The following is a 64804-nucleotide window of genomic DNA, read 5'->3' on the forward strand; positions in this document are numbered from 1 at the left end:
TAGTGGGGCAACTGGATTTCTGGTGACTTGACAGTGGGACAACCGAAACGGTTGCTTGACTGTAAAACAACCGGATTAGTGGTGCCTTTATAGTGGGACAATTCTAATAACTGGGAGATTGAGGTAGCTGGATAACAGGACAATTTGATTAATGGTGCTTGGACAGTGAAACAACCAAATATGCGGTTTTGTTTTGTTTTGTTTAATTTGTTTAACGTCCTATCAACAGCTAAGGTCATTTAAGGACGTGCCCCTGTGTGTGTTGTGCATTCGTACATGTGTGTTTGTGTGTGTGTGTAGGAGGCAGGATAGTATGGTGCATTTGCCTCCTTGTGATATCGCGGAACTGTTGCCAACTTTATACTGCTATCTCGCTGAAATACCATTCCGAAGGCAACCATCAAAGCATCCCGCTCGGTCACATTATGCTGACAACGGGCTATGAAATTAAATGTACATGAAGTTAGAAGTAGGGAGAAATTAAAAAATCCCAAATATTTCACTAGGTCTAGCAGAGTTATTTTGTCTACATTATCTGTCCCCAAGTAGAGGGCACAAACCGTTATACGGTATCAGTATAACAGGGCAATCAGATAAATGGTGACGTGATGGTTTGACATCCGGGTAAGTGACGACTTGATTAACCAGACACAACTGTTCATTACAATATACAAATACGATACGGAAACAAGTCTATCATTAATCCATATCCAATTTAAAATAATCTTCGCAAATAGGATGAAATTTTATATATCAAAGTGGTCCTTGATTCATTAGAATAATTTTAAATAAAATTAAAGCTGATAACTGATCAAAATACAAATGAAATACGAATATGAATACTTGCATGTAGATTAAAAGAGGAGATAAGCGTCAAGTCTAACGTTCTCTTGCTCAAAAAAAAATAATTTGGGGTCGATTGTTATTTGATATCGAAGTGCACGTGCAACACGTGGCATTTCCATTGTTCTAGTCAGCAGCAAAATGCTAGTTCCGGTGGTCACAGGTTGTCATTGGACGTAAATATTGACACTAGGTTACATCTGTAATGATAAACAGTGGCAGTGGGAGTGGATTACACAACGCGGTCATCAAATCAATTAGTGCATTGTCTCCACACAGGAATGTGAGGGGCCTTGCTGGGGCAGCAATCGTCACCGCTTCTGCTGATTTATTCTATTGTTATGTGGTTACATGTGATATCCCACAGTACATGTAAATACTATTGCTTTTGTTTGATTAAAGGGAGCTAAATTTTGTAAATATGACTGAACAAACTTTGCACTAATTATGCTAAAAAAATTTTTTTACTTGTCTCCCTTCAGAAAAGAAAGCGTAATGATGCGTACAGCCCTATGTGTATATATATAACATAAATCACTGTGGTGGGATGTATCGTCATGTAATGTATGAGAACGTCGAAATATTCTTTAGAAGAATAGTTCCGGTATTAGACACTATACCGTACGATGAGTAGTGAAACAAGGAGAAAAACTGCTACCACATTGCGCAGTAGATCCTATTTCTGTCATTTTGTCTTGAGAAATTTGGTGCTAAAGGGATCAGGCGATATTTTGACAAGGGTGTTGAAATGATAGTAAATTAGTTACAACAAAAAAGGCCTACATGAAATATCTTGCAGGTTTTCTTAACTAAGAAACCATTTTTTATAATCACCATTAATTTCATTTTCATGTCAGAATATTCGGCGCACCAATGTCTTAAGGATGGATTCCGTTTTGTTAGGTCTACCTTAAAGTCCTTTGCTGGGCCGCCGTAGGCGCCCGAGATCTACACTTTCATCACAAAGGTTACCAAACTATGTGCGCTCGCTTATAGGCAGTGCCTATTTCATTTAAACTTTATCTTGCAAGTTTAACCCAGGTTATACTAGTGGATATGATTGTAACCAACGATATATATGTAACTTTGGTTAAGCAACTTCCGGTTTATCTGATAGATACAATAATAAGTAATTTAAGCCACGAGTGAAACTCTGGTTACACAAATGGGCGTGATTGCAACCACTAATATAACCTGGTTATAATACTTCTAGTTTATCTAATAGACACAATAGTAAGTAACTTCAGCCACGAGTTAAACTCGGTTATACTAGTGGGCGTGATTGCAACCACTAATATAACCCTGGTGATAATGCTACTAGTTTATCTAATAGACACAATTGTAAGTAACTTCAGCCATTAGTTAAACTCGGTTATACTAGTGGGCGTGATTGCAACCACTAATATAACCCTGGTGATAATGCTACTAGTTCATCTAATAGACACAATTGTAAGTAACTTCAGCCACTAGTTAAACTCGGTTATACTAGTGGGCGTGATTGCAACCACTAATAAAACCCTGGTTATAATGCTTCTAGTTTATCTAATAGACACAATTGTAAGTAACTTCAGCCATTAGTTAAACTCGGTTATACTAGTGGGCGTGATTGCAACCACTAATATAACCTGGCTATAATACTTCTAGTTTATCTAATAGACACAATAGTAAGTAACTTCAGCCACGAGTTAAACTCGGTTATACTAGTGAGCGTGATTGCAACCACTAATAAAACCTGGTTATAATGCTTCTAGTTTATCTAATAGACACAATTGTAAGTAACTTCAGCCACGAGTTAAACTCGGTTATACTAGTGGGCGTGAGTGCGAACACTACTATAACCCTGGTTTAAGACTTCCGGTTTATCAATACAAAGGTCGGCAGAAAGATCACCTTACCCCCGCGGACGTACATTTATCCAAGATGTCTACACTTCCGATTCCTCAATATCTTTTAAATGCTATGCGGATTTTGTTTTTGATAACTATTGTTGGTGTAATTTTGGTGTCAGTTAGAGCGACTCCTACAGCGGACACGGAGGTCCAAGAGCACTTCCGTTTTTACTTGACGTCTATATCGTTTCAACATATTAAAATCTCCTGGTTGAATATTTAAAATAAATTTTAGCCTCACTGATACACTGATACCATATCCAAGTAGTTTTAAACTAACGAAAATCTTCATCCCAAATCTTCAAAACACTTAATGACAAAACTAAATACCATTCAAGGGTGCAACATTTCCAGAAGATACTTGATGTTTCACAATTGTCTTTTTACTAGCTACTAATAAGACATTGCCTTGTAGAAGTGTTATGTCAACCGACTCCCACGGTGTTTGCTTGTCTGCGCCGTTTCCGACACGAACACCAATTACATGACGGTCGTATGACGGCACTAATGAACCTTGTGTCTCATTCCTCGGATATTATTGTCAACGCCCGCAGCATGAGAACTTCACCCGCAATTAAACTGGTCAACGACCATCTCCTTTTTTGCATTATTAACGATTTGTGCCTTTTATTTGACCAGATATGGTCATTTGGATATATCTGACCACTAGGAGGGCGGTACAGAGGATTGTTTTTTGTCATATTGATCTTGGAACTCGGAAACATCATGAGTGAGAGCGTTATTACCTTCATCAAACGGAGTATTGGATAAGAACGAGTGTTTAAAGAACGACTGTTTAAAGAAGAAAGTGTTTATATATGATATAATGAAAATATGTACCTAGAAAGATCCAAGTCTGGTTCTTATTAAAGTACATTAAAACCTCGATATAATATCCATCCTTTCATTTGCTTACCGCCAATTTATTTCACGGTCCATTATTCTCTCTTTTTTTCTGAATAATTTCTTTATATGCTTTCCTCAACTTGTTGCCGAACCCATCTATAACGCCAAACTTCATCTGGACAAATAGTGACAGTATAACGAGGTTTTACTGTACCGTACTTTCGTCACACATATGCTTGCAAAGTAATTGTATACAATGAACAAACCCCGCCACCTGTCGGTATATGAAATACACAATATCATAACTCAAGATATGTATCAATCATTTGGTGTGTCTGTGTTTTACGTCCTTTTTACAGCTATGGTCATGTAAGGACGTGCCAGGTTTTGTTGGTGGAGGAAAGCCGGAGTTCCCAGGGGAAAACCACCGACCTACGGCCAGTACCTGGCGACTGCCCCACGGAGGCCTCGAACCCGCGACCCAGTGAGGACTAGTGGTAGCAGAATGTCAGACGCCTTAACCACTTGGCCTCCGCGGCCCCTAAATCAATCAATCAAATCATCAGGCATTCTCATGGAATTAAAATATTTTTTAAATCTGATCACTATTCGTTGTACGCTTTACCAGGACCATGCTTTTTTTCTGCGTGAATACATGATGATTTTACTTCGATATTGCTGTGTTCAAAGAATTACATTGAAGTTACATGTAATTACAATGACTACATATACCAACTGGAAATCTAGAGATGACTATTTTTCGAATTATAACTTGGTAGTGAATTAATGTTAAAAACAAATTATTTGATCCTAGAATAATATTCATAATTTAAAAATACTGAACGGAAAGACCTCTTTTTATTGAAGGATCGAACTATCTCAACATATTTTAAACATATTTATCGCCAATAAAATTGAACAAGGGATTGGGCACAAGTTATTACAAATTATCAAAGCCTTCTCCCGTCATACATTTACAATTACATGACAACAATCATAATAGGCATAAACATGAACTAGATATATATAATATTGACACAGGTACAAATACACAACTTAAAAAACACCGTTCAAAATCTTTTGCTGCATTTGATGAAGTGATGCAGTTCTAAAAACAAAAGAAGCTCTAAATTTAAATATATACCCAAGGCATTAAAATTTTGAAACAAAATACGCCTTTCATTGTTAAAAAGTTAACACTCAGAGAAAAAGGGAAAGGCATCTCACATGGGTGTACACAGGTGCAAAATGTACTTTCGACAAGATTAACTCTTAAAAGGTCAGACTTAAGGGAAATATGACCTATTCAGAGTTAATCTGTTGAAAGTTGATATACGATTTAAGCCTATTTTCTTTTGAAAATCCTTTATTATCGTTTGTGTATGCCCTTATCTGTGTAATATTTATATTTTAATCTTTGTTTAAATAAACTAAGGCAGGGATCCGGGAAAGACATCAACCTTCGATACATGGTCAAGCAAACAGAAAATAGAAAGAGGTAGATTGTCTTAATATGTAGATGATCAGCCATCATCAAATCGAATATTATAACGTTATCCAGACAGAGGTAGAGAATCAGAAATTCTTCCAACATTTTTTGGGGATTTGACAAACATGCATCGATACACTTTGATGTGGAAAACAATAATCCAATTTCCCCAGAATTGTGAATGTGCTACAATCACGACAGGTTTGTATCGTGACCGAAGACTCCATATACATGCTCTGTTACAAGGGGGCTCACATGCACTGTTACAAGGGGGCTCACACGCACTGTTACAAGGGGGCTGACATGCTCTGTTACAAGGCGGCTCACATGCTCTGTTTCAAGGGGGCTCTCATGCACTGTTACAAGGAGGCTCACATGTACTGTTACAAGGGGGCGCACATGCTCTGTTACAGGGGGGCTCACATGCTCTTTTACAAGGGGGCGCACATGCTCTGTTACAAGAGGGCTCAAATGCACTGTTACAAGGGGCCTCACATGCACTGTTACAGGGGGGCTCACATGCTCTTTTACAAGGGGGCGCACATGCTCTGTTACAGGGGGGTTTACATGCTCTGTTACAAGAGGGCTCAAATGCACTGTTACAAGGGGGCACGCATGCACTGTTACAAGGAGGATCACATGCACTGTAACAAGGGGGCTCACATGATCTGTTACAAGGGGGCTCCCATGCCCTGTTACAAGGGGGCTCCCATGCACTGTTACAAGGAGGATCAAATGCACTGTTACAAGGGGCCTCACATGCACTGTTTCAAGGGAGCTTATATGCTCTGTTACAAGTGGACTCACATGCTCTGTAACAAGGGGGCTCACATGATCTGTTACAAGGGGGCTCCCATGCACTGTTACAAGGGGACTCACATGCTCTGTAACAAGGGGGCTCACATGTACTGTTACACGGGGGCTCACATGCACTGGTACAAGGGGGCTCACATGCGCTGTTACAAGGGTGCTCACATGCTCTGTTACAAGAGGGCTCAAATGCACTGTTACAAGGGGGTTCACATGCTCTGCTACAAGGGGGCTCACATGATCTGTTACAAGGGGGCTTACATGCACTGTTACAAGAGGGCTCAAATGCACTGTTACAAGGGGCCTCACATGCACTGTTACGAGGGGGCTCACATGCACTGGTACAAGAGGGCTCACATGCTCTGTTTCAAGGGGGCTCTCATGCACTGTTACAAGGAGGCTCACATGCACTGTTCCAAGGGGGCTCACATGCTCTGCTACAAGGGGGCTCACATCCACTGTTACAAGGGGGCTGACATGCTCTGTTACAAGGCGGCTCACATGCACTGTTGCAAGGGGGCTCCCATGCACTGTTACAAGGAGGATCAAATGCACTGTTACAAGGGGCCTCACATGCACTGTTTCAAGGGAGCTTATATGCTCTGTTACAAGTGGACTCACATGCTCTGTAACAAGGGGGCTCACATGTCTTGTTACAAGGGGGCTCAAATGCTCTGTTACAAGGGGGCTTACATGCACTGTTACAAGGGGGCTCACATGCACTGTTACAAGGGGTCTCACATGCACTGTTACAAGGAGGATCACATGCACTGTTACAAGGGGGCTCACATGAAGCACTGTTACAAAGGGGCTCTAAATCATATTATAAGAGTTGTGTTCTCGTTGGGTAAAGTCATTCTATTTTTCAGTTACCCACATTCTGGTTTCACAGCACACTGTTGCAAATGTCACGTTTCGGTTATTTCCGGAAAACATCGGTATCAGACCGATCATTGCCAACACATAACGACTGGGGGGGGGGGGGGGGGGGGGGGGGGGTAGTGACATGTATTATAGTAAAACATTGACAGGTGACTTTAAACCCGATTACTGCTTTTAACAAAAGTCTGTACTGATTGTGCTCTTTTTAATTTTCAGCTTTTACTTGATCATCCTTAAAATGTCCCGGGCGAGCTATAATAATGCAGAACTCAGTATAAAGCATTTTACATTTACGCTTGTTGATGTTAACACGTGACAATATTTTAGAAAGTTGTGTACTGCTGTGATCTAAGGACAATAACGGGGAGATTTAAATGCGTCAAGCCAATCGATTTGTCTTCTATTTCATACTTTACAATGTTAGAAACCTTAATCTGAAAACGTTTAGCACAATTTATAATCTTTAAATTTCTTAAAATCAATGAGCTAGTCTATTAAGCGATCCATTAATGGATAGAAAACTAAAAGTGTTACGCCGAATGCGTATTGCGAGCGAAAGTTAAGCGATAAAAAAAAGCGCACAACACATTGTCAATAACATCAACGTGAAGTTGGTTACTTTTTCCGTGAAATAAAAGTATTTCATTTTTATATTGGATTCTTAATAATATTTAAATCATTAACAAAAAGAGAACGTATGGAAATTGTGAGGAGAAAAATACTGTCATCAATTGAATATTAACCTGCTGTTTCTAAAACATAGTAACACCGATTCAATATCCGGAATTACCGACCTCCACGTGTTTATGAGCCAACCAATCAGGATGTGTAGGGAAAATGTGCGTCATCTTATATACCGAAGTAATGTCATCTTATATACCGAAGTAATGTCAACTAATTTGTAGCAGCCCATTAGACATCAAAACAAATACACTGAAGACAATCACTGGTACGGTTCTGTCAATGAGTGGGATTTATAAATAACGTGTACATTGTCAACAACAACATAAGCTCTGTAGGACTTTTATTACGACGCCGCTTAGGGATCAAATGTTGTTTTCATTTCAGTAATAATTGCCATAACTTTAGTATGCATAATCAATACCTACACCCGTCTTTGTAGCCCAAAAACAAAAGATTCAAATATCCCGACCTCCCTACCGTGACGTAACACATATCCCGACCTCCCTACCGTGACGTAACACATATCCCGACCTCCCTACCGTGACGTAACACATATCCCGACCTCCCTACCGTGACGTAACCCATATATCGACGACATAGCCATGGAGTGATCTCCTCGTTCTTTTATGGCGCCTGCTTTTTACCCATCTGCCCTTGTTACTACAATTATTTGTTGTTGAAAATTATTTTTGTGCCTTTTTCGGCCGGTTTTTTTACTTCACGTGTGCCGGTGTTGTGCCACGCGGTCCGCCATTATTGTGTGTAAATTTCCGACCTCTGTTTATTTCAGTAACGGTTGTTTGTTTCGGCAAACTTTATTTATTTCACCGTTTCGGATATATATTACTGGTGAAATTCTTTCTACGTTGCGTACTTTGTACTATCGTAATACATATTTTTTCCCCCGTGTTTGTCTGCTTGTAAACTTTGGAGGGTATGTCTCAGTCGGGACAGCGACGGGGGCAGCTCATGGGTGTTCCCATTTCTTCGTGGAACCCGACCCTCATGATGCTTGTCCCCAGTGTCTTTCTTGCAGTGATTTTTCGCCTTCTGAATCACAGACTGAATTTCAGGACAAGCCCTTTATTGTTCCCAAGTGACCTTCAGCTTGCCGTAAGAGAGATTCGTCTGCTTCTACCGGAAAGCGAGAGAAGCAGAGAGGTAGGGGTGGTGCCACCAGCTCTCTGGGGTTTTGTGGTACTGTCTCTGTTCCTGTCTCGGTGGGTCTCGCTTCGGCGAGTCCCTCTCGTAAGCATGGGTGGCCCTTCCTGTTCAGGAACTCCCTGGAGTAGGAGCGGGGCAGCCCAACCCTGGCTTGGCACAGCCCAGGGTCGAATTGACCGGGAACGCCCGTAAGCTTTCGCGCTTGTCTTCGAGTAGTGACTAACGGCATTCCAGGTTGTGCTGTCGTTTTGGACAGTCTTGTTGCTGGGCCTGTTCTTTCGGTTTCATGTCCTGGTGTGACTACAGACCTCTTTCGGGATTGTCTGTGTCTACCGGGATTAGTGACGCGCAGCTCACTAATCCCAGCACGAATGCTGGTCAGGCTTACCCTCCCGGTCAGTTCCCCGAACCCGGTCATATAAGGTCCGGCCCGGAGTGTCATTTGACCGGGAACCTGGGAGGTTTCCCCCATGTGTTTGGTTTGCTGGACAGGGGCCCTAGGGCTTAGAGTGGCAACAGAGTGGCAACTGAATCCCTCGATATTCGAGGGAATTTGTCAGGTGTGGGACAGGCCCCACATAGACCTGTTCGCCACTTCACTGGAAAATCAGTTGCCAACGTTGTCTCTCCGGTTCCAGATCAAATGGCTTTGGCTGTGGACGCTCTGTCTCTGGATTGAGTGGGAATGCATATGCCCGCCCTTCAATCTGGTGGGCGGGGTGCTGCAGAAGTTTCGGGAGCATCAGTGTTCCTTCCTCCTGATAGCGCCCCTGTGGCCGAGGCAGCCTTTGTTTCCGGAGCTTTTGTCGCTTCTGGTGAAAGCGCCCCTGTCTCTTCCTCTCAGAGCGAACCTCCTTCGCCAGCCTCGGTTCAGGACGATACACTCCCGTCCGGAGATCCTCCACCTTCACGCGTGGAAGCTATCTCAGGAGGCATCGCTCAGGCGGGCTTTTCTAGGGACGTGTCAGATCGCACCGCTCGATCAATTAGGTCTTCCTCGTCTGCCGTCTACCAGTCACGATGGAAGATTTACTGTGATTGGTGTGTCGGCAGGAAGGTTGATCCGATCATGGCTACTGTCCAGGTGATTGCGGACTTCCTTATTTGGCTGTTTAGGGACCGCAATCTTTCCCATGGCACTATTGCTGGTTATCGCACGGCCATTGCTAGTTCTCTCTATTCATGGTAGGCCGGAAGTAGGCTCGTCCTCCTCTCTTTCTGACTTGATTAGGGGGTTTGGGTTGGACAGCCCTAGGGTCCGGCAGTTGGCTCCGCAGTGGAATTTGCCACTGGTGCCCGAATCGCTGATGCTGGCACCTTATGAGCCTATAGCGTCTGCCTCCTTGAAGGTTTTTTTTTTTACCTACAAGGCGGTATTCCTGATTGCCCTTGTCTCCGGTGGTCCAGGAATTACTCTGCCGTTACCCTTCTCACTGATCCTGCCTTCATGGCTAAGATTCAGGTTCCTGATTTCTCGCCCGATCCTATTAAGATTCCGTCGTTGACTGCTTTCGTTGGGTCTGAGGAACGGGATAGGTTTCGCTGTCCCTGTCGGGCGCATAGGTTTTACTTCGATCAGGGCCCTTGCTGCTTCATGGGCCCTCCTCAATGGGTCCCCCTTTCAGGGGGTCATGTCCCCGGCTATCTGGCGCGTACAGACTACCTTCATGGATTTTTATCTCCGGTCCTTGGCTTCTCATTCCGATGGATTGTATTCCCCTGGACTGGTGGTGGTTGCATAGTCTGTGGCTGTTCCTCCACAGTAATTCAGTGATTTTTAAATAGTATGCTATCAGGCACCAAGGTGTTACACCTGCTCGTTTTATTGGGAGGTCTTCCCTTTTTTAATTACTCTCGGGGCTTTATTAGGGGGGTTCCTTGAACCTTTTCCCTACCTTGAGCATGTCTCGAGTTTGTTCCGTCAGCCTGGTCTGCCTGGATTCGAAGCCTCCACTACGGTAAGACGAATTCGCATACTAAAGTTATGGTAATTATTACTGAAAAGTAAAACCAATTTCCATGATGTAATACTTACCTTAACTTTATGGAGTCCCACCCTGTATTCCTCCCCTTGCCTCCTCATCCCGGCTGCCTTTAGGCTCCATAAAAATGGTTTAAGTATGGGAGATCACTCCGTGGCTCTGTCGTCGAGATATGTGTTACGTCACGGTAGGGAGGTCGGGATATTTAAATCTTTTGTTTTTGGGCTACAAAGATGGGTGTAGTTATTGATTATGGTACTAAAGTTATGGTAAGTATTACATCCTGAAAATTAGTTTCACTTCAAAAACCTCAAGTTCGTTGTGGAGGAAAGCCCACGGAGGAAAACCACCGTGCCATCGGAGGGAAAAAAACTAACCCTATCAGACATCACTCTCTTTTTCCGCCACCGCTGGGGATCGAACTGAAATTCTTGGGAGAGTGAGTGGTTTGAAGCTCACGCTTGATTGCACATAGTAGTAATGACGATCACGGCTACCGAGGCACCTGAATTAGGGGATATTCCTAGCCTACTATACTGAGTTAAAACTGTAAACAATATACACATGTCCTGGAATTCAATAAGATCCATGTCGGATATACACAATATACGTTCGTTTCTAAAGATAGACATTGTAGGATGGTCAATATCAGCTTGGCCGATGACCCTTGGGAACTCTGTTTTCCTCAAATATGTAGTTCTTCGCGTTTCCATCCGGAAAGTCATTATATGGATCGAAATTGTTTTTACATTTATACACTGCGGATTCATTCTTTTGTTATCAAATTAAAATAGGAGAGATAAGGCAGCGCAGACAAACACTAGCATGGCTAGGAGGAGGGCAGAGACTACAAGCTGGTTATTGATAAAACTGAAAGCTATGTACAATGTAAGTTTAAGGTAGAATTAGATCACTGATAAAATAATGCATAATATATATATAGGTTTCAAAAGTTTGAAAGTCTGTATCAATTTAACCAATTAACCTTCATACAACCTCGGGGTTTCTCTATGTTCTCCGGTTTCCTCCAACACACGACCCCCGCTCCGCCATCCAGGCCAACAATAGTGATAAATATAAGTTGGAAAAAAACTTGTTTCTCCTCGTAATAATCTCTCTCTCTCTCTCTCTCTCTCTCTCTCTCTCTCTCTCTCTCTCTCTCTCTCTCTCTCTCTCTCTCTCTCTCTCTCTCTCTCTCTCTCTCTCTCTCTCTCTCTCTCTCTCTCTCTCTCTCTCTCTCTCTCTCTCTCTCTCTCTCTCTCTCTCTCTCTCTCTCTCTCTCTCTCTCTCTCTCTCTCTCTCTCTCTCTCTCTCTCTCTCTCTCTCTCTCTCTCTCTCTCTCGACTGATGGATATTTGCTCTACACTTCCGTATGTGTGTTTTTTCCAGCGTTTGAACCACATGTGCTGACGGCCGACATTTGCCATTAAACCAGGAGTCTTTCCCTAGAAAACGCCTTAGGGGGATTATGTCGTGCCTGATTAGACGTAAATTTTACCATATAAAAAGGTAGAAGATACTGTAAGTAATGTATTTTTTGCGGGAAAAAATCGTGTTAATTAACAACTAGACACAAATTTTTATTTCTTGTTTAAATAGATGCAATAACGAAGGCATACTCGTTAGAAATAAAGCAGAGTCGTAAATTTTATAAATGAAAAGGAATGATTTTTTTTTACGTTCTACATACAGTGTAATGTCACGCATGCGCGGACACCTATCATGTAATGGCGACGTCCATGCTAAAACGTGGGCGACGAAACAGGCGGACAGAATTGGCGATAAAAAGGAAAACAAATGGAAGCCGATCGACAGCGCAATAAATGTTACGCGATACCCGAGTCAAATGGAAGGTGCTCAAGGAGGAAAATGGGTGTCTCCACCGCTAAGAGTTGCGAGAATTTTACTTGACATGTGAGAACTGAATCGGCTAATAGTAACACTCAGTACGTTTATTTTGTAATCATTTCCTCTGACCCAGTCAAAGACATCGTCGCCAATCGCTGAAGATGCAGAATAATGACATAAACATGGCTTCAACACAACGCCTTGTAAAATAAGTAGCATTCGGGAAAATGCCTAACGCTTAAAATTGACAAAAGTCATTGACATTTTCAGCCCTTTCATACCAATATTCTTGTACTATGATGATATTTATAGAATTGAATTAATTTATTTCAAGCACAGTTTTCAAAAAAGATTGCGGCATGGTAACTTATAAATAGTTTCGGAATAGCGATTGAAAGATCACAGAAATGTTCCTATCGTTGATTACCGCGAAAATGAATATTTCTCGCTAAAATCAATACTTTACAGTATTACGAGCGACACGAAAGCTTGAACAACCCTATGGGGGTTTCCTGATATATACATGTAGCTTACACCGTCACCTTACCGGCGCCAGGGGAAGATAATACTGTACGGTATTATTTTTGTCTTTCAGACGCTTGTTCGTTTCCGACATTAACTACCGATCAATGTGATTTAGGAGACACAGATTGCGTCAGACGTTGAAGCAATATGATATACGGAAATGAATATAAATGTATTTCATGTTGCGTCATTTCAGATTTCCTGATCCTGGCACCAATCACCACATTACGTCACGAAGGGAATAAAGTTGTTCGTATTCATCAAGAACAAAACACACCTAACATATCTTAAAAAAAAATCATTTGCGTGGATAAAGACCTTGCTTTTAAAACCTCTACCCGGTCAAAATGTTCAGTTGTTTATAAGCCAATGTAAAGCATACCAGTCTATACCGAGAAGGAGCTTGACCCCAAACATGTGTAACGCTGACCACGTGACCATCGATTAACACTTTTCTCTGTTAAACTCTCATATTTTTCACTAAAAGTGTTATTCTGAAAGCTTAGATTTTTTTAACTGTTTCACCCCATGCTATCGGGTCGTATATGAAGTATATGGTTAAGGAGTTTAACAATTATTGTCTGCATTCTTCCCCTGAAGATTAAAAATGGGATCTCGGCTGTCTTTTATAGACAGGTATTTAAACTGTGTTTGACGTGACAAAAAGCAATTATTTAAATGGAAAGTTGTGACACAAAAGTAATGGTATCTGGGAGGAAAAAAAGACATGAATGAATAATGCATCCTTTACCGGCGTAAATGTGAATTGACATTTTACTGTCGCCTTCAGTATGATGTGATGTGCGATGCGGACTTGAAGGCGATATCAAAGTCACACTTGTCCACGAGTATAAGATAACGAGGGTCTCCAGCTGAGATTCAAAACAACAGTTTCATATGTAGATTACACTCCAAAAAAGTTTTATGGTTTTAAGAAACACTGTGAGAATATGACGATGCGAAGTGGCTTAAGTGGATAATTTGATCTCGTGACCACGAGATAATTACGATTGGCCACGAGATTGTAAATCTACAATGTTTTTATTTGAATATTTTTATAATACAAAATTATCATCATGTTGTTTTAAATTTTATGGTATTTTCTTTTTCTTTTCCATCAACTCGTAGCCATGTTCTTACTTAAATCAAAGCGTCTCCTCGACGCTGGACACCGTACCAAATTATAAAGGAGACACGACAGGCGGTTCTCCGGGGTACAGATGTAATATAAGAAATGTAATGGAGTAAATTACGTAAGTTTCGGTACGGCTGTGTCATATTGGTGTAATGACCGTGTAGGTACAGTGGGTTGTCTCGTCAAGGATGCATGCAGCCTTATAAATGTAACGTCTTTGTTCACTCCTAAAAAGGGCACGTAAGCGAAGGAATTGGGTTATAGCTGATGAAAACCGAAAACATTTAAGACCGAGTATGGTAGTCTTTAACGAAGCCTTAATTCTAAACATGAACGTAAATGTTGAAAACTAATTTATAAATGGTTAATGATAGTTTGACGCAATGCTAAGTCATATACAATGACATCAGATCTATAAGCTTGTCTATGTCGATAAAGTCAAGGAAACAGAACAGTGCCCACTATGGTGATTTCTATACGACTTTTCGCTTTGTCGCCCGCTAAATAACGCCAAGCGAAAAAAAGAAATAACGAAAAGACGAAAACACGCCAAAATGAATAACGCGAAAAAGACGGAGACTTTAAAAAGTCGCCAATTTATTTCTGTGTTTTGGCGTTATTCTCACTTCGGTGTGGCATTATTTCGTTATTTCGCTTTGGCGTTTTTTCGTCTTTTCGTTATTTCGGTTTTTTTGCTTGGCGTTATTTCGCCACAAAATGGTGGTGGCAACGCTGACGTCATTTTAAAGTGCCAAAACATTGAAGTGTCACAAATTGGATGACACATCTGTCCCAATTTTCTGATAATAGGCTGACAGGAGGAGCATTGGAAGACTACAATATAAGGCGCCGTGGACACTCGTCTCCTACAGATACACACAATATAAGGCGCCGTAGACACTCGTCTCCTACGGTTACACAGTAGCGGCAGCCTAACTGGTGTTATCATTATTTGGCATATGTTAGGCATTACGTAAAATAGTTTAAAAAGGTAAATAATCAGGGTTTTTTGGGTTTTTTTTTAATATTTTATGTTCACACAACACCCCAAATCATACAAAAATTGTTTCCAGACACTCAAGGGCCATTTCATTATTCCTTTTACTGGCCATTTCTGTTGCAAACACTGATTGCATTTTACATCTATAAATCATCTCCCAGATTTGTTCAGCATGAATGAGCCGAACGTCTTATATCCGATTTAAGATTTAATGGGTTTTTTCTGATATCACTCTTACACGTAAAAATCACCAACAACAAGTCGTAATTTATAGATTTAGATAGCAAAAATGGTGGGACAGTTAGCGTAAACGAGATACCCCAGGTACATTAAACGCTTGGCATGGAGAGTCAATCGCGATTACAGGAATTCTGTTCATCTGGATATCTACATATGTAAATAGCTTTTTGCTTCTTTGAAAGATTATAAATAGTACAGGCACTTATGATGTGATAGTTCCATGTAAACATGGAGTCGCCGTTCGAGATAATCCCGGACCATACTAATTACAGTCGGTATTGCAATCGGACGGGATTCATCACGAACGCATCCATTAGGCTTCGGGACGTCAGCGGTTCACTCAACTTTACGTACAACACAATACGGAGCTGATAAATGTACAGCATCATATGAGATTTACCAAACGAGTCTAGACGGTTTGTTTAGTGAGACATTCAAGGTTCTTTCTATAACTCAGAATTCATTTGAATGTCATGTCATTGTCACCCCAACGTCAACTTTGTAATGACCCGATTCGGAAATAGATTACGCCACAATTAGTTTCCTTAATGTGACGTCGTGATAGGAAAAAATCTCTGACGTCATATTTTAAAGGTCAAATACTAGAATTCCCTGCATAACAGAAAGAGGGAATAGACTTATAAAGGCTATGCCTGTTGTCCAATTCATTTGTTTTTGAAACAATAAAATATGTAAGTAATGAATGTTTAAGTAAATGGTGTTATGGTCCAATAACACACATTGCTATTGATGACAGACTTAATAAAGCGCCCGGTAGGGCTTTATGTAAGTTTGTGAGCAATACAATTGTGTGTTATAGGACCATAACAATATTTGCTGAAACATTCATTATATATATTAACATTATAATAGAGTAGTTACTCATTATTTAGTTATTTCGAACAGTTCTTTGAACAGCATATTAACTGTTGACAACAATGAAATTGATGACGTCACAATATAGATTGATGACGTCAAAATATACATTGATGACGTCACAATACAGATTGATGACGTTACAATAGCAAATGTTATTATTAAGGGATTTAACGGCGTTTTTGTTTAATTTTCATGCCGGTAACATCCATATTGCGTAAAACCCGCTATTTATACTATAGAACAATTGTTAAATATTATCCATTTGTTCTTAAATAGTTCTTTTATTAACCGCGTTTGAATATTTTTAAAAATAAGATCGGCGCCAATAATTAACCGTTGTCATTTGAGTGTTTAACGCAGGGACATTCTCCATGTTATCCGAAGCGAAGCGACAAGACTCTCATTGAATACGATGTATCCATGACGTCATAAGTAATTATAAATCACGTGTTCTTTCACGAGAGTTTTTGCTTTCATACTCAAATAAAATGCATTTTTGTTGGTAATGTGAATATAGTGGGTTGCCACGCTAATGTAAATATAGTCTCATAACAACATTGTCTTCGCAATGCAGGATGCAGAGCAAATGTAAATATCTTGAATTGAATTGAATTGAAAACGGTTATGATTTGACACATTTTTCAAGAATTTTAACAAGTTCCCGATTCATATGATATTTCTGAAACAGGTGTTTTGAGTTTTTCACTTAATCACGGTATATCTGAAGCCAAATTAGAAACTTCGGGACGAGAATCATAGATCTAACATGTAAATAATGATACTCACGGTCTTTTTGTCGTATTACCAAGCATGTATCCGACCATTCGTGAAAATCAACGTCACAATGCCGTGACGTCATGTCGTTGTCTTAAATGTTATGTAACTATTGGTAATTGTATGAGATCTTTGAGTCATCCTCTGTGGGAACCTTGAAGTTTCATCGTTTTTATCAAGTTATTCATAAGCCGGCATTTGTCATGCCCTTTAACTTTTGCAGAAATTGTTTTTATTTTATAGATTAATTCTATTAATAAATGTTTTGTATCAATGCAATTATGTTTCAATGAGAAATATTATCTAAAACCTGTTGAACGTTTTTGTTGTCAAATATCTAAAATATAATCATTATACACGTACATCATTATTTCATTGCTTGATCTAGAAAATACGCTTGTCTCCCTTTGACTAGTTTTGACATAAAAGACATTCGCAGGAGAGCAGAAAAAAAGGAAAAAAACTAATTCAAAGACCCTTATACATATCTTTAAAACTGATACATATTATACATGATAAATGTCAAAGAAAAAAACGCAACACGTAAAACTGTTTTGCGTTGTAAAATAGTGTTTGTGTTCTTATGCCAAATAAATAAAGGTATATTATCGGCGATGTAGTATAAACTGATAGCAGTCTGTTGAGAGAGACCATCCAGTGTATCTTCAAACCAAGAATGACACCATGTGATATACTTGTTCGAGCTTGGGGGGAAACACATGCAGCTACTCAAAAGCTGGTGCAAATGATATTGCAATACATTTTAATTACGTATATTTTATTTTTATACCGAACCACATGAATCGGAGCTGGATTGTGTTGATGCCGGCGACAAAGTAGCTCAATTGGTAGAGCGTCCGTCTAGAGTTCAGAATGTCCCGGGTTGAAGCCTCGGTCCGGCCGTACATTTCTCTTTCCTATCCTGTTATAAATGAAAATCACATTATCAGTTGTATTGGTAATTGTGAGATATTTACAAAATAATTTGCTGTGGCAATATTGTCTATCTGAAAAGTAAAGTAACACAATTCACTTTGCAAAGCTGGGGATACCGATGCAAAACAGTTATGTTGACGTGTCAGGCCAGTCGATCTTCACAGGAAATTTAGACACTTCCACTAATTCTTCACTGTACCATCATACAACATAATTAGAGGATCTTATTGATCAACCATAATATTTTTTTGTGAATACTTGAGTTCAGAAAATCAAAAGAAGCTGCAACGGTTTATTTTTGACGTCCTGGTATAATATACCTTGTGATGGGTGATAACGGGCACACGTACAAGCGTATGGGAAATGGACTTGGTCGATTGCCGTCGACCAAGAAACTCGATTGGTAAAACGTCCATCTTGAGTTCGGAGGGTGCGGGGTTCGATTCTGGTCTGGACGTGCATTTCTCTTTCTTCTGCTACAATATGGAGGCAAGAGTTTTAATATATTACAATGATATAATATATTCTATCAAAATAGGTATGATCAATAAAAAGTCATCGTTACTTGTCACGAACATTTCTTTGTTATGTATCGCCGATCACTGTACGCCTCCCAAAGAGTTAAAATATTATATTATACTGAAAAACAATGTATGCCCTTAACCGGAAGATTCATCTCCAGTGAAATGGTTTACATATTGTGCAAAACCCCTATTAGCTGAGTGGTCGGTTGGTCCTTCAGGATGGATTTCTCATCTCTGTCACGTTGCATTGCATTCGTAAAAGAAGTTGAAAAGAATAAAAATGCGACAAACATTTCCCCCGTTTTCATAGTAATTCAATACTGCAATCAAATTATCCTAAAGAGTGTTTACAATGCTAGAGAGAACTCAATATTTTCACTGACATTATTTCGCTCGGAGAGTCTGCATTTCGTGGACCAGCGCGACACGATACTGTGCCTTGTGCCTGACACCATCATCAGATTTAACATAGTGTCTTAACGAAGAGTCTAAATTCAATGTGACGGTTTCTCGATAGGACAAGGAGAATACATTTATCTAAGAGATGCCATCACAGTTCATCCTGGTCAGCTGTAAACCTTTCACCTATCGAACAGATCGTATTTGTATAAAAATCACTGTATATTTCGATTATACTCCAACCAAAGATGAAATTTGCATAGACACATGTCAACACCACGCCAACATGGAAACGGTCATTGGAAATCTCCGGGGATACCCTGACCACAAATTGAGCACGAGGTGGACACTAAACCCTATTATGTACAAATCAGAAATGACGACAATGTATGAGGCACGGTCAGGACAGCTACACATTCCAACTGTCTCATATGTACTGTAATTGACACATGGGACTTACACGTGTGGGTTAAAAAAACTGAAAATAGACTAGTCGGAGGATAAATTTATTTCTAAAATACATTTTGCATTTATTCACGCCATTCAACTATTCTAATTAATCGGTGCGTGAAAGAATAACCTTCATCGAAATTTATTACCTATGATAAACCGTTTATTTTAAAATGTGCTCCCGAGAAACATACCTGTCCGCTGTCAAAAACATCTTTAAATATTGATTGCATGCACGACGGAATGAACAGGTTCTTGTTTGTATAATTTATAAATAGGATCCCGAAATAATATCCCTATTGGCCCTTAAGACACTATTCGTGTGTACAAAGCTAAATTCCCAAGTACATTGGTATCTATGTGATAGAAAAAACACACCGATTGAGGACATCGATGAGAAAGCCGGAAAAGAGCCATTTCAGGCAAATTGGAAAATTGGCTATTTTGTCCGCTGAAAACATCTAATGAGATTTGGAAGGAAAAGAAAGATAACTTCTGCCATTTTGTAGGATATTTTTTATTGTATAGAGTAGATGCAGTATGCGTCCATTCTAACGCTTGAGTCAGAAGTATGATAATAAATGATGTACAATTCTCCATTGGATTCCAGCAATGCCGCGATACGTTAACGTTTATCGTCAGTAAGCGTATCACTAAAAACTGATAGAAAAATTGACCAGAACTTTGTACGATAATATTCTCCATGGATCTTTTTCGTATTTACTTTCTTCTTTGCCAATACACATGCATATCCCAAGAGTAACCCTTTCCTTAGAAACAGTCGGGAGTCGCGCCCGCTGCCTGTACCGGCAGTTGTATAAAGGGCAGACACATCGTGTCAATAAATGTACATATCAAAACACGCATGCGTATTGAGTGGAAAGAATCTCTCAAACTTTATTACCTAATATGGTAAATAAATAGAGAATATTAAATGGTTTCTCGTTAAATACCATAGTTTCACAAGTATATAGGACGAGAAATATATTAGGCGAAGTAAGATCATATTCACGTTGAGGTCAGTTTACAGCAGGTCAATATTCACTTATGACGTCATTATAATTGTAACGTCACAACAGCGAATTAAATATCGCTAAATCCATTCGCATGGAGAAAGACCGATATGCATTTTTACACTATTTGTTGCTTTGGAGGCAGATATCATCCTTCATACATCTCTCTCTCTCTTTCTCTCTCTCTTACTTTCGATATAGAAATAAAAGCATTGAACAATGAAAAGAAAAGTGTATATATGTATATTAATGAAGTCTGCCATCTTGTCATATTGTAAATATATGCTTGTAATTCGCTGGGAAATATGTTAAATAATAGTTTAATAACTTGTGCCCAAATCATTTGCAAAACAATAGAACATGTTTAGTCTAATTTAAGGACTGTTATGTCAGTGATTATGAGATTATATGGACCTGAGAAAGTGATATTGGCCTCAACTTCTCCCTGATAATATCACTTTCTCAGGTCCGTATAACCACATATTTACCACATCAGAAATTGTTAAATACATACTTGGTTTTACATTCCACTTGGTAGCATTCATATGGAAGTTATTCTAGGGGACTTTGGACACAAGCAAACAGGAGCATACATTATTTTCAATATTAAAAAAAATGTAAACTGATGTAAAATAAGATCAATAACTAGGGAGTTGGGTTACCTGTTCGATTTTGTCCACCTGGTCACATTAGATAATTGTTCTAAAAATAGCGACCAGTTACGTTGTGTGGTATGTTTTCTGTATACATATGTACGAGCGATGCTAGGCGTTTATACGTGCTAAAACACACAAGGAAACAGTTTGTGTTGAAGTTCATTACTTGTCACACAAACGATAATCTATAAATGTATTGTTGTTTATAATCTGAGGAAGTTGAAGACATTTAACTGGAGCAGACGTTTTTGATCGGACTTCTGTAAAAAAGTACAGCAAGACGCCATTTTACTTTCCATCAACATTTGATTATCGTGCAAATTATATGGTTTGGTGCAACATTCGACAAATGTACAGCATGAATAAATGAATAAATATACAATGTTTACAGGGTAACCAAGTACATCGTCTCGAAGATTCGGATGTATTTAAACTTAAAATAGAATGGCACTTAATACCTAAATAATACTAGATGTTTTAGTGCTGATACATCAATACAGTATTTACAGTAACTCTGATGCGGATATTCACCTACAATTTAACAAGAGATACATAAAGGGCGAAAACGAGTAGTGTGTGGAAGAGAAACAAAATGACAAGAGTTTCCAAGTTGGATATAAATCACTTTGTTTTCTCCAGGAGGAAGAAAAGAGACACATCTTTGAATAAAGCCGTGGTAAACACCAGCTCAGTTATTTACGTTCTCGACCCTGCAGGTTAAGAGGGATGACAGATATTTGTATACTCGAAAAGACAAAAAACGACTTCATCTACGCAATATAAAAATCTCTAAAACGACAGTAGTTTACGTTCCTTCCCTTCAAAATTATATATGTTGTCATGAGTTAACGAAACGGGTAGTATTACAATTTAGCGGAAAGGAATCATTGGCTCCTTTCTCAACATCTATGTCCTTTAGCTGTGCGCTTTCCGTGGTTATCGATGCTATATATCCTTACATTAACAGAAAGAAACCGTAGTGTCGTATACAGCTAGTCAAGGATCTTACACATGCCTGTTTGTTTAAATACACAAACAAATATTTTTGTTATCCTGGTTTTAAATTGCACAAATGGAATCCATTGTTTCATTCGTGCAAGCAATCAATATTTCAATTAATTATTAACCGTTGGAAAGTTTATGATTCGGGTAGACATTTCCGTGTACATTACATAAAGGGATATTATGAATGAAGGTGAAGGTCGTTCATGCAATCGTTATTTATTAATATTATCAGATTTAATGGATACACATGAAAAATGTCTTTTCGAAATAGAATTATCTGTTAAATATTTTCGCTAAGGGTTTTTTTCGGTAACACGCGCATGCCCCATGTGTCAATCAAATATAAACGGACAAGAAAGTTTTAATTGGATTGTTCGTGACCGTGCCTCATTCATAAGTACCTAATGGTGTAACATTAACCAGTGTCCACCTCGTGGTCAACTTGTGGTCAACCTATGGTCAGGGTATCCCCGGAGAATTTTAAAGACCATGTCCATGTCGGCGAGGCGTTGACAGGGTTCTATACAGAATCCATCTCACGCCGGGGTATAAAGGGAAAATACAATTAGGATATACCAACACAATATGTTCGATAGGTGAAAAGTTTACAGCTTATCAGGATGAACTGTATTCACGTAGATAAAGAAATTATGTTTGTCCTATCAAGAAAACGTCACACTGAATTTAGACGCTGGTTATAAATAGACATTCTGAAGATTTTCATTTATAAGGATATAGGTTCGGCTAAAAAAGCTGAATTCTCACTTGGATTGAAATACTCAAATAAAAAGGCAGTACTGAATCACTGTATACTACGATGCTAGCAGGTCCATTTCGAATGACCAACTTTACACTGAGATATGACGGTTGTCAGTAAAACTATATTTCCACTAACATTAATATACTGTTAAGCAAAGGAAAGCAAACGGATGTGATCATTGAAAACTATTTATTAAACTGATATAGGATAAACTGGAACCAAAATGTCCAATAAATCAAAATGAACAGGGATCTCTTATTAAACTTGAAATCAGTGGGGGGTTTCTGTGAAAAATATAAATTTAACCCCCAAAGTGTTCAGTAAGTTATAGTTTAATTGATTGGTGTTGACAAGTTTCATACAGCTACTGTATATTATGAAATTAATCACAGATGACGACTCATTGGTTACATTGAATGAAAAATAAGAATTCAGAAAATGGGCGTGACGTCATGGCATTATGACGTTACTTGTCAGGAATATTTGAATACATACCTAGTGATATGTTAAAAACTCGTTAATGCTTTTCCTTTTAAATATCAGTTTTATGACACTCGTCATAATTTATATTAAAGATTAGTCAACTTAACCTGAACGGATAAAAAAATTAATTGACCTCCTTAAAAAATATATTGCAATATATGTTTCTATTAAAATACTTTATATTCATAATGTTTTGAAATAAGCTTGACTGAGCCTCCTTAAATGAAGTTTTCCAATATGATCGGAAACCTATTATAGATCCTCCTACTCCCGTACCGTGTAGTGATCCCTAGAATATACAAGTATCATTTGATTTCCAAATGGTCACGTGACAGAAAATCATTTTTTTACGTCAAATAAGGAAATATTTTGACGTTATGTACTTCAAAAGACGTCGTTATGCAAGCTTACTATGGTTCGACAACGTTTTACGTTGTTCATGTTTTGATAATTTTGGTCTTAATTCTTTCTCTGACCCTCATTAAGGTCATAGGAGTGTATTGCTAAACGGAAATAGGAAGTACATCCCTAGTTGAAAATCCAATGTAGGGAGACAGTATCACAATTTCCGCATATTCTAATGTTTAATATTAAACTGATGAATATTGTATGCGTATTATTGACAGAACAGTGTGTTCTTTCAATATAAAAGTATTGCAAAGCAATCCAGGCATTAATTCAGTTGTTTTTCAATAAATGAGTCACATGTGTCCATTTTTCTGTACATCAGGAAACCGGCTACCTATTTCACTACTGTGAAGTTTTTCAAGAACGATAACTCTTGCATGCAATTACTATGTGTATATGGTGTTATTATAAAATGTTAATTTTTAATCATTTATAGATGATTAATTTTACACAATTTCAGCATTTATGAAATTGATATACATTAATGCAATACTAATCTATGCTAGTATCATTTTTATTGACATCATTTTGCAAAAAGAATGTGTGTTCAATTTTTTTTCAAAATTCAATCCTTTTTACATAAATTTCCATTTAAAATCCTTAAAATTCTGACAACCTATATTTTTTTTGTGGCAGAAAATTTTCTTTACTTCAAAGCAATATAACTACAAAATTTGAATAAATTCTACTGAGAAATGGCGACACAATCCTATTACCTTAAATCCTGACCAACCGGTCGGCTCACTCCGCAGCTGTACGATGAGCGAGACATGAGCGAGACGATTTCGTTTTTCCGATCTGAACTTTCCCTTTGTTGATAGTTTAACCTATATCCCTTCGATGTTTACATGGCACAGTTGATTCCGTATTCAAACGTTGCTTCGAATTTCATGATTTCCGTGATAGATGAGGTGACGGAAAAACTAACAGCACAAAGTTACCAGAAATGCAGGCTTATGAAGACTATGAAAATGTTTCATTGCCATTTTATCATGATCCAAATGGAAAATATGTTTTTTGTACGTGCGACCATAAAATTCGACTTATACTCATTAAGTTGTTTGGTGTTTCATTGTCACTTCCGCTGTTCTCGCTTTGGCATCACATTTATTTAATTTGAGCTAGATTCACTTTCGGAACACCTGCTCTTTTTCTCCTTGTGCTTTTTCAAGGGTCTCCATGTCCATTTCTATGATCAAAATATTTTCCCCATTTCATCGATTTTTTATAACCAATATTACTGCGAAATTTATACGTTTTTAGTATCTAATTTAGTGAAAATGCTAACCCATTAGTATTATATAGAGTTTAAAAGCAAATATATGTGGTATTATTTTGACAGTAAGTACTCGTCCTTATTTACAATATTCATTGTAATCTATACGAGTTTTCGTCTGTCCTAATAATCTTTGGTTTTACCCGGATAAATTATGGAATGTTGACTTCAAGTACATGTTGGTAGGGGGTAAAATCTATTATCTTAAACATGACTTTGAATGGCCTTTGTAAACAACCCGAAATAGGTCCTTACTTAGTGCAAACATGTGTTCGACCCTTATTACAGACAAGCTGATACTTTAAATAGTTAATTTCGATAGAACAATGTACAGAGAAAGCAACATAGTTTACAGTCTTCAAAACAAATTTGTACACAAATGAAGTAATTTACCCGCGGGGAGGTGATATAGGGGATCTTAACCTGAGGGAGAATATACCTAAGTTATTAACACCAGGATTGCCAACTGATCAGCGAATTAAAACTCTCCCCAAAGTCATCCAATCACACCTCCAATCGGTTTTCTACAGCATAAACTCCCTCAGATTGCTTCCACCCGGGCTAAAACAAGTCATAAAAAAATATATAATCTCGTATTATTTGTAGAATATAATTAATTTTATCTTTATTTGGGCTCCTTTATTATCTAGACGCATCGGTGCAGCTCCTTGTAATAACTACACCAATCAGTAGACGTATCAGTGTGACAGTTCCTCCACCAATTACACTAGAACAAAAGAAAACAAACTTATTTTGGGAAAAAACATAATTGTCTGACCTTTCAGATCGATTGTCATAAATATACAGAGGAATAACATAAACAGTGATAATTTCTCCCCCGCCAAGTTGTCATCCTCCTCAGGTCCTTGAAAATATTTTATCAGCATTCAATTTCGTCAAATATGTTGACAGATACTGTCATAGTAACTGTATCTATGATAAGTTATCCCTCAAAAATCAATTCTGCTTATCATTACGAAATCTCTATTTCAAGTATTCAATAACTGTTACAGCCTCTTCTCTAGTTTCACGTCCTTGATTTATTTATTTCGTTAATTTTGAAAAAAGATATTGATTTCGGGTAGCAGGCTAATTACGTATCATGTTGTCAACCTTGGTGGACTTGTAAACGAAATCTGATCCCTGAGTGTTCGTCCGCTGTTGTATTCGCTCTCTAATCAATGACCAAACTGTTAAATAGATCGGGTTGTCATCTGCCCGTTTTTCAGTATACTTTAAATGATGCTGTCATCTTTTCGGTCAGACACACGTGAAATGAATAGAGAGATAGCGTCCGCCTCACCCATAATGGACATATAAAACACAACCTGCTGGATGAGAATTAAACATTTCCTAGCTAAAACGTTTATTCTAAATTCTTGTTTTGGTACTCAACAAATCAATTCATTGACAAAATACTTTGAGAGTTTGGCCATGCTGAGCAAGAAGGATATATCTTATTTAATATATCACTCACATAAGCTATGAAGTAACAGACCACGTACACTTAACCAGACGAAATAAGCTATCAACCGGGAACATGTAGTTATTGATTCTGCAGGGAAAACAAAGCCGATAATGCAACGCTTGAAATATATCAGTGAAAATACACCGACCTTCAATTACACGAGAACAATTAGGTTTTGTTTCGTAAGGAAACAATTGTTATTGTACGGTGAAGGATTGGTCAAACCTCATAGTTCACCGTCAGGGTAGGAACATGACGTGTGGTCTTTACAGGGAAATCAATAGTACCGTTCATCTGCTCGCTTTTTCACATGTTGTAATCCACCCAATACACGGCTCCTCTAATACCGTTATAACGTTATGTGTATTATACTATGTATATACCGGGGATTGAAGGCCTAGTCAGCTTAACGAAATTACATATAAGTATTAGACATTTGTAATGTTTGTTAAAATCAAAAGAAGACGATCGTCATTGAGCTTATATCAACTTTATGAATAGAAACATATATTGCAATATAATTCTTAAGGAGGAAATATATATGGCGAATTAAAAAAATGTTACCGTTCAGGTTAAGTTGACTAAAGTTTATATAAGTCAGCCTTGTCAATCATTGATGTGAGCTTAACTTTCCGCTTTTGCCTGATTTAGTTGTAAGGTGAGGTTTACAGTTACAGGCAGTGTTAAACTTGGCGTCCCATTTGTTTTAAACCGTGAATGGGTTTTTACCTATCTAACTCGCAAAGGGCTTTGACATCAAATTAGTACTCGAGGCCATGTAAATCCGGATTGTTAAACTATTCGGATTTAGGAATTAACCCTCTAATCGTTGTTTAACAAAGGATTTGTATTTAACAGAATGGCTGTTTCTTTACAGGTATGTAATATTGTATATACTATAAATACCTTCAAGTATGCAATGCATTAAAAAGTTAGCTAGCACAACCGGTGCTTTATACCTACATGTGGAAAGTTGAACACCTTATGATATTATGATTCTTCATGCATGCCTCGATACGTTGATGTTATTACACATGGGGTCCTCGAGTTATAACATCATGCTATCTTTTACTTTAATTCACTACACATTTAACATAACAAATCTATTAATGGCCTCAATTTTCCTTTTAATGTATCAAATGACCGTAATGGATGTTTCAACTTAGTAATGTACAAAAGTGTTAATTTTGTGTATCACGTCTCTATTCATGCGTAGTTAATAAGAGGCTTTACAAACACAAAACTGTGTACATGAGTACGGTTGTTCATAGGGTCCCAGTACATCAAGACAAGTGTCGATGTTTACTACAACAATGGTTGTAGGTCTGTCGTGTGTGAAGTACACAAAGCACTATCTTGTTTTTGGTGTAATGGTACCACCACACAGCTCGTAACGGGAGCTGTATAAGTCTGTGTTAAATTTATATGTGTATTTGGAGGATTTTACAAAATCATGATGGATACGATGTCAATAGTTGACGAGACCCGAGGGGTAAGTCAAGTCAACTTTCTTGTATTTACAATACTATAAAACATGGAATCAATATATATAAACATTTCTATTATTTACATAATTGTTCAACTCATCAAGATGTTTTAATATAGTTTGTGTGAAATGTATACATTATATTTATTTCTTAGACATTTAATTAAGTAGTAATACCTTTATTTGTTTGCGCATTTTCAGCAGATTGCATATTATTTTTCATTTGTTCCTTTTCCAAACTCGAATAAAATTGTACATAACTAATATCAGATCAATATCTCACGTGAAACATAACAACATTCTTTACGATTTAAAAATAAATAAAAAATATTGATGTTTAAATATTGATAATATAAAAAGACATAGACATGTTACGTAATTAATTGAAACATTTTTTTTAAAACAAATGCCAGTAAAGAGACGATAATTCTTTTTGTCAAAAAAAATACACTATTTAACTTTAGTAAATATATCAAATGTTTGAACACCTGTCTGCTGTAGATATACAGGATGTATATTACACGTGTCTCCTGCTATTGTCTGCCTTGCTGCGTCACGATGTGTTAACAAGATTAGTTTAATGTTTGGACAGCTTTAGTTCCCACTGATAAGAAGATATTTTTCAAAGGCAACCTCGTAAACGTAGTATCTCGGCATCTGTTAGTACATACGTGTGTTGTGTAGGTGTGTAGACATGCCATCAAACTTATTGAAACATGGAAGATAAATTGTCTGTTTTATTAGCAGTATCTATACAGACATCAATGTTTACCTATTGTCATAGTTTATTTACTGGCTTACAATCGTATGTAAACATATGCTTAGATTTATTTGTGATACTTTGTAAATTTAAAATGACAAACTAAAGGGAATCATTATTACTGGAATGTTACAGAAAAAATCAGATTTTATTTAAAAATCAAAAACATTATTATTCATCTTCGTTATTAGTGTGTCAATGCAATCAGGTACATAGTGTTGTGTCTATGTATGCACTTCAGTCATGACAGTAGAAATGACAGTGAATATCCTACGTTAGTAAAGTATTTTAATCTGCTGCTAAACCACATATCGAAGGTGTCTATTTCAGATGTAAATCAACAGTTGCCTGTATACATACATATCACGTATACATGAGTAACGTAAACTGTTTCATTTTGCCATTACATGCAGGTAGCCTGTCAAATATTTGATTGTCATTCGTGCAATTATCAAAGCCGGTATTGCACCTCCACGTAAAAGATTAGGTACAGTGCCTACTTCTTTCACTTTAATCCATGTACGTCATACATGTAGCTTATCCATAACAATAAAATTATTGTCGATCCCTCTCCCTCCCCACAAGGAAAGATAAAATCGTACGAGTCGAATGCCAATTCTGTTTGTATCGTGTGAAAATCTCTTTTGACAAAAAGGGCCGTTAAATCATGAATCTCTGTGTAAGTAAGTGAACGTATCCTCTGTTGGCTACCTTTTATTGTTAGGTCTATATGTGACGATTACTAAAGGCACCATGCCGAGTGGATTTTAGCAGGGACAGTATACCATGGCTTACAGATTATAAGCAAACCGACCTCTATGGCGAAAATACTGACAGCTTACAAAGACACTGACCTGTGTTACGTCTCAATGACAGATTACATAAACACTGACCTCTATCACGTCTATACTTACCCACAGGTTACGATTTTGTCTATGGTTTTGCTGATTAGGAGCTGTATTGTTTTGCTGTGATTTTCCGGTTCTTGCTTTGAGGAAGCAGCATACTTGGACCTACAATGTAGCAGATTTCGCTTACCCTTCTGGAAATGCGGTCTTATCATATCTGGCCGTAGATTTATCGAGATTAAGATCGCAGTTTGTTAAAACTACAAACTCACCCAACTCATACCCAACTCACACCCAACTCACACCCAACTCATACCCAACTCACACCCAACTCACACCCAACTCATACCTAGCTCACACCCAACTCATACCCAACTCACACCCAACTCACACCCAACTCATACCCAACTCACACCCAACTCATACCCATACCCAACTCATACCCAACTCACACCCAACTTACACGCGCGCATACATACACTCGTATTTTATTTTTATACAAGTCAATATGATAGTTTTTATTATCCTTTAAATCAAAAGTAGAAAAATCCTTTTTCTCTAAAACGTTATTGATATGCCATTGTAGCGTATATATCATCAATGTAATATTTCTAATATTTCTAATATTTTGTTAATACCACAAGTATACATTAACATCTATCATCCGTAGTCATTGAACTATCATTATATATTCCCACGTGACATAATGTACGTATCTTACATTCTTTCTACTGACACCTATATTAACTAGAGCAATATACACAAATCAATATCTGTTATTATCTACTTCTGTCAATATAATCTGGGGCAGTTATCCCCATATATGGGATGAACGAGCTAATGTATAGACAGGGTGTAGATACATGTATTGTATCGTCAGTGGTGGTACACAAAACGTTATCTTTATCGCGAGAAATTATTTGTTTACCAAACCTTCGTATTCGACATTTTCTAATCTGTTGGCATGACATGAGTATTAATGATACCGCTTTATTATGTATACATCATGATTCGTTATATCAATTTAAAGATATATATTTGTAACATAATGCGTAATAAAAGAATGATACATGTACCTTATTAGGAAATTCAAACAAATGACACTCTAATATTTAAACTAGGGTTTGCAAGATTTGAAAGGTATTAAAACAAGTAGCAACAACATTAATACCAATAAAACATGCAAAACACCATCGATGGCAGGCTCTAATCCCTGACAGTAACGATCAGGAAAGCTTGTTATAAATCATAGTGATTTAATAATCACAGATTACAAAGAATGCTGCAGACTGTTGGAAGTGAACAATGGACCTGGATCAAAAGTAAACCATTTGGCGACACAGGTGCCATTTAAATGCATTTAGCATTAAGGCAAATCTTTAAACTGTTTTTCCTTTTTTACAATGCATTTATTTATTTGATTTGAATGTCACAATCTCCTTTAAGACTTTAAAAATCGCTAGTGAATGTAAATGATTTCGAAAATATAGTTTGCCTCACGAAAACGCTAACATTAAATTATGTTACAGGTGTGTTTCCGATATTATTTATTAGTGTTTTTTATTTGTGTCAAAACGAATCTTGAAAAGACTCAATAATCAAATGATCGGATTTTGACTAGACAATGTGCATTGAAGGTACACAGAATGCGTGCGGATACTTAGGTTTTGTATGTTAAAATGTTTTCTTAACAACCGAACATCAATACGTTTGTAGGTCTACATTGGTGCTATTGAAATATTGTTATGTGGTTGTTTGCTCTTTTTCGTTAAGGATAGAATCCTTGTAGGCCTGTCGTGTAGGCGATGGAGTCAGTGATGTTCTGGTCTGACGTGTTAAGTATTGGAATGTATTGACCCCTCATAGGATCTATTCCTGGACAAACGTCTGTTTGTTTGAGTTTATTTGACACATTCTAACACATATAAAGACCAAACAATCTCATAATACGTATGCTTATATAAGTGTACTTGTATAACATTAGACCTTAGGCCGATGTTCTTAAATCATATTGACCTTCTTATTCTTCTTCCAATTAAAGTGCAGGCCCTTAATGTATTCTCGCGCTGGATCCTCACTCAAAGTAAGAATCGCTTTACTAAGAATGACGTAAGAAGCTTAACATATTGTTATAACAGATTCTTATTGCACGGTTTTGGATCAACCTCACCTTACATCACTAAAAGTACATCATAGACAGCATTCATTTTCTTCTCTTTTATTTCCAAGATTCCAATGCTTTCCTTAATAGTTTAAATTTCATAATGGTACTATTATTTCTTAAAATAACCATTTATGAATAATAAATGTACTCCCAATTAGTAAAGTTCGTGTCATTTCTATTTATGAAATAGTAATACTCCAGTCTACCACCGGCACTGCCAAATACAATTATCCGATACGTCAATAAATACTTCTATCCAATAATACGCTATACATTACTTGCTGCTATCACAAGAAATAAGAAGTAATGACAGTTAATTTTGAACATACAATGATTGTTTATCTGACTGTGTTAAATGTATACACTTCATAGAAATTAATACAAGCAATCAAGATGATGATGGGATGACTCAAAAACATGTTCCGAATTTTAAATGTTATATTCATATTCGTTTGGAAATACCATCCGGATGTAGCAGGTAAAACTCCAATGAGCTGAAATCTTATGAATGAAAAGGTCACTCAATATTACTTCCCAGAGATATCAGACGTTAGAAACTGATTAGCTGTGTGTGGTGCAGCAAAATCTTTTGTTCATTGACTCGACATGCCTTAACAAAATACAAGGGATGTATTCAAACTAAAATAAAGGATATTCACAGAACGTTTGTGACAAAGTTCGGTATTGGTTTCAATACAGCCCTGCCAAATTAATACGATGTAAGTCGCTAATTGCAATTCACATCCAAAGTACTACAGGGTACGTATATGCTTACACGGCTTGTACTAAAGAACTAGCGAAGTAAAACGTGGGATAGAAGTATGTGTGTTGGCAGTTGCTAGGAAATGTATTTTTTCTTTCGTTGTTAATGAAATGGAGGAGTGAGAGGCTGAGTCAGGTGATATCGGAACCTCACGCGGGGCATTGATTTGTTGGTGTATTTCATACAACTGCTGTTTTGTTAGTATATAAACATATAAAAATATATGTCGATACTTCGATGAAAGGTTGAATAGCATATTGCACGGGGCAATCATTTTCTGTTCATAATTATCTATGATTCGTTTTTGACATGAAAACCTGCATGTCACGTTTTAAATGATGTGTCATGAAACGCATAATATTTATAAAATGTAAACAAATTGACATCATTCCATATGTTGACCGTATGATGTCCATCGTCTGCATAAGATACAATGGAAATATATATATATCTGTATTTCATCTATCCAGGGCAGAGGCCATAACCAGTATTACCCTAATGTCTAGCAATTATTTTGTTACGTTAATCCGGATCTAAACATATTTCTGGATTAACAAACTGGATCTCATCGATTGTTTTTGTTGGCATGTTTCAGATGTGCATTAGCTTTAAATCTGTTTACCTATTTTATTATAGTTTCAACTTCGTGACCGACATTATCGTCGGAATCGATACATGTAGCTATATTTATTCGTTAAGAGAGCAATTTGTTCGTCCGAGAACGCTTACACGTCGCAGAACCTTAACACTCGAAATTTTGTTATCCAGATAAATGAAGTTTTTCTTCTTGTTAAGTTGTCTATTCCTGACTGTGCCCCTTTTGTTACTTTTCATTTTAATATTTCCTATCATGTAAGCGCCGTCGTGCACTAATCACCAGCGCATGTTATTGATATATTAATATAAATATTTATAGAATACCAGACATTGCCGACCACATGTGTTTTAACGGGCTTCGTTTTGATAGACATACATTGATCAGCTTAGTGCCGCTCAAGAGTCGATATTCCAGAACAGAGTACACTAGCACTTTAGGTGTTCCAATATCAGGTGTCGCTTGTTGTGTAATCCCCATACGTAGGATGTCTCTCATCGATTCGGCAACCAACGATTCCTCTGTTGCGTAATCGAAATAAAAGAGAAAATAGCAGTAACGCAATACCATGTCCCACAACACTTAGAATCTCGAATAGTTTACTTTTTATGTTCTGAAATAAATCTATGTTCACGCGTTTAAGACATACAAATGTTTCAAGTAGAGAATTCTTCCACAAGAAAATATTTATTTGAGAATAATCTAAAAATTCTTGCCAAATCCTGACATGAAAAAAAAATACAATTCATGAAACAAAAAGGTATTGAAAGATATATTTTGGCATTTTTGAAAAGGCCTGCTATACCTATTGCATGCGCGCGAGGAGCGACTTATGTGAGACCTCCTGTGGAATCGGGGGTAGTGGAGTTATTAAGGGGCATTGGAAAGTTCCAGTTAATTTCTTGATACAAATTAAATACTTAAAATGACATTTTTGTTAAATCATATTTATCAATATTTCCTTATATATGAACAATATGTACAGAGTATTTCGTCTAAACAATGAACACTGACAGCCAGACCGACACTCTTCATTACGATTAAACAGGTACTGAATCAGTTATGTTTGGTTTTATTGTTTGAGTGGTTTTACGTCTGCTACACTGCCGAGTAGTTCGGCTATCCAACAGATGAATAAAAGGGGAAAGGGAGATGAATGGGTGAAGTAGGTAGTGAAGGGAGATAGGGAAGGATGTAAGAGGAGAGAACGAGTCGTATCCTACATGTACTAATTTACAATGCTAACTTTTGCAAGATGACCCCTAGGCCTAATATTTGCCTTATCCTATCTATGTTTGACCTGAAAACACTAGTGGTTGGGCAACGCAACGCCACGAGGGATAACGACAGCTCCACACTAACATACACATATCCTCTTGGTCGGCGTTAGCACGTCTACTCTTCTTCGAAAAACCCAGAGGGGTCTTTATCGTGCAAGGTTGGAAGTTCTCACACGGGCCATCATTTATAGTCCCATCTAACGGACTATATAAATCAGTTACAAAAACGTACACATTTATACCATATGAAAGTAGTAAGAGGCGTGTGTAATATAACCTTCTGCTAGGTTAAAGGTATGGAGAGATGATATAGTATTAAAAGTAGAAATTGAACAAAGTTTTCCTGTGCATACTTTTCTGTTTTCATTCGTGACAATGTTACATGTATATATATATTTCATTAGATGCGATAGGTTATGGCCACAGAAACCGGTCATTTCAGAGTGCTTAGCCTAGCGTTCACAGATCATACCAAGCACAATATCCAACAAACCAATCACATTTAGGTTTAAAGTAAATAGATTTCAGAGAGTTTCACTATGTATAATATCAACGGCAAACACATTTGCTTAATCCAACTTACAATTTTAATAGAATTGTATACTTCAGCCCGCTGGAAATTACATAACAATAACACAAAGCCCTATGTGGTCTATTAAATTGTCTACAATGGAGGGATTTGCTGATAATTTGGTTAGCCTTTTGGTGTATTCAAATCGAGGTCTGCTAATCTCTCGTCGATTGATCGGAGTCAACTAGTGTTAACTGGAGTTCTGATGTAGAGCACAAATATACTCGTCCCTTAAATCAGGCAGGGAGTTAAAAAATATATTGATATGTATTACATGTATCAACAATAAGGGTACAGATAAAGCGTGTTCCTATGGAGAAATATATATATAACTATGCATATCCTTTTTAGATTTAACCTCGTGACAAAGTCCAGGGATATTCTATCGGTAACTTTTATATTCTTTATAACTTATATTTATATATCAGACCACATACATACCTAATAATGTCTTTGATGTTTTGTCACGTTCTCTTGACTGACTTCTAATTGCCTATTCAGTTGATATCGATAGTTTGATTACGACTAGTATGGACGGTAATATCCGTTGGTGATTTATGTGACGTATTTTTTATGCATACAAATTTCCCAATAGCCAAAACTACCTAAGTGGCCTCCTTAAACCACAGCCAGAACTACTCGTGTGGGTATACCTTTAGTGGCCTCCTTAAACTACAACCAGAACTACTCGTGTGGGTATACATTAAGTGGCCTCCTTAAACTACAGTCAGAACTACTCGTGTGGGTATGCATTTAGTGGCCTCCTTAAACTACAGCCAGAACTACTCTTGTGGGTATACATTAAGTGGCCTCCTTAAACTACAGCCAGAACTACTCTTGTGGGTATACATTAAGTGGCCTCCTTAAACTACAGCCAGAACTACACGTGTGGGTATACCTTAAGTGGCCTCCTTAAACTACAGTCAGAACTACTCGTGTGGGTATGCATTTAGTGGCCTCCTTAAACTACAGTCAGAACTACTCTTGTGGGCATATCTTAAGTGGCCTCCTTAAACTACAGCCAGAACTACTCTTGTGAGTATACCTTAAGTGGCCTCATTAAACTACAGCCAGAACTACTCTTGTGAGTATACCTTAAGTGGCATCATTAAACTACAGCCAGAACTACTCTTGTGGGTATACCTTAAATGGCCTCCTTAAACTACAGCCAGAACTACTCGTGTGGGTATGCCTTTTGTGGCCTCCTTAAACTACAGCCAGAACTACTATTGTGGGTATACCTTTAGTGGCCTCCTTAAACTACAGCCAGAACTACTCGTGTGTGTATTCCTTTAGTGGCCTCCTTAAACTATAGCCAGAACTACTCTTGTGGTTATACCTTAAGTGGCCACCTAAAACTACAGCCAGAACTACTCTTATGAGTATACCTTAAGTGGCCTCATTAAACTACAGCCAGAACTACTCTTGTGGGTATACCTTAAGTGGCCTCCTTAATCTACAGCCATAACTACTCTTGTGGGTATGCCTTTAGTGGCCTCCTTAAACTACAGCCAGAACTACTCGTGTGGGTATTCCTTTAGTGGCCTCCTTAAACTATAGCCAGAACTACTCGTGTGGGTATACCTTAAGTGGCCTCCTTAAACTACAGCCATAACTACTCTTGTGGGTATGCCTTTAGTGGCCTCCTTTAACTTCACTCACTTACTGTATATCTAGCATAGAATAATATGCAACATATCTTAAGCTTTTAATTGTTTATGCTATTACTTTTAAGTCACAATGAAAATGTCTATATGTTTAATTTGACTAAATGGACACATATTAAGTGGTCATTTTATTCCTAAGCAGCTACACGTGTTTAGTGGCCACATGTCTTATGTTTTTCAGCAAAAAGTAACTTACTGTGTACTTAAATCTGACTTACAATTCACTATGTCATTTACTAGGTATTACACTAAGAAGTCAATTGTATTGAGGTACATGTATCACGCTGCTTTCAAGGCTAATTAATATAATTAAAAACAAAACGCACTTGCCGATTTAATTAAATATGATTTTTTTGGCACAACCTTTCAATGACACAGCCATATCAAATGCCTAAATGTTTATGTCCATCACTAAGGAAGCTACCTTATGACGTCATAGATGGCATTTTGACGTCATATTTTTCCTTACTTATCTAAAACAATTCTGCATAAGTATGTTTATGCTGTTAAAGGGCTAAGCATCCATAATATAGAATATCAAAGTATCATTCAAGTATGCAGATAGAAGAATAAGCCCGCTAAGTATATTACCGATTTACATATTTACGATGTGTAAGGGATGACTACATATAAAGAGTAGTACTAGGATAAGTGTTGATGGTCCGATTGTAATACAGTCACTGTTATAATACTATTTTACATTCCGAATTAATTGCCTTTTCATGTCACCTTAAATAACACGAATGTCAATTTCATTCAGGAAATGAACATAGATTCAATTATTGTTGTTTCTAACATCATTAATAAATACATTACTGTTTGATACATGTGTCACCTCTCATAAGTTATATTATTCTTTAATGAAACTTGACGCTAAAGAAACCATAGGAGTCACTCTTAATGTCAATAAAACATATCAAATAACAACATAGAATAATAAAGTTATCCACAAAGAAACGACTGAGATTAAGGATAAACCAGTAATTTGATGTTTATTTGAATGTACAGCGACGACATTATTTTGATTTCCTTTCAATTATCTTTTAGAAAGCCTTTCCGTTATGGACACTGTTAGCACAAATGTTATTGACACACTTTTGTAAACACTTAAAGTTGGAATACAGTGATAATGTACGTCGTTTTTGACTCATTGTAATATTTCTTAATTTATTAATATGCATCAACAACAATAAAAAAGAATGATAAGCATAAATGGATTAACATTTTTTTGGCGTGGCTCAAATCCGAAGATATTCCGTTTTATGAGCTTTTTAAGCTTAACGAATCGAAGATCGAGCGATATTTAGGTGCACAATATCAGATAGACCGTCATGATTTCCAATTTTGGTCTGAATTCCAGGTTTCGTTTACCGATTGTGATGATAATTATTTTTTCAAATCTTGGTACAAGCATTTTTGTGTCATGTAAATACATTACACAACTTCATTGATATGGTAAAGCACAAGAGAAGAAGTATGAATAAAACTACAATTCGGAACTCAAAATATATAAAACTTGAGTAAAATATGAACAAAGTAAAGTTTTACGCTGAGGTTTTTGAAATGGTACAATGATGATAAGACTATGTATTTTGTAAGGGAAAGCAACTGCTTCGTCAGCGACAACTGCCATATACATTTCGGTCAAATATGAAGTTACATCACGCACTCAAAATGATAACCAGGGAGGAGACAATGGAAAAAGGGAAACGCTGATTAGCATAAAAGACAATGAAATGTATGCTGCACAAGGAAATGTAATATTTCCAAAATGAGATATTGATGATCAAATCTATGTATGTCGAAGAAGCTGCGACACGTTCCACGAATCACTTTTCTTGTCTCCACATCATTTTGAGACTGATGTGTAATGTTATGAATTCGGATAAATGAGATAATAAATGTGATGATAAATGTTACGATAAATGTGATGAAAACTGTTACGATAAATGTTATGATAAATGTGATGATAAATGTGATGATAAATATTACGATAAATGTCATGAAAACTGTTACGATAAATGTTATGATAAATGTTACGATAAATGTGAAAATATATGTTAAAAACAGATTCCCACAGTTATTCCCATTCCATCTAAATACATAAAATTTTAAGAATCTTGTTGAGAATAGACATGGTCATTTGTTGGCATTTGCTTTGTATTTTTATGCTGTGGATGACCCGTGAGTGCAATATGTAGGTCACCCGTCATATAACATATGTACACATTTAACACTCCAAAAGTCAAGCTTGTTTGTTCTTTAATGACCATTTTGGTAATACAAATAGCTAATTATACAGCAAAATTGAGCGAGCTTCGTATTCGTATAAAACATGATAAACATCGGACAGATCTATCTAAGTTCAAAACACACACTGCTGTTTATTTTACCCACATAGCCTAGGGGTCATAGACTATTTTATCAATATCATCCTAGTATCTCTATTTAAAACGAAATATAATTAACTTCAAAGTCTGCCCAGATAAATAGAAAGGTCAACAACTGATAATGCAGTGTCTGATACTTTCACGTTGTTTGTTAACGCTAAGATCCGACAGGGTGAGAGTGCAGAGATACTATGGAAGTCATACTCTAGTCTTTTTATCTATATTTTGTTCGGACGGGAAACAACGCAAAGAGCAAATAATAAAACCTCACTATATTTCCATCATCTATCTAGTGGAAATGTTGTGTTATAAAGGGATGTCGCGATATTTTGAAGGAAATTCCGAATACTATCGATTTGAATAATACAAAAATGGCATCATGTCATCTTGGCAAATTAAACAAAAATCATTACCTTTAAACGTTACTGACAGTATTATGACAATAAACACACTTTTATTACAGTTTAAAATGATGTCATTCGATGTTTCCTCTCCACCTGATTAAAACTATTTTGAGAATGATGTGACTACGCCTTGACTGTACTGTACAGATTCGTTGTTTGTTTATTTGTGTACATCTTTTCTGTTTGGTTTGTGTTGTAGTTTGATTATAATGTATATTTGACTTATAGTTTAGACCTTTTACTTTTATGTTATAGTCACATGGTGACAAAGCGGTAGATGTTGTTTAATTTGTAGATGTTTTAATGTTAGTACAGGATAAAAAGGTATAGCCTAGGGTTTGTGTCTATGTACGTCAAGCAGGTCTAGTTTAGTTTTGTGCCTATGTACGTCAGACAGGTTTAGTTTTGTTTTGTTTGTCCTGTGCCTATGTACGTCAGGCAGGTTTAGTTTTGTTTGTCCTGTGCCTGTGTACGTCAGGCAGGTTTAGTTTAGTTTTGTTTGTCCTGTGCCTATGTAAGTCAGGCAGGTTTAGTTTAGTTTTGTGCATATGTACGTCAGGCAGGTTTAGTTAAGTTTGTTTGTCCTGTGCCTATGTACGTCAGGCAGGTTTAGTTAAGTTATGTGCCTATGTACGTCAGGCAGGTCTAGTTTAGTTTAGATTTGTGCCTAGGTACGTCAGGCAGGTTTAGTTTAGTTTTGTGCCTATGTACGTCAGGCAGGTTTAGTTTTGTTTTGTGCTTATGTACGTCAGGCAGGTTTAGTTTAGTTTTGTGCCTATGTACGTCAGGCAGGTTTAGTTTAGTTTTGTTTGTCCTGTGCCTATGTACGTCAGGCAGGTTTAGTTTTGTTTTGTGCCTATGTACGTCAGACAGGTCTAGTTTAGTTTTGTGCTTATGTACGTCAGGCAGGTTTAGTTTAGTTTAGTTTTGTGCCTATGTACATCAGGCAGGTTTAGTTTAGTTTTGTGTCTATGTACGTCATGCAGGTTTAGTTTTGTTTTGTGCCTATGTACGTCAGGCAGGTTTAGTTTAGTTTAGTTTTGCGCCTATGTACATCAGGCAGGTTTAGTTTAGTTTTGTGTCCATGTACGTCATGCAGGTTTAGTTTTGTTTTGTGCCTATGCACGTCAGACAGGTCTAGTTTAGTTTTGTGCTTATGTTCGTCAGGCAGGTTTAGTTTAGTTTAGTTTTGTGCCTATGTACGTCAGGCAGGGTTAGTTTAGTTTTGTGCCTATGTACGTCAGGCAGGTTTAGTTTAGTTTAGTTTTGTGCCTATGTACATCAGGCAGGTTAAGTTTAGTTTTGTGTCTATGTACGTCATGCAGGTTTAGTTTTGTTTTGTACCTATGTACGTCAGGCAGGTCTAGTTTAGTTTTGTTTGTCCTGTGCCTGTGAACGTTAGGCAGGTTTAGTTTAGTTTTGTGCCTATGTACATCAGGCAGATTTAGTTTAGTTTTGTGCCTATTTACGTCAGGCAGGTTTAGTTTAGTTAAGTTTTGTACCTATGTACGTCAGGCAGGTTTAGTTTAGTTTTGTTTGTCCTGTGCCTGTGTACGTCAGGCAGGTTTAGTAAAAATGTGTGCCTATGTACGTCAGGCAGGTCTAATTAAGTTTTGTTTGTCCTGCATGTTGTACCTATTTTACTATTTACTGTTAGGTTCCCGCGTTCTGTGTCTCGTGTTGTTAGTATGGGGAAAATACGATTGTCACGTGACAGTGTGTACCTGATGTTTGTGACCACGCTACCCGTTGACCGTTACATTTATCACTGACTGGTGAGGATGTATATAGTTAACCTACACTGTACATCTACAGGCTGACCGCCCCGATGACCAGAGGAATTATAAAGTGCTTTGAAATGACAGAAAGTCTTCGTATTTTATTGCCTTATACAAGAGTAATTGACCACTGTCCAAGAGATAGGGATCACTTTGGAGGCAAATTAACGAAGAAAACCAGTTCAAGTTGTCTGTATTTAATGGGCAGGAAAGAACACCTTGTCACCCAACTACATATATATTTTAAGTTTTATTAGTATTATATATACTTTATCAGTACTTGTATTACTACATATACTTCATGTGTACGTTGTATGTACTTTATATAAAAAAAACACACATTGATATGCATTGTAATAAAAACCTGCTGACACGTAACTGATTGTAATGCTGTAAATCTAATGACACGTATATCATTGTAATATTTGTCGAGTCAAAATCTTAATTCATGTCTACCCCTTCCGGTGCCCCCGAAGAAATTTGTAGAGCGCGTGGACGACCAATTACGACCCGACGTATCCTATTGTCAAACCTGGACAATAAGGTATATCAGTTGGAACAAACGGTTATTATATTCCTTTGTATAGAGCTGTAGTATAGGTATGGTAGCAGAGCTCTCCGGTCATTTAAAGCCTGCATTGGTTAACCTGATATGCAACACGTATTGTTTAAGCTATACTGATGAAAATGTAGGCAAAACATTTATTTTGAGAAATATAATTTTGATATTATCAGGATTAAGAAAACGTTAAAAACAATATTCTATTTGTCAGTTTCTAATCATTCCGATTACGAATTCAATGTAGTATGCACCTGTGTAAGTCAAAAGTTCATTTTCTTTTTCTTTTGAGAAAAGGTCTAGATGACTGCAAGTATACCATTTGTTATGGTCGTTCAAGATCATTTTTAGTTTTAAGATGATTTTTGTAAGATTTTATAGTTCTCTACAGAGCTATATAATGCCTGAGTTGAACGACTGTCATTTAGTTTGAAGTGCAATATTCTAACTTATCAAACCGTACCCTAAACAATGGTAGATAATTGAATGTGTCACAAACTAACGATACACACAGTATGGCAAAGGTCACCGCTGTTGTTTTATACACTGGATCAGATATCTACATGGTGTGCTGGTTTATAGTACATCGTCATATAATCATGAATGGTTCCACACACATCATGCAGACCGTTGTAGGTCAGTTAGGACCTGTACTTGGCACATACATTTATAATGATATCAAAGATCATAATTTTTCAATTAACAAAGTATGATATTTATACAGAGATAGATATGTACCTGGGGTTGATCTAACATGTACCTGTAGGATATTCAAAGCTGTGAAATCGTTCAATGTTTAAAGTTATCAGTTTAAAAGCATTGAACTTAGAGACACTGTTTTATTCAACGAATATCTTGTTGATTGAATATGTTAACTGCAATCCGTCAGGACATTGAGGACTGTTTTCTTCGTGTAATGTGAAGCTATGCTTTGTTGCCTAACTATTGGACGTGTGTTGATTATACCACATTACTGAGCTGTCCATCTGTTATGAATTAGTCCAGTTCCTCTCGGAATTATATTTCTACCGTGTCGGATATTATTACAAGGACAACGAATATTGACCAGCATCACGAACCTGCAGCCATGATGGAAACACTTTCTTTTCGACCACGGTCGCTCAAGGCCTATAATCTGAAGGCGTACCAGCTATCATTAACGGTAAAACGCTGTACGTGTGTCATGATTAGACTGAGGGTTGGTATGGGTGCTTCATTCTTTTGTTATTCAACTGATCTTTTACGTGACAAGGTGGGTGACTCTGCTGGTGATATATCCGTTCCCGTGCTGAGTTTGGCTGTAGCCGTGCTGCTTGAATTTTTTCTGGCAGTGTCTATGGGTATAACTATCTGTTGTAGTTACAATTTGTAAATTTTGTAACGTTATGAAGCGTTTTATAGGTATATTTCTATTTTCATTATATTTTATATGTTTCTGAACACTTTAGATATAGATGTTCATTCTGTTAACCTTAAGTACCACTGATGAACCCTCAATAGAAGAAATGACCTTATCGTGTGAAAGGTTCGTTTTGTTCACACCGTCTGTTTATACACAATTTAGTCCCCTTTGCCCAAGGATGCCCAGGGCAAAATCTAGTTTCAATCCCTCTAAGGGTACATAAGAACAAGGTCAACTCAACTGGATCTTTATGTCTATTTAAGGTAAAGCTTCTGGAATAAAGTAGCCCTGTGTTACAAACCTGGTAATGGAAACTTTACCCAAATTTTGTATTCAGTAAACAAAACTTTAACCAAAAACTTAGCATTGTGTCGAAATATGTCTGTAGAGATCTACAGGAAAGAAACACACAACAGAAAGGTTTATCTCGAGGATTTTTCACACTTGGATTTTTTGTTAATCAGGCTTTGAATAAATGGTCCATGACTTCATTTCTGGATTTTTAATTGGGAATTATTGGTCTTTCCTTTTCTTAACTTTTAGATGCTTGCTTGAGGTGTTTTTGTTGTCTTTCGTATTGCACTGCATATACGAAAATATATGTAAAGTCAAAATTGACACAGCTCAAATAGTGGATGTTATTATTTAAATTGTTTTTGTCTTGGAATAAGACTTTATTGTATTTGATGTATTTTAATATATCTTCACTGTCGTTAGTGTAAAACTAAAATCAATCCATACACCTTATGAATATAGGATAAATATCTATTTTCCAAAACGTACAACAGTGTAATTTATTTCTAATATAAGTCAATAGTGGAAATAGGTTGGTCATATTGACATCAGGCATAACTGTAGAGAACACAGGTAAAACAAACCTAATCACCACTTCAGGGGGTCTAGCACTACGGGATTACCTGTACTCTAAACGTATTACACTACCAGCTTTAACGTACTGAATACCTAGTGCACTGACAAGGCTGTAACCTCTATTCACAATTGGGGAGTGGGCTTGGGGAGGGGGGTCGCGGTGACAATTCGCCTTTTATTAAAATAAAGCAGCGCTTGTTAGCTTTGCCGACGAAACAAAGCGCCGTTATGAATGTAAAACGGCGTGTTTTCTCTCTCTGCCTTGGTGAAAATTGGAAAAGCTAAATTATCCCTAATCAGGAACCCATATACATTTGAAAGGGGTTTTTTTCCGTTTATATAATAGACCTTTCTCCTACACTTTAGTCGGTCCCAACACAATGTTACTTTTGTGATTTCACGGAGTAAAGAAATATCATTCTTCAACGCCATGCCATAGTATTTAATTTGTAATATAGTAGAAATTGAATTCATGATCAGTTATGAATCATTGTGTTACTTTATACCACTTACCAGTTACGTTATACTTCTGTATCAGTTACCATAGATTATCAGTTCGGTAATGCTCGTGAAAAAGTTAAGAACTGTCAGTGCAGCAAAGCTTTTTTTGAGTCAGTGAAGTAACACTATTGCTTGAAGACTTCATCAGTCTTTCGTGGGTCAAACATCATTGTTACTATAAGTCGAGTACGAATCGAACTTATTTTATTATCAATACGTGGTTATGGTCATAACATCTGTTCGACGGTCGTAGTAAATATGATGCTGCAACTTGAAGTTTGATGTTGTTGTCTGAATGTTTAAACTGTAAATTCTAGTACACTCACCATACGAAGCAAATATAGAAATGGTATTGGACCAAAATAGTGTTACACATAGAAGATTTCAGCAATAATAATAAAGCTGACTTGACAACCATACCAATAGATACACCAAACAAGAACAGTTTACGGGGAAAAAAATGGTTGTGTTCTTGGGTGTGGAATACCGCGATTGTATGTCTAAATAATAAATGTATATTTGGTTACAAATGAAGAGGCTGTTTTCAGGGAATCTAGTTTGTTGGCCATTGAAATAAAACAAGTTTTAAAAAATATGTTAATTTACAATAGAGATTTAGAACCAAATCAGAGGGTCAAATCTCATGTAAAAAATACTCCAGAGGGTCTACACCCAAGGGTCTACACCCAAGGGTTTACACAGGAAACCCTATTGTTCACCAGGTGCACCAAATAAATGTGTTACAACATCGACTAACACGATACTTAAATGGTCGCATCATTGCATCGTTCAAAAACGTGAGGGTGACAGTTACAGTGATTATGCAAAATTAAATAATAAAGTTTCTGACATGTTTTCTGTATCGTTTTAATCAAGACTAAAGTCTAACAACAGCCGATCACGTTTCTATTCCATAAGGCGGTTCAGCACTGTTTATTTAAAAGTGCTCCCCATATGGGAACATCTAATTAAAAATTAAAAAAAAGTGATCATGTATTTATGTATATATCTGAAAAAAGTATTGTTCCTAAATCTTGCTTGTGACGTAGCATCGAGACTACAATGTGTATCATACAAACTGACTGGTGACCGTCACAGTCTACCTTGTACGTGTATCACAGAACATGTATCGTGGGACCTGTCTAGTGATCCGTCACAGTCTCCCTTGTACGTGTATCACAGAACATGTATCGTGATACCTGTCTAGTGATCCGTCACAGTCTTCCTTGTACGTGTATCACAGAACATGTATCGTGAGACCTGACTAGTGATCCGTCAGTCTACCTTGTACATGTATCACAGAACATGTATCGTGGGACCTGCCTAGTGATCCGTCAGTCTACCTTGTACGTGTATCACAGAACATGTATCGTGGGACCTGACTAGTGATCCGTCAGTCTACCTTGTACGTGTATCACAGAACATGTATCGTGGGACCTTTCTAGTGATCCGTCACACTCTACCTTGTACGTGTTTCACAGAACATGTATCGTGGGACCTGTCAAGTTATCCGTCAGTCTACCTTGTACGTGTTTCACAGAATATGTATCGTGGGACCTATCTAGTGATCCGTCACGGTCTACCTTGTACGTGTTTCACAGAACATGGATCGTGGGACCTGTCTAGTGATCCGTCAGTCTACCTTGTAAGTGTTTCACAGAACATGTATCGTGGGACCTATCTAGTGATCGGGCACACTCTACCTTGTACGTGTTTCACAGAACATGTATCGTGGGTCCTGTGTAGTGATCCGTCACAGTCTACCTTGTACGTGTTTCAAAGAACATGTATCGTGGGACCTGTCTAGTGAACCGTCACACTCTACCTTGTACGTGTATCAAAGAACATGTATCGTGAGACCTGTCTAGTGATCCGTCACAGTCTGCCTTGTACGTGTTTCACAGAACATGTATCGTGGGTCCTGTGTAGTGATCCGTCACAGTCTACCTTGTACGTGATTCGCAGAATATGTATAGTGAGACCTGTCTAGTGATCCGTCACAGTCTACCTTGTACGTGCATCACAGAACATGTATCGTGGGACCTGTCTAGTGATCCGTCAGTCTACCTTGTAAGTGTTTCACAGAACATGTATCGTGGGACCTATCTAGTGATCGGGCACACTCTACCTTGTACGTGTTTCACAGAACATGTATCGTGAGACCTCTCTAGTGATCCGTCACAGTCTACCTTGTACGTGTTTCAAAGAACATGTATCGTGGGACCTGTCTAGTGATCAGTCAGTCTACCTTGTACGGGTTTCACAGAACATGTATCGTGGGACCTGTCTAGTGATCAGTCAGTCTACCTTGTACGGGTTTCACAGAACATGTATCGTGGGACCTGTCTAGTAATCCGTCAGTCTACCTTGTACGTGTTTCACAGAACATGTATCGGGGGACCTGTCTAGTGATCCGTCACAGTCTAACTTGTACGTGTTTCACAGAACATGTATCGCGGGACCTGTCTAGTGATCCGTCACAGTCTAACTTGTACGTGTTTCACAGAACATGTATCGGGGGACCTATCTAGTGATCCGTCACAGTCTACCTTGTACGTGTTTCAAAGAACATGTATCGTGGGACCTGTCTAGTGAACCGTCACACTCTACCTTGTACGTGTATCAAAGAACATGTATCGTGAGACCTGTCTAGTGATCCGTCACAGTCTGCCTTGTACGTGTTTCACAGAACATGTATCGCGGGACCTGTCTAGTGATCCGTCACAGTCTAACTTGTACGTGTTTCACAGAACATGTATCGGGGGACCTGTCTAGTGATCCGTCACAGTCTAACTTGTACGTGTTTCACAGAACATGTATCGTGAGACCTGTCTAGTGATCCGTCACACTCTACCTTGTACGTGCATCACCGAACATGTATCGTGAGACCTCTCTAGTGATCCGTCACAGTCTACCTTGTACGTGTTTCACAGGACATGTCTCGTGGCACCTGTCTAGTGATCCGTCAAAGTCTACCTTGTACGTGTATCACAGAACATGTATCTTGGGACCTGTCTAGTGATCCGTCACACTCTACCTTGTACGTGCATCACCGAACATGTATCGTGAGACCTCTCTAGTGATCCGTCACAGTCTACCTTGTACGTGTTTCACAGAACATGTATCGTGGGACCTATCTAGTGATCGGGCACACTCTACCTTGTACGTGTTTCACAGAACATGGATCGTGGGACCTGTCTAGTGATCCGGCAGTCTACCTTGTACGTGTTTCACAGAACATGGATCGTGGGACCTGTCTAGTGATCCGTCAGTCTACCTTGTAAGTGTTTCACAGAACATGTATCGTGGGACCTATCTAGTGATCGGGCACACTCTACCTTGTACGTGTTTCACAGAACATGTATCGTGGGTCCTGTCTAGTGATCCGTCACAGTCTACCTTGTACGTGTATCACAGTACATGTATCGTGGGACCTGACTAGTGACCCACATAGTCTACAGCCTATTCGTTTAAGATGCATTTCAAGACAAACATTTCCTTTAAGTTTACAAGCGTTTTAAACACTGACATAGCAGATTTATGTATTCTTCAATTTGTTGTTTTGTTGCGTCAAAATAAACAAATACATTTATTACAATCACTTTTTACCTAAAGGTAGCTTATGTGTGAGATGCATGTCAAAATGTTTGCATATAATCAGCTGATCTTAGCAGCCGATTATATATTGCTGTCAAACTGTCTCGCACTAATTTGTATTCTATTGTAGCAGTGATGCTGTCAATCAGCTGCTATACCGTCACTACACCATAATATCGCTATAATAATCAGACTTGTCTCGTCTCTATAACAAACAAACAATTGATTACACTTGATAACAAATTCCCGTGTGTTTGTTAATACCTCCTTGTAGATCAGATAGGGACGGTTAATAAAGTGTTATTTTTGAAGGGTTCATGCTCCTTTTTTTGTTAGGATACATCTAAACTATTCGTTTTTCTTGTTTGGTTTGAAAATCTTTCAAATAAAACCAGTTCCTTTGGTTTGGTTTGGTTTCGACATGAAGTTTGGACATTTTTCTTGATTATTGTCAATGTGATGTAAATATACTATAACTTGCTATTCTATAACAAGCATTAAAAACATTAAAAGTTCCAAAAATAATATACATGTTATTCGATAACAAATATCCCACATATTCATTCGAATGAAAAGATACAGATACATTCTTACCTCCAAACCTCAGCTAAAATTAACAAGGAGTTAGGAACAATATGTTAATAGGACTACAATAAAATAACAAACATCTGATATAATTTAAATGCTAACGAGTGGTTGAGACAAATAAAATTATGTGTTTTGAAGATTTATTTTGCTTTAAAAACCTATGCTTCTCATTGGCAGCACTTTGAATGATTCACTAACCATTGTCTAGGACGACCAACCTGGTGATACCGGAGGCCTGGATTTCTAAATAAAATATGATGTAATTTTATTTTTAACAGACTATTGGGTAGGATTAGAGTTTTAGTTTATCAGTCCAGAATTTTGTGTGGTACAAGTACGTTGTAGTGTTTGCTTTGATATGATCTATAGAACGGGCGCGTCTTTTCTTTGATTGGAACAAAAATGAGTAATATTTATTTTAAATAAAAGTTCTTATCGTTGGATAAAATACATTTTAGATTTATCAAGGAATATACCTACATAGATTGCGCTTCACAGTTGTCGTTTTGTTCTTGTAATTGTTACAAATTACCTTTAAATTTGTACCTGCCAGTATCAGATAAAAAATCTGTTGATATATATTCAGACAAGACGAGGTCTATTTTCATATCATATTTCCAATAAATTCATTCTTACATTGATCAAAAATAATAAATCCATGATCAAATGACCGATTGGAAAGTCTTGATATGGATCCATGATATTCGATGAGAATTCCTTAAACGTATTACGATATATAATTTGAAACATCAAATATATATTTTTATCACTACTTTGTTTGCTGTATGAGACAAATTTATCTTCGTGCAAACATTTTTAATCATCTAAACTTTGGTTGAAATATATATATAATATATCATATGTAATAAGATACGTATTTATTTTTGTGTGACATTCTCTTTTTTTCTGTTCGAATGCGACGACGTTTATTTGGAGCAGGAGTCATATTTGAGTTTAAGTCGATACAGAATAGCGCCCAGAAGTGCACGTGATGCTGATATTTTGATATAAAAGTTACATTAAGTAGTGTATATTATAATAACATATGTATTAGTCCTGAGACTACCAATAGCTTTCGAGTGTATTTGTTTTAATGTTAAGACAATATATAACCATTTTTTATCTTCCACATTTGATTTTGCAACACAAGCAAACAATGGGAAGTATGACGTGACAATAAGACAATAATTTACATGACGTTATTATTCTACAATAAAGTGAACTCACATTTTATTTAGTAGGTAACATAATGCAAGTCATATGTTAAATAAAGACACAAAAAATCAATCAGGTTTCTTAACGATTGATTAGTCCATCCTTAGTAGAGAGTCGGGGTTGTCTTCAATCCAGATCCCTTACGGGTAGATTCCCTATCTCAAGCCAAACATATTCTTACATTATGATTGAACGGTACCTTTATGCAAAATTACCACATATATTATGTACTTAAGCGTTGCCATCTGATATTGGCTTGCCAATGAACATTCTTAAAAGGCGTTTACCTATCAGAAAACTGACTGAGTTCTATAATAATGACTGTGTGTCGTCGATGAAACAATATTGATGAAACATAACTCAAAAAATGTACCTTTTGAGGAATGATTTTTCGAAATCAAACCCGTGAACTGAGGTGAAATGTGAAATGTAAAAAAAAACCACCAATGGCGTCATGAAGTAGATAAAGTGTGGTTGGGTGAAATAATGTACAATCAACACTCAGACATTGAATCTTTCCTATGTTGACTCTGTGTTAGTTTATTTATGTTTAGTGGGTTCTTTTTGCATTTTTTTCCGTTTATTTGTGTTCTTTTGCAGTCAGTCAGTCGATGGACAAACTTATGCCTATTAGATCATCAATGATTGAATTAATTGTTTTTCCTTTTTTCAGTCAATCCACGAACAACACGACACATATACAGACAACGATAACGATGACAAATACACAGTGGCCAGTACAGGCTCTACGGCCTTTACCCTGGGGTCTAATTACACGACCGGAACAGACAACTTCATCCCTGTGTCACGGCTGAGTAAACATAGTTTTAAACTACGGACCACATCAAGCTTTCCCAGTATACTGAACCTCTATCAGCATCCGATACTGGAGGAGGTAACTACACACAAAGTACAATGTTTAAAGGGAGACTGAAACCTTCATTAGAATTAAAAAGTTATATAGCTAAATCACATATGAAGCTAAGACTATACCATTTTTAAATACGCAGCCCTTCTTTCCTCCGTATCCCTCTTGCACCCTCCCCTTTATTTTCTTTAAGTCTTAATGCATCGATACTCTGTACTTATTTTCGAATCCTTGCATTATGAATATCATTTGTATCACCTGTAATATATTTACAATATAATAAAGTTTAAACTGAATATGTTAACGATATGCACTGGACTGTTACACGATTTAATGTGATTTAGAAGCAGTTTAACCATTAGCACAACTGTACACTGCTAACGATGTAGTCAATGTACCCGAGTCAAATAAAATTACCAAAATGATTTGAGCTGACTGTGTTTATCCTGATGTCGGCTACACATAAATATGTTAGTTTTATAACAGTATGCAATGAGTAATAAAAAAAGCCTTAGTATTTTATATGCATTGTTTTGTTAATAAGGGAGGCGATAAAAACGACCTTATCGTCAAAAGACATGGCGGGCGTCGACGACATATGCAACAGTCAAAGAGAGGTACAGAAAAAGGAAAGGTGGACTGGGATCAAGTCATAGAATCACGCACAAAACAGGAAGTATGTATATCGTGATTGATGTTCTGAATACTACCATGCGCCAAAACCTTAATTGTTGTGTTGTCGATTTGCACTCAGATATATGACATATATTATTAGTTAAACCAGTCGCTTTTGCTCTAAAGAAATACTTATGTCTCAGTTATTGTCAAACTGAATTCTTAAACAAATAATACATGTCTTAAAAATAAGTATCAAACTATTGATCAGTAAATTTACGTCAAACTATAGTCTCACTATTGCCCTGAAAATGGTTATAATTTAAACGAGGGGAAACAAAATCGGTTTGTTTTTTGCGATAATCGTACAAAAAGTCTCAGATATTTCAATATGCCATTAACGATCTTGGAAATAAACGTTAACATATCTATGGAACGAGGCATAACTCAACTTCAGTGTATGTCTGCTTACATTTAACATAAACTACATTGGTTACAGCTGCTAGGTTATTGTCAATACAGATTATATCATTGTCCACGCCTTAATCAAATTGTATAGAGTGTTGTCCTGCCTTTCTCATTTTATGAAAGTAACAATTGTATATTGCTTTCTTCTATAAATACTTGTTTATGATAATCATTTTATGATCTTTTTGGGTCGTTATTGTAATGATTTGCTTTATGTTTGACGTTAAAACAGCTTCCTGGAGAACAATAATGCATTACAAATATATTATAGTATAGTTATTTTGAGTACGAGTTCCTTTCAATATTTTATGTCAACGTATCTGTGTTGCTATGCTATTATTTTCCTAATCGTTCGAAGGATGTGTGCAGACTTAACCTATAAGTTGATATATGTATGTTTATAGGGGTACAATATAAAAGTAAGTTGTCCTAACGCTTTTTGTCTTTCCTACTTTAACATGTATTTTATAGATATTGGCTATGATGTGGCTGTGTGAATGTTTACGTCAATATTTCTCTGTTTTACTCTTCCAGTCCAAGTTAAGGAATGATAAAAAGGGGGTTTAAAAAGGGGACTGGTATAAATTTTGACAAAATTTCTCCAAATTAAATATTCATACCGAGATACGTCATTGACTAAAAGACTCCAACCTTATAGAGAATGATGACTCTGTCGTACATTAAAAATATAGGAGATTTTGTAATGTTATTAAGCAGAAATTATGAAAGGTTTTTGTATAACTCGTTAATGATCATTAGCAGGCATAATCAACCTCACGTATCTGCTAGTCTTGATAAGTTGTATTGGAAAACGGTAGGATGTTTTTAAATGCTATGATGCTGATTTTGTCCAAAGCATTTGCGATAATTTAGTTAACGATCAAATATTCGCAACTTTAACATACTGATGATGAATAATTCCTTATCAAACACGTAACATGCATTAAGCTGACATTACAATGCCAGTTTTAAGTACTTATAGTATTAAAGAAGGAAATCACGTGAAATTTATAATCAAAGAAGTAAGAATATCTTAAAAGGTATTTAATGTTAATGAGCAAGTTAAATATGTTTACCTAGTATATGCGACACTTTATAAATTGTTTCCATATGATACAAGGGTACACTTAGCGCCCTATAAATTGTTTCCATATGATACAAGGGTACACTTAGCTTCCTATAAATTGTTTCCATATGATACAAGGGTACACGTAGCGCCCTATACATTGTTTCCATATGATACAAGGATACACTTAGCGCCCTATAAATTTTTTCCATATGATACAAGGGCACACTTAGCACCCTATAAATTGATTCCATATGATACAAGGGAACACTTAGCGCCCTATACGTTGTTTACATATGATACAAGGATACACTTAGCGCCCTAGAAATTGTTTCCATCTGATACAATGGTACACTTAGCGCCCTATCCATTGTTTCCATATGATTCGAGGATAAAATTAGCTCCCTATAAATTGTTTCCGTATGATACAAGGATACAGTTAGCGCCCTATGCATTGTTTCTATATGATACAAGGGTACCCTTAGCGCCCTATAAATTTTTTCCATATGATACAAGGATACACTTAGCGCCTTATAAATTAATAACGATGCGAGGATTCCAGTACCACTGTACATGTTATTCTATAAAGAATCAACAACAGGACTCTGAGTGTTAAACTGAAATAGGACCGGACCAAGATTCGAACCGTGGACATCCAGTCGTTATAACCTAACTCTAACTTACTGAGCTTCTCGGTCGAGTAGTCCCCTTGCCAAGTCGCCTTACAGTTCCTTGTATAACATCAAAAGAAGTTAAGGGGAAGTTACTGTGTGTGCGGGACCGTCAGTAGAACTCGCTAGTGTTTTGTCTGCAGTGGTATGGGGATCCTTAACTTAATGGTGAAGGCTGTTATCTAACTATTTATCTCCAACCCTTCAACTATTGTGTTTTATCTCCGTGTATTATTGGGCAAAGGGTATTGTATCGTTCTGGTGGAAGGTCTGGTGACGGATTAGATGTACCCACTCGTTACTCTGTGGCTTACTTCAGCTTGTATATATGTTAACTATTTTCTTAAAACGTTAAGTATTATGTAATTTCTGATAACCAACTTTAAAGGATCATTTGAAACATGAAGCAAGAATTTAAATTTTATCACATATATTTCATTATTAAATTTATTAACGAATCATGTGTTGATAAATAAAATACGGGTTCAGCACCAAACCTTCCTTTTCTATTCTTTAACTCGTATATATATCTATTGATGAAATCAAAACATGTTTAAAACACTAAAAATGGTGTTTTTGTTTTGTTTTATTACCACACGACAACATGAAGTACCGACAATATTCTTTATGTAATTTTCATACAATACTATCTTTATGATAATCTTTATATCGCAATAATTATAACATAATGTTTGTATAATAATATTTATATAATAATATAAAACTTAGAAAACGTGATGTGATCGATTAAAGTGGTTACATACGCGATGTGATCGGTTATAGTGGTAACATACATGATGTGATCGGTTATAGTGGTAACATACGTGATGTGATCGGTTATAGTGGTAACATACGTGATGTGATCGGTTATAGTGGTAACATAGTGATGTGATCGAGTATAGTGGTAACATACGTGATGTGATCGATAAAAGTGGTTACATACGCGATGTGATCGATTATAGTGGTAACATACGTGATGTGATCGGTTATAGTGGTAACATACGTGATGTGATCGGTTATAGTGGTAACATACGTGATGTGATCGGTAATAGTGGTAACATACGTGATATGATCGGTTATAGTGGTAACATACGTGATGTGGTCGGTAATAGTGGTAACACACGTGATGTGATCTGTTATAGTGGTAACATACGTGATGTGATTGATTATAGTGGTAACACGCATGTTGTGGTTGTGAAAATTTGTTTGAAAGAAGTGAATATGTTTGATAGAACTTAACAAGGTATGATTATATGATGATTGCATTCTAAGGCATATTGTGATGGTCAAGCTGTTGTTATACTTTTTACGTGCTAGTATGAACATCATGCATTTTCATATCAAAGGTTCATACAATATACAGTGTATATTTCGCTACGGTTGGCATGTGCATGTATAATTACGCTACTGTAAGATACACATTCCTTGTGTATTCCCAATACTTATCTTCTGTATGATCGAACGTATATCAGCTACACCATAGGCTACGTGTAATGATATATTTACACTGTACATGTATATGAATTCAAAGCGTATTAATATAACCAAGCGGTCACTATAGCCTCAGTTAATACACTACATTACTTCTTTAATTTATTATATTATTATCAATAGTATCCAAATAACTAAACCATTTCTAACGATGTAAATAACTTTCACCACAAAGTTTAGCTTATAAACACTTCTAAAACTAAATATAGCGGTTAACGTCATTTTAATGGAATGCATCACTTTTTATACATTTTCGATAATATTTTAAACATTCATTTTACATTTTCTTTGAATTTAAGAATTTTATTGGGTAGCTTTTTGGATGAATTCATACATATAAATAGGTAAAATATTAAATTAATTCCGATTTTTCTCATAAAATCAAATATCAAACCTCATAATACTTTCCTTGAACTTAAAAGTCTCTTTCATTTACATGTTGTTGACGTGTCCTTGTTTTAAATAATTCAAAAAACATTTCGAATTAACAAGGTTTCACCGATTTTAGTAAATTTAGACATATCTTAAAAACAATTCACTCTACACTAAATGACTTTTCAAAAGTAGAGCATTGTATTAATTTAGTATTATATGTTTTCAGCAAAGAGCTATACGAATCGAGGCAGTCGCTAGAGATCAAATGGAAAAATATGAAAAATACATAAAAAATTTGAAAGCTAAAGTCGAGATTCAACGAGAAGCACGCAAAAAGCAATACGAGGATCTAACAGAACGTCTGCGACAGAAGGAGGAAGAGGTACTAGTATTGTTTATTATAGCTTGTCAACAATGGGTAGTTGATTGTAAGTATTTATCTAACTCCAATTAATCTATTCCATGTGTTAGGATACATCTATACATTAAGGGTTTTTAAATGGGTCATAGTATATTGTAAACGTATCTCTCCAACAGCCACGAAAGGTTTCCTCACCTCAGACTCATTAGATCAACCTGCTGGGAGTTGGTAAACCTTGTTGGTTACCTACTAGTGGGTAACACCCTGGGCGTGATTTCATTGGTCAATCTTCTAGTTATGAAGTCATGTAACAATGCCTTGCGACGTCATCTTCCATTGTGACGTCAATGAACATGAAAATTGTTTCCAGGATGGGAAACGCGAATAACGTATTCCTAAAACGAAACATATGATTTTCTATATATATATATTGACGTTGTGGGAGAAAAAAGGTCCCCAAACTCGATGAAATAAACACCATGTCTTTATACATTTTGAAAATCAACTTACTCGAAATAGATAAACATTATAATCAACCACAACTCATTCATCTTATCACATTGATAGTACACTATACACATATTTAGAAGTAGAATAAAGTTATCTTTTACAAATGCAGCTGTAAAATTTTCTAAAACATAATAGCTGCTTAATGAAGTACATTTATGTTGACAAATGTGATAAATTTAGGAACTTGTTTCACTTGACACTCACATACTGTGAAATCAGATATTTTCGTGGGTCCAAATTTCGTGTTTTAAAATTGCAATTTTTTTTAAATAAATCGTGGGTTCATGAATTCGTTGGTTACGAGTTCAAACTCAAACGGAGAATTGCTTGAAGTCAAACTTGTAACTATTTCGTGGACCTATGAATTCTTGGATGAAGATTTTCCACGAAATCAACGAAATTAAAACCACAACATAAATTAGGGATTTCAGAGTATATCAATGAAATTATTACCGTTGTAAACTGTGCATTTACCTACTATCCAATAAATTATAATGCCTTGAATATATATATGAATAATGGCATCACGAAGTTTTCCAACGTGACGTCCGTCAGTATATTCCAATGAGGACACTTCACGAGTATTACGTTTATACGGTTGATAAGATATTTTTAAGATTTTCTAACTTTGGTTCTTTCATTCCAGGATAAAAAACGGCGATATCTTGTATTAAAAAGGCCTAAGATGGAATACGTCCATGACAGAAAATATCTCAAGAAACTTCCAAAATCTAAGTTTACAAAGGTTTGTTAAATAACACAAGTTGTCATATATTCCCGTGTTATTGTCGTTTGATTAAGAAGTTCATACATGTAACAAGGACGTATGATATTTCAAAACTTAAATGACATCAGGATTACATTTGAGTTATTTTTACTTACTGTGTGCAGGGTTTTAAATTTATGAACCTTAAACAACGGGGGAAAAAATAAAAAAAAGGATTTATATTTAAAACAATTTTGATGCTAGCTATATATTGATGCATCATTGATCTCTGAAAACGTAGTGGAAGTGTGTGTGTGTAGTTGAAGAAATGGGATGCATTTATGTTCTATTTAATGATTTAATTTATGTATCTATTTTTGATGTCTATTTATTTATTTTGTAAACCTGTAAGCTGATATAGTTGTAATATAATGTAATTTTGATTGAAGATGGTGCTGTTATCGGATGATCTTCAGAAGAAGGGAGTTTTACACACCAGAACAGATGTGGACCGATTTTGGAACGATTTCGGGAAATCTGGAATGGAAACCGATATTTTCGCTACAAAAGATCCCCTGAAAGAAGGTAGGGCATTCTGAACATATAAAATATGTTTTGTCTAATGACGTTATATGTGCTGTCTAATGACGTTATATGAATTGTCTAACGTCGTAATATGTATTGTCCAATGGCGTTATATGTATTGTCCAATGGCGTTATATATATTGTCTAATGACGTTTTATGTGCTGTCTAATGACGCAATATGTATTGTCTAATGTCGTAATATGTATTGTTCAATGGCGTTATATGTATTGTCTAATGACGTTATATGAATTGTCTAACGTCGTAATATGTATTGTCCAATGGCGTTATATATATTGTCTAATGACGTAATATGTACGATCTAATGATATAAATTGTACTGTCTAATGACGTTATATATATTGTCTAATGACGTAATATGTCCTATCTAATAACGTATTATGTCCTGTCTAATGAAGTAATATGTCCTGTCTAATGACCTTATATGTATTGTCTAATGACGTTATATGTACTGTTTAATGACGTCATATGTACTGTCTAATGACGTAACATGTTCTGTCTAATGACGTAATATGTTCTATCTAATGATGTAATATGTACGGTCTAATGACGTAATATGAACTGTCCAATGGCGTGATATGTACGGTCTAATGACGTAATATATATTGTTACACCTCAAGTGAATTTCTAGCTATTTGATTGGTTGGGAGAAAATTAAACAAAAATCTCTGTCACCTTCCCAAAATACATTGGTTTAAAATTTGATATTGCCATGAGACAGTGAAAAATATCACATGCGCGAAAAATGTGCGTTCACCGCTCCGTTTCCCCACCGTGATGGTCACAAGAACGTTTGACGGCAACAGCCAATATTATCAAGCGCCGGTGCGATAGCGATTGTAAACAGCAGACTATCAACAAACAGGATGTCATTATCGAGGTTTGCTGCCGTTTCTGAGCTACAAAGACTTTTGGTGTAAAAAAATAGATATGACATTCATTAGCAGGTGACAGTGATTATTGTCAACCCTCAAACACCCATTGTCACCCTCTGCTTCGCCTCGGGTGACAATGGTTTTCTCGGGTTGACAATATTCATTGTCATCTGCTAATGAATGTCATATTTATATACTGTCCAAAGACGTAATATGTACGGGTCTAATGAAGTAATATGTACTGTCCAATGACGTAATATGTACGGTCTAATGACGTAATATGTTCTGTCTAATGACGTAATATGTACGGTCTAATGACGTAATATGAACTGTCCAATGGCGTGATATGTACGGTCTAATGACGTAATATATACTATCCAAAGACGTAATATGTACGGTCTAATGACGTAATATGTACTGTCCAATGACGTAATATGTACGGTCTATTGTCGTGATATTTACTGTCTAATTACGTTATATGTACCATCTAATGACGTAATATGTATTGTTACACCTCAAGTGAATTTCTAGCTATTTGATTGGTTGGGAGAAAATTAAACAAAAATCTCTGTCACCCTCCGAAAATACATTGGTGTTAAGGGGCGCGGGTGATATTGCCATGAGACAGTGAAAAATATCACATGCGCGAAAAATGTGCGTTCACCGCTCCGTTTCCCCACCGTGATGGTCGAAAGAACGTTTGACGGCAACAGCCAATTTTATCAAACGCCGGTGCGATAGCGATTGTAAACAGCAGACTATCAACAGACAAGATGTCATTATCGAGGTTTGCTGCCGTTTCTGAGCTACAAAGACTTTTGGTGTAACAAAAAAGATATGACATTCATTAGCAGGTGATAGTGAATATTGTCAACCGGAGAAAACCATTGACACCGGAGGCGAAGCGGGGGGTGACAATGGGTGTTTGGGGGTTGTCAATATTCACTGTCACCTGCTAATGAATGTCATATTTATATACTGTCTAACGACGTAATTAGTATTGTCTAATGCCGTCATTAGAGGTTATTTCTCAAATAGTATTCCTACTCCCATATTATTTCACAAACAGGTGTAAAATAAAGTGCATATTAAGCATTCGATTAGTAATGGTCCATTTGAATTTACGTGACGTGTTACCAATGAAAAACATAGTGTTCATCAGAACGGGTTTTGTAGGTATGTTGAAGATAAAAGCGAGATACAGAACGTTTAACATATGTAAACAATGTTAATCCACAAACTGATTCTGTTTGTAATTAAGTCAAACTACAAACAAGGAAAGTTAATGTTGTGTGTTTCTGTTGTGCTTATACCACGTTTTATCTAAACAATTCATGTTTTGTTTCATCATTATAAGCCGCATTTGAGAATCCCTTTAACGTAATAACCTGATTTGAAAATTCAGCTGGCTTAGTAATGTTCAAAACTTTAATGTATAAATGTTATTGCAAGCATTTGTTTTCTCTCTCAGTTCAAGAATCAAATGAATGGATAGGGCGACGACTTCCGGGCCCGCCCCCTCCCAGGAAGGACACATATGGAAATAAGGGCTATCCCCTTCCACCTCTCATCAGCAAAAAGAAAAAGAAAAAACAAAAGCCAATGGAAGAATCAACAGGGCAAGGAGGAACTATGAACGCGCCAAGCATTCACATAGAGGGTGACGCTGAGGATACCGAGAATTGAACTAGCAATGTATAACGTTATTAAATTGTAGACTCAGACTTTTTTCTTGTATAGAATAAAGCCTTTTGGTAATGGTGACATTGCTGATTTTGCATTCAGCATCTCACACGATCGGACCGGATTATCAAAGTTGTGGGAAATATTGTGGAAGTGCTTAACAATACAAAACACAGTCAACCCCACTCGTCTATGACCTTTATTCAAATTATTCGACTACCAACAAAAACTGGTCAAACATCATTATCTTGGTATGTTATTACTGATGTCCTTTTTGTTTTGTAAAAACTTTTTACAAGTGTTTAATTGAGACAACTTTGAGATTGTCATGATGCGAGAGGATTATGATAACATTAAAAATGTAATGATATAAAATCTTGGTACATTATATGACATAAAGATATAATAATCCACGCTGGTCCTATCAAAGAAATAACACGTATAATGCTGTGGTAAGACCATTGTTTCCTGTGAGTACAATGTAAATCATTAGTTCTGGTAGGTACTTGTTTCTGTAGGAACAATATCTACAACTTAATAAATCTTATATTTTTCAAAGATACTCGATATAGGCGCATGCTTTGAACAACTTTAATTTATCCATTTATATATTTTTTTAATTTCACTGTTTCTTATAACTGATTTATTAACATTTAATTGAAAGTTCTCAATTTTTTATAGTAAACGTATCATAAACGCGATGTATATTTTCAGTTTTTTAATTTAATATTGTCAAAAATCGACGGCAATGTATATAATAATCATTCGTATGGTATAGTGAACAGGGCTGCGTTTCTCGAGTGTCTTTTTTCGACTACATGTATAGCTGTATTGTTATCGTACAGCGCTGCCACAGCCGTAAGGTATTATTGCAGTAAGTACTGGACTAGCTACGGACCGATCGATCTTTGGGAGTATTAACTGTCTGTTGTCAGTATCGGTCACACTGTCGTATTTATTAAAGTTAAATAATAAAAATATTGTGTGTTTTCTCGACTCTTTTTATCCACTTTTGCTATAATGTCACATCTGACGATATGCTACCCTTGTGACAAATAAATTGAAACCCCCAACGTAAAAAAATGAAGTCGAATGTCAGTCTTAACTAAAAAGTATCGTACAAGGAAATAGCTCTTTGAACCTTGAGGATGCATGTATAAGGACCTACAGGTACTTTGAAACAAAATATTTTCGTTCGTGGAGCTCCAATTTCCGACGAATTCCCATGTGGGAACATGAGTTCGTGGACTATGAGTAACCACTAGAACGGAGAATACCTTTATAACAAATCTGTAAAAATATGAAGATTTCCCACGAAATTATTGAAATCAAAAAACCACGAAAATTCATTATATATCTTACATTTGGAGTCAGGCCCTATATTTTTATACTTAAAGTGCTTTGCAAGGGATTACTATACCTTTATTGTCGGCTAATTGAAGTAAGGGGATACTTGTTATATTTGAGTTTAGGGGAAATTTCTACAAATAGTCCCTGGTTTGTAACGATTCATCATGTTTAGTCATGGCTTACTGCGGCGCTACATTCCGTGTGGAAAATATATCCAAATACCATTTAAACCATGACAGTTTTCTAGCTTTTGGCTACCACAGATTATTCATACTTTTATCAGTATTTCATGTGTAAACTGTGTCAGAATAAATTCCATCTTCAAGGCTACGGGGGATTAATAGTCCACCAGCAACACACCAAAACCTGAATCTCACTTTCCAAGTTATCTCCCTTTAATAGATTGCGATACACAAATTCCCGTTGTCGCGTGTCGTTTTTATCATTTGACCAGATATTTGTTGTATTTGAGGTGAGGGAAAATTTCTACAATTAATAGTCCCTGGTTTATAACGATTCATCAGTCATGGCCTATTGCCGCGCTACAGTCCGTGTGAAAAGAAAACCGAAAATGTATCAAAAAAACAAAGTTAGCCAAAATTACCAAAGTTAGCCAAAATTAATAAACAAAATAATGCGGAATGCAGCAAGCAAAATTGAATATTTTACAGCATCATATGGTAATTTCGTCCGTTTAGGTATCCTCTGTGACAAATTCAGACAAAACAATGAACAATTAATGTCTTAACTGAACCGAATAATATGTAGAATACAGCAAAAACGTAAAGGTTCTTATGAAAAGCTTTAAAACGCTACACATTTATAACGTTTTGCTGGCACAGATAATTTATATTGTAATTAGTATTTCATATGTATATACCTAAACCGGAACCTCATGGATATCCGAGTTACCTCCCTTTTATCGTTTGCGATACACAAATTCCCGTTGTCGCATGTGGTCTTCATTTCTCAGCTTTTGATGAGACATTTTTGAAAAATCGAACCACTTTAATATGATAATCTCTACTTTGTTAAAGGAAAATCACACGAAACTCACATTTACCTGATCATGAGGTATTGTGTAAGCATTCAAAGGCAGAATATAACCAACCCCTCTACCGTCTAAACTTCTGGTGAGTTTTCTATGATAGTTTTAAATGGAATAAACTGTGAACAAATTGTTTGTTTAAATGTACATTTCAATGAGTGAAATTCATACTATAAAATAAATTTCACAGCACACATACGAAGTTGTTGATATTAACATCACATCCATCATGTTTAAGTTATCATACCCTCGTCCTACCCCGATCAGCTGAGTCAGTCTATTTGTTGACTATCCAGCTAAACGTTTCTGGTGATTATATTATATAAAACATTGATATGAAGATTATTTCGGCTTTACACTACTGCAGTAATTATCGCATTACATTTACGAAAACGTAAAGAGTGGAACATTGTTTTTCGTAAATTATATATATATATAGTCTTTGATCTAAGCGTATATAAATAGTGACAGTTATATGATATTGACTCTTCTCTTTCTCCTCGTGTTCCGTGTCCTTCTTCATCGAATTTATATCAGATTAAGACAGGTAAGGATTTTTTTAAAGGTGAACGTGACACACACAGATGATTACACCCCTAAAACCTGGTAATAGATAAAGGATATCAACAGTGAAGTACACTGCACCGTACAGCTGTTTGGTCCTTCTACGACTCGTCGGTGAAGCTAGGGGACATACGTTAATAATCCAAAGAGGTCTTAACTAGTGTGGAAACAGAAGAGGATATGCGCAGAAAAAAATCGTGAATTTCAAAAGAGATTACTACGGCCATCAAGGTTACGGCAAATCAATCTGGAGAAACTTTTATTTCTTTTTGTTTTTCCAGTTTTACTCAGTGCCTTTTAAGTGTCATTTTTTTTCATTTCGTCCATTTGTTATGACTTTCTGATATATTTCTGTCATTTTCTTTATTATACAATTATCAATCATGTAAAGCCAAGGAATACTATAAGTATAAAAAAGAAACATATAAAGACATTCAACTTCACCGATTTGTATTGAAATCCAAAACACACATGGCACATGGGTGAATAAAACAAACACTCTGCATTTAAACAACTCAGAATAAAATAAAACACACGTACTATCAAATGCGTATTTATAATTAGACAATTCACATTCGCTGAGAAAGATGCCGAGTTCGTATATTTTTCTCTAAAACGGAAGCAGGGGCATTAACTCACAGCTTACTGTACAAAAGGGGCGATACTGTTCAAGTGTCGAAACGCTCTAAATATATCAGGTACAAACATGACTTTACCGACGTTAATTTATTACTGGTCACAGAAACACGTCAGGGAAATGAATTAAATCTGATTGAAATGTTAATCAAAGTTGCTATTATCAACAGAGTGGGATGCAAATGAAAAATCTTCTAATCAAGAAAATGTGTCTGGAATGTTAATATTTCTCCGTCCAAAGAGAACGTCTTGTAACCATAGGACTACATTCTACTGCCGACGTAACGTACGTCATGTTGTTTTAAACTTTTGAGTAAGATACGACTGTTTGTTATGAAGGTCGATACCAAAAACATATTTTCTGACATAAACTTCTAATCTTAGTCCTCCCAAGAAAGTAACAAAATGTTACGCAAAAATGGCATTTTCAAGGATTGATTTTAAAGAAAACTTGATAATGAATCATGAACTTTTCTTCGTTTTCCATGTTGCACCTTGAATTGAATTCAGACCCCCTTGACCCACACGAAAAGGATTTTTCTAAACATACAGATGTACCCACGTGTCCGTACAAACAACTGATAACCTACTGCAAACATACCCACGTGTCTGTACAACCACTGATAACCTACTGTAACATACCTACGTGTCTGTACAAACCACTGATAACGTCAGACACTGATAACCTACTGCAAACATACCCACGTGTCTGTACAAACCACTGATATCATCACACACTGATAACCTACTGCAAACATACCCACGTGTCTGTACAACCACTGATAACCTACTGTAACATACCCACGTGTCTGTACAAACCACTGATAACGTTAGACACTGATAACCTACTGTAAACATAACCACGTGTCTGTACAAACCACTGATAACCTACTGTATTATACCCACGTGTCTGAACAAACCACTGATAACGTCAGCCACTGACAACCTACTGTAAACATACCGAGGTGTCTGTACAAACCACTGATAACGTCTGACATTGACAACCTACTGTAAACATACACACGTGTCTGTACAAACCACTGATAACGTCAGACACTGACAACCTACTGTAAACATACACACGTGTCTGTACAAACCACTGATAAC

At 36.7% G+C, this 64804-nt stretch overlaps 1 protein-coding gene across 4 annotated transcripts; it reads left to right on the forward strand.

Moving 5' to 3' along the window:
* The first annotated feature begins 27037 nt into the window (after positions 1–27037).
* LOC110465935 lies at positions 27038–60528 on the forward strand. 4 transcript variants are annotated; one of them, XM_021522121.1, is made up of 8 exons: positions 27038–27245; positions 50480–50701; positions 51219–51350; positions 52162–52176; positions 55587–55742; positions 56878–56976; positions 57387–57522; positions 59888–60528. In XM_021522121.1, the coding sequence occupies exons 1-8, from the start codon at positions 27228–27230 to the stop codon at positions 60100–60102; spliced, it is 993 nt and encodes a 330-aa protein (XP_021377796.1). In that variant the 5' UTR covers positions 27038–27227; the 3' UTR covers positions 60103–60528. The 4 variants fall into 4 exon arrangements, with proteins under 4 accessions (XP_021377796.1, XP_021377795.1, XP_021377793.1 ...); XM_021522120.1 differs by lacking the exon at positions 27038–27245 and adding an exon at positions 27627–27860; XM_021522118.1 differs by lacking the exon at positions 27038–27245 and adding an exon at positions 42702–42795.
* Positions 60529–64804: the final 4276 nt, after the last annotated feature.

This window comes from Mizuhopecten yessoensis, unplaced genomic scaffold, assembly GCF_002113885.1.
Source record: "Mizuhopecten yessoensis strain PY_sf001 unplaced genomic scaffold, ASM211388v2 scaffold11107, whole genome shotgun sequence".
Taxonomy (NCBI): domain Eukaryota; kingdom Metazoa; phylum Mollusca; class Bivalvia; order Pectinida; family Pectinidae; genus Mizuhopecten; species Mizuhopecten yessoensis.

What these genes read in the sequence shown, in the direction of transcription:
- LOC110465935 (XM_021522118.1), top strand. Translation starts at nt 42,721, where the DNA reads ATGATGGAAACACTTTCTTTTCGACCACGGTCGCTCAAGGCCTATAAT. An exon ending in CAAAATCTAAGTTTACAAAG is followed by an intron (nt 56,977 to 57,386) that starts GTTTGTTAAATA and finishes TTTTGATTGAAG; the next exon opens with ATGGTGCTGTTATCGGATGA. An exon ending in AAAAGATCCCCTGAAAGAAG is followed by an intron (nt 57,523 to 59,887) that starts GTAGGGCATTCT and finishes TTTCTCTCTCAG; the next exon opens with TTCAAGAATCAAATGAATGG.